This window comes from Trichomycterus rosablanca, chromosome 16, assembly GCF_030014385.1.
Source record: "Trichomycterus rosablanca isolate fTriRos1 chromosome 16, fTriRos1.hap1, whole genome shotgun sequence".
In the NCBI taxonomy this organism is placed as follows: domain Eukaryota; kingdom Metazoa; phylum Chordata; class Actinopteri; order Siluriformes; family Trichomycteridae; genus Trichomycterus; species Trichomycterus rosablanca.
The window spans coordinates 4,056,959-4,117,906 of record NC_086003.1 but is presented as its reverse complement, the minus strand read 5'-3'; the positions used below and the strand labels follow the sequence as shown (position 1 = coordinate 4,117,906).

At 36.4% G+C, this 60,948-nt stretch overlaps 2 protein-coding genes across 2 annotated transcripts; both read left to right on the top strand.

Moving 5' to 3' along the window:
- The first annotated feature begins 681 nt into the window (after positions 1-681).
- On the top strand, positions 682-13,720 carry LOC134330825 (macrophage mannose receptor 1-like). Its single transcript, XM_063012092.1, has 12 exons — positions 682-706; positions 2,577-2,964; positions 4,033-4,379; positions 6,604-6,606; positions 7,332-7,703; positions 7,788-8,162; positions 9,154-9,543; positions 9,635-10,063; positions 11,465-11,836; positions 12,068-12,427; positions 13,401-13,498; positions 13,640-13,720. The coding sequence occupies exons 1-12, from the start codon at positions 682-684 to the stop codon at positions 13,718-13,720; spliced, it is 3,240 nt and encodes a 1,079-aa protein (XP_062868162.1).
- A 5,908-nt stretch (positions 13,721-19,628) lies between these two features.
- Positions 19,629-31,148, top strand: LOC134330824 (macrophage mannose receptor 1-like). The gene is made up of 11 exons (XM_063012091.1): positions 19,629-19,653; positions 21,574-21,961; positions 23,020-23,369; positions 25,108-25,479; positions 25,564-25,938; positions 27,028-27,417; positions 27,509-27,949; positions 28,916-29,284; positions 29,525-29,884; positions 30,829-30,926; positions 31,068-31,148. Exons 1-11 carry the CDS (start codon positions 19,629-19,631, stop codon positions 31,146-31,148), a joined length of 3,249 nt encoding a protein of 1,082 aa, XP_062868161.1.
- The last annotated feature ends 29,800 nt before the right edge of the window (positions 31,149-60,948 follow it).

The following is a 60,948-nucleotide window of genomic DNA, read 5'->3' as shown; positions in this document are numbered from 1 at the left end:
GTACCTTAACCGCTAGGCTACAACTGCCCTTACATTTTATTATTAAATCCTCACAGCCCCAAAGTTTGTGTGATGGGTCTAAAAGAACCGGATAAAAGCTCCAGAACAAAAATAAAGTCAGTGTAAATACAAACAGAAGCCTGTTGCAGCAGGTTCTACTACTAGTTGGTATGTAACCTGGCAGAACCTGAATAAACACAAAACAAACAAAAGGAAGGGAAGCAAAAAAAACCATCTAATTTCCTCATTCCAAGAGTCACAAAGTTTCCTTCAACATGATTTTTTTTTATTTCTATTTTTTAGAATATCACTTCTGATTAACAGAATATTTTAATGACTTATTACATGTTTTTCTTTCATATTAACTTAAATTATTTATTTTTATCTGAGATCCTTATTTTCAGATACTGTAAATAACCAGTTTAACTACATTTTATCAATCACTACCTCATGAATCCCTCCCCCTGTATCATATTTATAAAGACAGCTGTCTGGAGCTCTCAGTATTGGATTGGTACGATTGGTACAGAACATCATACATGAACAGAAATCCACGAGGTAAGTTTAGATTTATGTAACATGGATATGATTTTGTAGCACAATATATAATGTATATATACATGTAATGTATGTTTGTGTTATTAATGAACTTTTGCTTTCTGTCTATATTTTACCAGAACCATGTTTCAGCTTTTGCTGCTCTTAGGTCAGTAAAGGTTTTATTTATTTATTTTTGTAATCACATTTTATTTGTCTGATTTTACAACTTTACTACAGAGCCTCTAAAGTTTTGGATGCATGCCTTAGTAATTATATATAAAATTTGAACAAAACTGATTTAGTATAATGTAAGAAACTACACATGTAGTAGACAACTGCTAGGCTTTATCTGTTTGTCTGTCCAAATTTTATGCAGGTACTTTGGGTGGTTTGGCAATAATTCTTATAACTTGGGCAACAGAAATAATAATAATAACAACAATAATGATAATATTTTAAATAATAATAACTAACTTTGTTTTTATATTAAGTAGATGCCCGTCAGTCGTGTACTGTGATTTAGGTTTCCAAGTCCATTGGAGTTGTTCTAGGCTAGTCACTGCACTACTCGAGCTCCCCTATTAATAATAAATTCATATAGCGCCTTTCCCAAGCTCAATAACTTGTCAGGAACTGTCCGTTTGAATTATATGGCTGGTTATCCTTTTTTGGGACAGATTTTTTTTCATTGTTTAAAACTACCAGATTGTTTGTAATACAAATTTGCAACAAAAAAACATTTACATCATCCAAACTCATTATTACAAACACTAAACTAACAATTAAAGTTACACTGATCAATATTAAGCTGTTCTTACTATACATTTAACTGTAATCAAAGCAACTATACAATCACCATAACAAACAATTCTTGAGAAACAGTCCCAACTGGCTTGTTTACATTCACGCTGTCAGTTCCATCATAGACACTCTGCTTATATTGCTTTTTACTCCAGTCCCATCTTTACTGCTTACAAATAAAAATATAACAGGCTCCCCTGCTGTTTGCCTTTAAAAATACTATGCTTGAGGACAGAACATACCTGTACATGTATAAGTATAGAGTTAGTGATTCTCACCTATAGTCATGGTTATGTGTTGATCCACCTCACACACTGCATGTAAATGTCTGAGGCCAATGTAAATGTTTTTATCACTGCAAACACATGATCACAGTTTAGTCAGAAGAAGATTCTACTATTATTATTCAACTACTAATCAGATAAACATTTATATTTGGCCTATATTCTATGTATAACCCATATTGTAATAACCTAATTTAATGCATATTTTAAAGTCATAATTAGACAATTAATTAGATAAAGTTTTAACAACAACATTAAACAATTTGCATAATTGAATAATTAACATGAAGTTTAAACTATTTGTTTGGTGTAAAATGAAAAAAAAAAATGAAATAACTAAAATGTTGGTGCCAAGGTCGCACACCCTGCCACCTGTATACCTGCATAAGGCTTAGATTTACAGAAACATCATATGGCCAAAAGTATATGGACGCCTCTCCTAATTATAAAGTTCAGAAGCCTTACTGAGTGTACAAATCCAATTATGTCAAATAAATCATATACTTTCAACTATGTGGTAAAAACACTGTACTGGCATGACCTTGCACAAACAAAATTGGTACAAAATTCCCACAGACATGGTACAATGATGATATTTGCTGTGGTAAAGCACATGGAATGGGTATGAGCAGGTATATCATTACAAACCAAATAGTTTAGACAAAGAATACTAACACATGTTACACGTCTTTTGTGCATAAGAAAGCTTTAATATTTTAGTGCAAATACAATTTTACCCTATTTTTTAACAAGGTCCCTGTAGAGGCTCTGTACTTTATTAACCTTACTCACAAAAACAAATCTAATAAACCAATCTCAAGTTGTTTAATGATTACAAATATATTTAAAAAATGTACCACATTAAATTACCTTCACATTTCAGTTCCTTCAGTGATGTTTATGTTGCAGCATTGTTAATTGTATGCTAACCTGACATTGTGTCTTTCCTAGGGTTTTACACCCTGAGCATCAGTTCTATTCATCAGTATCATTTCATTAATGAGAACAAGACCTGGGCTGAGGCACAAAAATACTGCAGAGAAAATTACGCTGACTTAGCCACCGTTCATGATGATAAAGAACAACTGGACCTTACTAACAAGGTATGGGACAGTCAACGGACCTGGATAGGACTCTATGATGATCTGAACAGCTGGAAATGGTCACTGAATGATGATGACTTCTACAAGGAAGGAGAGAAAAGCTTTAATAACTGGTACATAAACAAACCGAGAAACTCAGGTGGAAAAGACTTGTGTGTTTACTATAATGTTAATTATGCATCATGGTGGGAGAGTGACTGCTCATATGGGCGTCCATTCCTTTGTTATGATGGTAAGTACAGCACTTAATATAGTGTATGTTTTCTGCTTACAAATGTTTTTACTGCCGAGGTCACTTTTCAAAACTTATATAGAGCAGAAGAGCTTTAGGTAGATGCATTTAATATTGAATGTAGTTTAAAATCTCAGCTCATGAGTACAAAACTGAACAATAAAGCAAAGTAAAAAATGTACCTGGACCTGTGCAAACTTGAAAACATTCAAACATTCACACATTTTTTATCTATCTAGTGCGTACATTTATAGTTTAAGCTGCACCTATCATACAGGTGAATTTTGTATTGTACTGGTATAACTGTGCAACACTGTTGTTAAGAATTTTAAATACTGCTTAAATTTGTAAGTGCACAGTTAGAGACTAAAGCAGTTTTGTTTTTTTATGCACATATTTCTAACACATAAAAAGAGATTAATGTGCAGTAAGGAAAGTTTTTAGTTGACCTTTGAAGGAGGAGATGGAGGTACAGTCACAAAGCGATTGTGAAAGGGAGTTCTAAAGTTTGGGGACTGAGGAAGTAAAAGACCTAAAGCCAACCAACAAAGGAGAGTGTGAAAATAAGTATAGTTGTATCAACTGTGTCAAAAGCTGTGGTAAGATCTAGAAAAAAGATATTGAGCAGTCCAGGTGTATGTAAAGAACGTACTACCAGATAGGTGTACCTAATAAAGTGCTGGAGTGTATACCATAGCAGTGTATGGATTTAAATTAATGCTGCAAATATTTTTTTCTGTCAGAAATGTAAACACTTCTTCAGTTCCTGACACAATTGTTTTTTTTTTTACTAAATAGGAACAAATTCTAAAATATACTCTTTAATATGTTGTGAAAAAACTTTCCTGAAAAGTGGATGTGTTATAGATCTAGGATTGATGTTTGTTCCACATAAAATGTGGTTGTGCTAGCTTGTTACACTGTTGAAAAGTAAATAAAAAATAAATTAGTAAAATTGTACTAGTTGTTAGCAGTTGTAAAGAAAATAATTAAACATTAAATAGCTAAAAGAAAAATGCATTTTAAATTTCTTTCTGAAATGTTAAATCTCACAATGGTTTGTTTTAGGGAGGGTGAATGCCAGTCAAAAATACAAACTGTTCTATGACTACAAGAACTGGACTGAAGCTCAGAGATACTGCAGAGAGCATCACACAGACCTGGCCAGTATAACGAATGAAACTGAGAACCAGAACATAAGATCAGTATTAGTTTCTTATTACACATATGATGTATGGATCGGCCTGTACAGAACCAGATCTTGGTCCGATAAGAGCAACTCTTCTTTTAGTGACTGGGAACCGGGACAACCAGATAATGCTGGAGACACTGAATACTGTACAGCTGTGGATATTTCTCTTAATGGAACATGGAGAGATGAAAACTGCAATCAAGAAATCTCATTCTTCTGTTACAGTAGTGAGTAGATTTCAGTTTCTGCATAGTAACAATGTATGTTATATATGCTAATGCATGCTAAATGTATGAGTTTACTTAATGTGAAAGCATGGGAAAGAGGATTTTATCCAGGCACTGGACAGTGGCTTGATTCACAACCTGACCCATCACTATTTAGGACAGAGGCCCTTGATGTTGATGCAGGCTGATAAGTGTAGAGTTGCTGCCAATGTAAAGACAAGACTCAGACATCTGGACCAGAGTACTTTGATTCACAGAAACATGAAACTTTCTCTTGATAAACATATACAGTCCCTGACAGAAGTTCTGTCGCTTATCCATGTCGTGGAAACAAAAGCTTATAACCTGACTTTAAATTAATTCATTGGTTTTACAAATGACTCATATGAAAGCTGAAACCCTCCCAAATGAGGTTTAATTTACGAAAATAAATTTGCTTCACTGCAGAAATATTGATCATTTAATGAACACAGAAAGGTCAGATTTTGGTAAGACAAAAGTTTTGTCGCCCACAGAAAGTAATGTGAAAATCAAACAAATAATTTACTTCAAATACAAAGATATGTTTCATAACATTGGTGAATGAAGTTGTGGTGCTATTAGAGCCATATTTAATATTTTGTGTGACTTCCATGAGCTTTAAGGACTGCATCCATGCGGTTCGACAATGATTCATACAATTTATTGATGAAGTCATCAGGAATAGCAAAGAATGCAGTCTTACATAACTCCCAGAGTTCATCAAGATTCTTTGGTTTTGTCTTCCAAGCTTCCTCTTTCATCCTACCCCAAACATGCTCAATGATGTTCATGTCTGGTGACTGGGCTGGCCAGTCCTCGAGCACCTTGATCTTCTTCGCCTTGAGGAACTTTGATGTAGAGATGGATGTATGAGATGGAGCATCATCCTGCTGCAAAATTTGACCCCTTTTCAATCATCAGAATACTTTTATGATTGGGAATGTAAGAGGTAGCTAATACTTCTTGATATTTTAGGCTATTGATATTGCCTTCCACCTTGCAAATGTTTCGCACACCCCCATACTGAATGTAACCCCAGACCATGATCTTTCCACCACCAAACTTAACAGTTTTCTGGGTGAATCTTGGATCCATACGGGCTCCAGTAGGTCTCATGCAGTATTTGCGGCGGCTGTGGTGTAATTCAACTGAAGATTCATCTGAGAAATCCACCTTCTGCCACTTTTCCAGCGTCCATCCGTTTAGCAGGCTGTGGGCCTTGGCAAATGCCACACGGTTTTGTAATTGCCTTTTGTTTAGTGCTGGCTTCTGGGCACTGATTCGACCATGGAGGCCATTTCGAGACAGAATCCTACAAACTGTTCTGGTTGACACAGGGACTTGAGGTGACCAGGCCTGGTGGAGCTCTGCTGCAGTGGAAGAGGGGCTGGCTTTGGATTTTCTAACCAACAAACATTCCTCCTTAGCAGTTGTCTTGCGGGGTCTGCCGGATCTGGGCTTGTCAAAAACATCTCCAGTATCTTCAAATCTTTTTTTAATTCTTTGTACTTGACGCTGAGACACATTAAAGGTGCCAGCCACCTCTGCAGTGGATCTGGTCTTCAGCCTCTTGATAATCAAGGCTTTGGTTGCAGGGTGGATTTTTGGCATGTTGTCAGAGGTGAAGTTGCAGTTCAAGTGAAGGTCTGGGGTGCTGAGGTTCTTTTTATACACACCCACTAATTAACCGATCAATTAGTGAGCACAGGTGAGGCTGTGAATGTCCAACCATCATGTTTGACTTCTCAGTGCTCAAGTACAGGTGGATTATGATTATGCAGTAAAACAGTGATTTAAAGTCCACTTCTGCATGGCTCGAAATAAACAAAAATAAGGTTTTAGTTGGTCGAGGTACTGACTTGGGAATTGAGATGCTGTGCCAAAACCCTAAACATACCGCTCATGCTTAAACCCCCCTAATAAAGCTGAATTCAAACAATTCTGCAAATAAGAATGGGCCAAAGTTCCTTCAAAGTGATGTAAAAGATTCCTCACAAGTTATCACAAACGTTTGAATGCAGTTGTTATTTCTAAGGGTGGCTCATTTTTTCCCTTGCATCTTCTTCCTTTTTCTTTTAATTTTCCTCCCCCCTTTAACACATCCAATTGCCCAACTGCGTCATGCTTCCTTTCCGCCTATGCCGATCTCTGCTCTGACTGAGGAGATCGAAGCTAATCCACGCCCCCTCCGACACGTGGGCAGCAAGTCATATACATCTTATCATTAGATAAGATAAGATAAGATAACACTTTATTGATCCCAAAGGAAATTGCAAATTGCATTCACACATTGACGAGTAATGTGCCACCCAGCGTTGTGTACGGAGAGACACACCCTAAGAGCATTCTTTCGGGGGTTGTAATTGCACCAGTCTGACAGAGAGAGACCCCATCCGGCTTAGTCACGCCCATCGGAACAACAGGCCAATCCTTGTTCATGTGGCCGCTCAGCCTTCAGCCAGCAAGTCAGAGCTGAGATTCGATACGATGTACTCGAGATCTCAGCTCTGGTTGCAGCGTGTGTTTTTACCGCTGCGCCACCTGAGTGGCTATTTTCTTATAATTTAGTGTAACCAATGGAGAGTCACGCTCTGATCTATGTGTTCCCCTACTGCTATTTGTGCCTGCTATGGGGGGCCCAGTCGACCATTAGCAGAGCTGAGATTCAAACTCAGGGTGTTCAAAATCCCAGAGCTGGTGTGCTAACAGAATATCCCACTGCAACATCTGGGCACCGTATTTACTAATTTAAGACTCATTTTACATTAAATTAGTTGAATAACCTGAAGCATTAAATGTTACAAATTGGCAAGAATAGAAGAAATTGGGTGAGGAGCAAAAACATCTACAGCACTGCAAAAACATCTACAGCAAGAGAAATGAAAACATTTGCAATCACCACTTTTAAGACTTTTTTCTTATGATTACCAGCAATCTCATCAACATCGTATCAGTATCACTTTATTAATGAGAACATGACCTGGACGAAAGCACAGCTGTACTGCAGAGAGAATTATACTGACCTGGCTACCATTAATAATGTGGAGGATATGAGCATGCTCATTGATACGGTAAATGGCAGCTACTCTGGTTTAGCCTGGATTGGACTGTATGATGATCTGGAGAGTTGGAGATGGTCTCTGGATGATGCTGCTTTCTATAAGGAAGGAGAGAAGGATTTTAGAGGGTGGGACCATCAACCTGATAACTATGATGGTAATCAGCTGTGTGTGATGATGAGAGATGATGGTACATGGTTTGATGAAGACTGTAACAACAATTCACCGTTTGTTTGCTTTAATGGTGAGAATATTTAATAAATGTACTTTAAAGTAAATTGCAACTTTTTGTGCAGGTTCTGTTAAGCACAGTAATCTTCTATTTCAGGAAAAAATCCCACAAAATATTACATCTGGATTAACCAGTACATGACTTGGACAGAAGCTCAGAATTACTGCAGACAGTACTACACAGACCTGGCCAGTGTAAAAACCCAAGAAGATAATGAACATATCCTTAATCTGATAAGAGGCTATGGTTCTTGGATTGGTCTCTACAGGAAAAGATTGTGGTCTGACCGGGACAATTCCTTGTATGAACACTGGAAACCAGCAACCCCTTCATTCCCTGAACAACCAGACGATGGATTATATTATGCTATAGATAATGGCAATCAACTCTGTACTGCTGTATCTCTGAGGAATTCAGGCCGGTGGAGAGATGAAAACTGCTTAGCTCGGCTCCCTTTTGTCTGCTACAATAGTGAGTTTTTTTTTTTATTTGATACCCATTGCTGTTTTTAATGAATTTTCTCCCCATTTTCCTCCTAATTTAGTCAATTTTTTGTCCTCTGCTGTTGAGTGATACCCGATTGCATCCGAGGAGCGCACGTTGCTGTACATGCCTCTTCCGACGCATGTACAACCCTCCTCTTCTCACCCCATGCATGGTCCTCGCCCACAGATACTCCCACATTTTTTCTTTTGACACAAATTAAGCTTTATTAATTTATCATCTGGGTATTTTACATTTATATGTAACATGTTATGTAATTGATTAGAATGTTGTAGTTGTTATTGGTAAATATATAGTTTAGTACATTGAAACTACATCATGTTTTTTTTTTTTTTTTTTATAAAACAATGAAGATTAAAAGTACAACAGTTCTAGTTTTAGTTTTATTCCATCCTACAACATTTACTGCTGGACTGAAATAGTTTTAGTTCTGTAAATTAGAACATACTAAAAGTGTTTGAAACTTTAACTGTCAGACTTTAAAATTATGTCTGGGAGTTAGATGTGATTTTTGACTGGAGGACCTTCATGTGGTATTATTTTTTCACTAGTAATAACTCTTTTTGTAATTCTTGCTTGATGTAACACTAGCTAATGAGTAGTCTCTGATGTTTCACATTGCACCACACATTTTCAAGGGACAAGGACTTCTTCAAAAAAGACTTGGGTGCCTTTACAGATGTGCAAGCTACTCATGATCCTGGCTGAGTAACCTCAGGAACCTGGCTATCAAACTTTGCAGTATAATAATCAGGGTGGACTCATCTGGCCAGAGAAAACAACATTCATTATTACTTTATTAGAAGAACATACATTATTCACAAAAACAATTAGAAAATGCTCATGATGCTTATTTAAAGATGCTTATTTACACAATTAACATGATCTATACATTTCTACAACTGTATTACTCCATTTAAAATTCTTTTTATGTTTTTATTCTTTTATTACTTTGAAGAACTCAGCACTGGATACTCATGTACCAACCATCAGTATTACTTTGTTAATGAGAACAAGACCTGGAGTGAAGCACAGAAACACTGCAGAGATGTTTATACTGACCTGGCTACCATTAATAACGTGGAAGATATGAAGAGACTCCTTAAGACAGTAAAAGAAAGCTACTATGGTTTAGCCTGGATTGGTCTGTATGATGATTTGAACAGCTGGAAATGGTCTCTGAATGATGGAGTTTTCTATAAAGAAGAAGAGAAAAGCTTTAGAAACTGGTACATAGAGAAACCGAGGAACCAGTATGGAAACAGTTTGTGTGTATATGTTTCAGTCTATGATGGAATATGGCGTGATAATTCTTGCTCTAATAATCTGCAATTTTTTTGTTATGATGGTAAGCACATCAATCATGTGAATAATCTTTTAAAAATAATGTGGTTCACTTTTCTATTTATAATGGTGATTATTTTAATGGTTTCTCACAGGGAAGGAAAATGGCAGTGAAAGCTTTATCCTAGTCAATAAGAACTTGAACTGGACTGAAGCTCAGAGATACTGCAGAGATCATTACACAGACCTGGCCAGTGTGAGAAATGAAAAAGAAAATCAAAAGCTAAGAGCAATGTTATTTCAATCAAAATACAGTGGTCAGATTGATTTTTATAATAATTATTATTATGGCTATATTACTAATTATAATTATTATTATAATAATTATTATTATGGTGGCACATGGATTGGCCTGTATAGAACCTGGTCTTGGTCAGATAAAAGCAACTATTCTTTTAGTAACTGGAAGTCAGGACAACCATATAACGGTGGATCGAGTGACTACTGTACTGCTGTATCATTTAGTGAATCTGGACAATGGAGCTCTGAGTACTGTGGACAAGCGTTACCGTTCCTCTGCTACAGTAGTGAGTAGACTTGTTTATTTTATTTCTTTTTGATTGGTTGACAGGTTGCCAGCCTATGCAGGGCACCAACCATTCATCAGTTCACTCACTAATTTACACATAACAGCAATAAGGACTATCCAATCCACCCTCTGCATGTTTTGTGGAAGTAAGAGAAAACCTGAGTATTTAAAGGAAACTCATACAGACATGGAAAGAAAATGTAATCTTTTTTTTTCACAGACAGTGAGTTAGGCCATGTTGCTCTGTGTCCCTCAAATAATTTTTCATATTATTAGTAGAGGCAGCATGGTGGCTTGGTGGGTAGCACTGTCGCCTCACAGCAAGAAGGTCATGGCAGCATTGGTAACTGTGGTAGGGGTAAAAAGCTTAATGATCTTCTTCTTCTTCTTCTTCTTCTTTCGGCTTTTTCCCTTTTTTTTTTTCAGGGGTCGCCACAGCGAGTCATCCTCATGATCGCTCATTGATTTGGCACAGTTTTTACGCCGGATGCCCTTCCTGACACAACCCTCCCTAATTTATCCGGGCTTGGGACCGGCACTACAATGCACTAGTGCATCCAGCGGCTAGGTATCTATAGGACAATTCAGTGTTTCCAATTAACCTGGTGGCATGTTTTTTGGACTGTGGGTGGAAACCGGAGTACCCGGGGGAAACCCACGCGGACACGGGGAGAACATGCAAACTCCGCACAGAAAGGACCCGGACCGCCCCACCTGGGGATCGAACCCAGGACCTTCGTGTTGTGAGGCGACAGTGCTACCCACTAAGCCACCGTGCCAGGGGTAAAAAGCTTAATGATAAAACCAAGTAAAACCAGAGCAGTAATGGTACATCAGGATCATGTGGCACTTTCCAATGCTCTCTCCTAATATATCAGGGTTCTTCACTAATGAAGGAACCAGGATCTAGAGCAGCATCTTAACAGGAGCAGAACTACATGTGCAGCTTGAGAGAGGGAAAAATTAGTAATAATACAGTAATAAAATAAAAAAATAAATATTGAAATTATTGATTTTGAAGAACACAAAAACTTAAACAGGAGGTAATTGATGATCATAGTCAAGCAGGGGCTCCAACAGCTATAAGAGAAGAACCTCAAACCTTCAATTCAGAAACATTTAAAAAGTAGATAATGTGCCAAAAAAGTGAACATAATGCAAACAAAAATGTCTTTTAATAAAATTAAGAAAACAAACCAAGATTTAATAGGTTTATTTTATGACATTCTGAAACAGTTTTTACATGTTAGGACAGAGACAGTTTAAGATTAACACGGTGTGTTTTTGGTTTAAATTTTGGGTAAATTTCTTTTTTGGTAAATTGCTTATATTAGTTCAGTTTGTGATGACCCTACAAATGGCCACCATTAAATACACTTTTGTTTGGCATTTCTAGCAATTCCATCAACATCCTACCGTGAGTACCACTTTGTTGATGAGAGTAAGAACTGGACTGAAGCACAGAGATACTGCAGAGAGAATTATGATGACCTGGCAATCATTGAAAACATGGAGGAAGTGAACAGGACCTTTAACACAGTAAATGACAGCTACTCTGGTTCAGCCTGGATTGGACTGTATGATGATCTGGAGAGTTGGAGATGGTCTCTGAGTGACGATGCTTTTTACAAAAAAGGAGAGAAAGAATTTAGATGGTGGTACCATCAACCTGATAACTATGGTGGAAAACAGCTGTGTGCTATGGCCCAAAAGACTGGCTGGTTTGATGAGGATTGTAGCACAAACCTACAATTTGTTTGCTATGATGGTAAGATAAATTATCAGCTTACATGATTAAGTAGTTTGAAGATGTGTACTTACAGTTAACAATACATAAAGACTAAACAAACCCTAAAGAATAGTTTTGTAAGTGGAAGTATTTCTGCTCTGCTGCTTCAACTTGCCACATGTGCTTTGAATTTATTTGGTTCTATATGCCTGTACTGACTGTTCACATTTGGTTTGCAGCTGATATTTTAATACATGTTGTTTTTCTCAGCTAAAGACAACAGTTACGTGTGGATTTATACATCAATGACCTGGAAAGACGCTCAGAGTTACTGCAGAACACAGTACACAGACTTGGCCAGTGTGAGAAATGAGACTGAGCTTCAAAAAATACTAGACACCTCAGGAGACAATCCTGTATGGATAGGTCTGTACAGGAACAGATTATGGTCAGATCAGAGCAACTCGACTTTTACATACTGGAGTCCAGAAATTCCATCAGAATCAAGAGAACCTGATAATGGTGCAAACTTAAATGGGCAAATCAGAAACCAACACTGTACAGCTGTGGATGATTCTGGTTGGTGGAGAGATGAAAACTGTTTAGCCACTTTCCCCTTTGTCTGCTACAGTGGTGAGCTAATGGTTTTTATTTTGTTTGTGTGTGTGTGTGTGTGTGTGTGTGTGTGTGTGTGTGTAAGTATAATAAATGTAAAAAAAATTGTTTTCTGCTTCTACAAGTCCAAATCAGAAAAAGTTGGGACATAATGAAAAAAGTCAGTGTTTCTTACATTTACTTTGACTTTAACTACAAGATATTTCACGTTTTTCTTGGTCAGTTTCCTTTCGTTTTGTAATATATATTTATTCCTGCATTCAGGTCTGCAACACATTCCAAAATACAGTTGGGATGGTAAATAATTTACTACTTTGTAATGTTGCCATTCATTGACACACTTAAAAGACGTTTTGGCTCTGAGAATACCAAACAATTAAGTGTTTCATTTTTCCTGCAAACACGTACAGGGTTGTTCTTCACAAATTCTGCACATATTTTGTATTGGAGCAGGTCAGGACTGAAGGCAGACTAGTTTCCATATTGTCCCAACATTTTTGGATTTGGGGTTTCTATTTTCGACTAAATGGCCAAACCTAACAAAGTTGATTATAGCATGTTCACATCTGAATAATTACTGTAAAAGTTTTTTAATGCTTTTTAAAATTTTATCTTTCTTTCTCATGAGCTGAAAGCACTCCAGGTAAGAAAAAAAAATCTTTTTAAAATATTATTTTACTGTTATTTCACACCAACAATACCACAACACCAACATTACCTCTGATCACTTTACTTCCCATACCACTCTGGGTACTTTTACCTTACTTACCTCTGACACCTCCCTAATTTCTCCTACCACACTCATTACCATAACCTCCTTTACCAATCATACCATGCCACCCACCTTATGACCTTTACCACCATTACCATCTTTATCTCTACCTCCTTTTCCACACTTAACCTTATCGCTTTTACCACTTTTACCTTCATGATTGCCACCCTCACCATTCTTACCAACATTATCTCCCTTAACACATGTACATTAAAGTACTTTTTTTCACAGGTCCTTCGACCGGACTGCGAATGAATATCAAAACCAAGAAAAATCTGAAAGATTCTCAAATTGAGGAATTAGTGTCAAGCCAAGTAAGTTTATCTGTCATCAATTATGCTTTAATTAAAATATGTTAATACATTTCTCACAATGTTTTATTGTATGTAAAAGCTTAACATTTTTTATAAAAAATTTTTTAAAACTATTTGTAAAATGTTTGTTTTTCTTTTCAGCTTAAACAAGAATTGATCAGATTGGGAGTTTCAAGTAACTTCACTGTAAGTGTGAGAAACACGTGCAAGGCCGATCCTTAAACTTCAGACTATTGCTGATTTTTAGTTAGTATTTCTTTCTTTTACTTGGTGTTTTAATTACAGTTCTGGGTAAATACATGCACAAATATAAAAGTGCAGCTCTAATTATATAAAATTATTAGCCTCTCTATTAACTCTCATGAAAATGTAATAGTTTTGTTTAATTTTTAATTTTTGTTATGTGATTTGATGTGATTTGTAAAAGACTTTTTGCATTGTGCATGTGATTAGATTTTAATAATATGGAATAATCTGTTTGTAATTACTTGTAGTGTTTGGGTTTATGTTAATGCATCTTGAAGACCAAAATAAATAAATACACTAAATAAATGGTTGTATAATATTATTGTTAATGTAGTTTGTCAGTAGCTTATATAATTTTACTCAGAAGTACACTGACACATGAGACCTCATTTACAATATAGCTTACAATAAATGCCAGTAATAAATCTACACCAACATAATCTAAGACTAAGATGAAAGTTGCCCTATGAAGCATTTTCCTACAATGCAGATTATTTTATTTATATTTACACTCTTAACTTGCCCAAAGAAAGAGAAAGTTCCAGACTAGCTAACATGAAGTACAAATCTCTATCTGTATCCAGATGTGCAAGTCCTATTCCCAAAGTAGTCTGGAAATGAAGACAGGTTATACACAGGACTCAAGGAAACTAAAAAGCTGGTTGACATACAGTTTTAAGATCTTTTACCTTTGGCTCATTGAACTTTGACTCCTGAAAATAAGTGGACAATGGCTGAACTTCCAATATTTCTGTGGATTTAATCTTCTACAAATAATAGTGTTGTGAATTGTAGTGAAGCCATTGTTAGCCTCTATATTCATTAACTAAAATCTCTAGTATACAAGATAATTCAGATCCTTGATTGAGTATTTTGTATGAACCCCTTTGGTAGCAGTTACAGCTGCCAGTCTTCTTGGATGCATCTACAATCTTTGCACACCTAGATTAGAACAGTTTACCAACAGATCATGGCAGATCTTCTCAAGCTCTGTCAGACTAAATGATAAACTATGGTGAACTACCATCCTCTCCATGTGGGTTTATGTTTCTCAAGGATATTCGAACTTCGACTATTTCAACTTCGAATGTCTGCCAATTTTAGAGCTGTTTTGGCTGTATGGTTTGGCCTCTTACTCCAGCCTAAATTTGCATTTGCTCTGGTGGAGGTTCACAGATGTTCTTGTATTTGGCTGCATTTATCTGTCTTTCAGTTCTTTCAGCTCTCCTTGTTTCTGCCACTAAGTACACTGAGTACACGTGTACAATAATGCAACATGTAGGAGAAAAAAAAAACAACCTTACCATCCCACCACTTCACAATGACTGGGCGGCCCATGCGGTTTTGGCAGGACCCCAACTGATTAGGAAAAATCCTAAATCCCAAGCCGACAATTGATTGTTGTTCATGTTTCTCATTATATAACGTTAGTACAGAGCCTCTAAAGCAGGAGTGTTAAACTTTTTTCTCCCAAAGGGACGCATCAATACACTTATGCAATCTGCTGGGGGCCAAGACACGGATACTAGTAAGGAACACTCGTAAATAAGATTTTGTATTTAGAATTTACTTCAATCTTTACTTCAGCATATGTTTATATAAGAGATTCAAAATCAATAAATACAGCTTAGTATTTACAATCATCCATATAGACCCACATTTAATGTTTGCAAATACAAACATTGTTAAAATATATGTATTACAGTTACAGTCGCTTCACAGCAAGAAGGTTCTGGGTTCAATTTCCAGGTGGAGCGGTCTCTGTGGAGTTTGCATGTTCTTCATGTGTCTGTGTGGGTTTCCTCCAGGAACTCCAGTTTCCTCCTACAGTCCAAAGACGTGCAAGTGGGGTGAACTGAAGATACAAAATTGTCCATGGCTGTGTTTGACATGATAGACTTGGACTGATGGGTATTGTGTGACCAGTAATTACCTGTCCTGTCCTTAATGTAACCAAAAGGTTTAAAACTTGATGTCAAAATCCTAATAAATAAATAAATCAAACTAGAACTACATTTATAGAAATGTTGTGATGTACTTAAATGCATCATTTACTTGTGCATATCAAAGAGAAAGGTTATCTTTCCACAACAAATCGTCACTTATCCGTTGTTCTTGAATACCAAACACCATCAATCTTTCATTGCTTTAAGTTATTTTTGTTCATGCCAAGGCTTCATGACAATTGTGTACAGTTTCTCTCACATGTTCCAGGTAGAACTAAATGCCTCGAGCTAAATGAGAGCTGCAACGTTGTAAGTTATCCAAGATTCTGCTATAGAATTTGTTTAGTTCATGTTTGACACCCCTGCAAGTACAAGACTGGTCTCTACACCTGAATGGTGCTTTTATAATAATAATAATAATAATAATAATAATAATAATAATAATAATAATAATACTTTCATTAATCTTCCTTTTAAGCATCACTGTACTTTATGAGGGAGGATCAGGCTGAAAAAAAGGTTAATGAATGAATGAATGTTGTCGTACCAAAAGATGCAACTGGTGTTAATTTTAGGTATGAAACATAAAGACTTTGTTAGTCAGATGCACCTGAAAGAAAACAAAAGTTTAAAAACAAAGAGGTTTTTTATACTGTTGTAACAATGATAAGTAAACAGGAGTTCCCACAATTGCTGCTCACGCTACATTCCTACGTCTTAATCCTGCAGTTTCTTCCTCTCTGTATTACCTTAGTATTAAATGTGCAATTAAAAATAAATACTAATAAAGATTTTCCTACTCATTAGTGTTTCAAAAGTATTTCAACTTCTCCATGTTTACTTAATATATTTACTTATAATTTACTTGTTATTTTAATTCTAATGCTGTATAAATCATCACCACATCAACTCTAATGTATTATTGTGTGGTTAAAAATGCTATAGTTAGTCTTCCTAAATGATTTTTCTTACACAACATAGAACAAAACAGAGCCAGAAATTGACTTTAGAAATGGTCATGCATTAGCAAATAATGAAGATAACATATTCAAATATATAAATAATAAAAATAGATTAATAAAACACAACAGTTCAGCTCTGGTAAAGTTCTTTTCAAGTTTCAGGTATAAGTAAGACTCAATAATTTGATATTAACTGAATACTGGCACAGGTGAAAAGCAAACAATTTTAGAAACACAAATGACTGAATGAATGTAAACGTGCCACAACCAATAAGCTTTACTAGTATTACCTATCATTACAGTGTACCATTAACTCCATTTTCCATACATATAACTCTCTCTATATATAAAGTATGTATACTATATATACTGTGAAGACCCTTTTTATGTTTTGCTACTGCTTACATCATACTCATGCTGGCTGCAGATCAGCACAGTGAATCTTACAGTTATTCTAAACAAATGCAGTTTAGTCTCACATTCACACTTTGATGACATTTTATTGCACAGCAACATTGCAGTATGTAACTTCCAATTCGGCTTTACCTTCCACAGATAAGACCTAGTGTTTCTTAAGTGTCTGACCAGGCTGCTGCTATGTGAACACAGCGCCAAAGAAAACCTTCTGGTAAAATGTATTAAACCACTTTGTCATTATAACAATGGGTCTTCTTTTATAATGCTAGACGAGCTTGGAGAACTTAGGTAAAATACAAAGAGGAAAATAATTCAGTTACATTTTGTTCTGTCAGGGTCACGATGGGTCCAGTTCATCCAGAAACACTGAGCATGAACCGGGAATATCCTTGACAGGGCACCAATCCATTACAGGGTTATGTTGGGTATTGATGCTCATGGATTTTAAAATAAGTGGTAAGGTAAGGTGTCCACATACATTTGGCCATACAGTGTATTTTGGTTTAAGACTGATCCACTTAAACACAAAGACATTTTCACATTTGTTAACATTTTTGCCAAGGGTACCAGTACACAAAAATCAAGGTCCACTGCCCAATAAATTCGTTTCTCAGGTTCATCCAACTTCATCATTTTGGAACTCTGGATGCTCATGTAGGTACATGGTAATAAAGAATGAGCTGTCTGCCACACTAAGCAAAGTTTAGTTTAAATATACATTTAAATATACATATGATGCGAATCATTACCTATTTGAACACAGTTTCCACATTGGTCACTGATAATTCCCAGGTACTAGCTGAGTATCCCTATTATTCATCAGCTAACAACTTGGGATGATGAAATCCGTAGCCATCTGTAGCCACTGCCTTGTGGTGGGGTGCTAACTTTCCTTTGTACACATGGCTAAGATATTGTTGGGGTTCAAACAAAGCATGGTGTGGGTGGTGGATGATTCTCAGCACTGTAGTGACACTGACATGGTGGTGGTGTGTTAGTGTGTGTTGTGCTGGTATGCGTAAATCAGACATAGCAGCGCTGCTGGAGTTTTTAAATACCTCACTGTCACTGCTGGACTGACAATCGTCCACCAACCAAAAATATCCAGCCAACAGCGACCTGTGGGCAGTGTCCTGTGACCACTGATGAACATCTCAAACAGCAGCAATAGATGAGCGATCGTCTCTGACTTTACATCTACAAGGTGGACCAACTAGGTAGTGGACAGTGAGTGGACACAGCATTTAAAAACTCCAGCAACGCTGCTGTGTCTTGATCCACTCATACCAGCACAACACACACTAACACACCACCACCATTACCACCACTGAGTTCATGTCCCTGCTCATATATTTCAACAAACATCAGTTCAGTGTACGCAATCAAACAGACGCATGTCAAAAGCTTCAAGTAAAGATTATATCAAGTAAAGATTATATCAAGTAAAGATTATATCAAGTAAAGATTATATCAAGTAAAGATTATATCAAGTAAAGATTATATCAAACACCAAAATATGGGCCACCTAGACTCAACTTGGGGTCCAAACTGTCCTGAGCTCAGAACAAAGTGTAAGTATAGTCTCATCATGCTCCTGTAAATCAGACTGATCACACACCAGTAAACAATCTGGCATTAAGAAGAGAATTAAAATACTAATTTATAGTGATGGTCTTTGGTTTACTTTGCTACAACTATTATCACTTCTACTATTACTACTATTAATAATAATACTGATAATTACATTTTTGGCCTTTAGTAGACACTTTTATTCAAAGCGACTTGAAGTATACAGTCTGAGCAATTGAGGGTTAAGGGCCTTGCTCAAGGGCCCAGCAGTGGCAACCTGACAGTCGTGGGGTTTTAAACCAGTGACCTTCTGCTTTCTAGTCCATTACCTTAACCGCTAGGCTACAACTGCCCTTACATTTTATTATTAAACCTCACAGCCCCAAAGTTTGTGTGATGGGTCTAAAAGAACCGGATAAAAGCTCCAGAACAAAAATAAAGTCAGTGTAAATGAAAAACAGAAGCCTGTTGCAGCAGGTTCTACTACTAGTTGGTATGTAACCTGGCAGAACCTGAATAAACACAAAACAAACAAAAAGCATCTAATTTCCTCATTCCAAGAGTCACAAAGTTTCCTTCAACATGATTTTTTTTTTTATTTCTATTTTTTAGAATATCACTTCTGATTAACAGAATTTTTTAATGACCTATTAAATGTTTTTCTTTTCATATTAACTTAAATTATTTATTTTTATCTGAGATCCTTATTTTCAGATACTGTAAAAACCAGTTTAACTACATTTTATCAATCACTACCTCATGAGTCCCTCCCCCTGTATCATATTTATAAAGACAGCTGTCTGAAGTTCTCAGTATAGGATTGGTACGATTGGTACAGAACATCATACATGAACAGAAATCCACGAGGTAAGTTTAGATTTATGTAACATGGATATGATTGTGTAGCACAATATATAATGTATATATACATGTAATGTATGTTTGTGTTATTAATTCACTTTTGCTTTCTGTCTCTATTTTACCAGAACCATGTTTCAGCTTTTGCTGCTTTTAGGTCAGTTCAGGTTTGATTTATTTATTTTTGTAATCACATTTTATTTGTCTGATTTTACAACTTTACTACAGAGCCTCTAAAGTTTTGCATGCATGCCTTAGTAATTATATATAAAATTTGAACAAAACTGATTTAGTATAATGTAAGAAACTACACATGTAGTAGACAACTGCTTTATCTGCATGTCTGTCCAAACTGTATGCAGGTACTTTGGGTGGCTTGGCAATAATTCTTATAACATTGGCATCAGAAATAATAATAATAACAACAATAATGATAATATTAATAATAATAACTAACTTTGTTTTTATGTTTACCACTGCTTTATCCTGGTCAGGATCATAGTGGGTCCACATACGGTCTATCATGTCTTTAAGTAGATGCCCGTCAGTTGTGTACTGTGATTTAGGTTTCCAAGTCCATTGGAGTTGTTCTAGGCTAGTCACTGCACTACTCGAGCTCCCCTATTAATAATAAATTCATATAGAGCCTTTCCCAAGCTCCATAACTTGTCAGGAACTGTCCGTTTGAATTATATGGCTGGTTATCCTTTTTTGGGACAGATGTTTTTTCATTGTTTAAAACTACCAGACTGTTTGTAATACAAATTTGAAAAAAAAAAAAAAAAAAACATTTTTATAATCCAAACTCATTATTACAAACACTAAACTAACAATTAAAGTTACACTGATCAATATTAAGTTGTTCTTACTATACATTTAACTGTAATCAAAGCAACTATACAATCACCATAATAAACAATTCTTGAGAAACAGTCCCAGCTGGCTTGTTTACATTCACGCTGTCAGTTCCATCATAGACACTCTGCTTATATTGCTTTTTACTCCAGTCCCATCTTTACTGCTTACAAATAAAAAAATATAACAGGCTCCCCTGCTGTTTGCCTTTAAAAATACTATGCTTGGGGACAGAACCTACCTAAACATGTATAAGTATAGAGTTATTGATTCTCACCTATAGTCATGGTTATGTGTTGATTAACTTCACACACCACATGTAAATGTCTGAGGCCAATGTAAATGTTTTTATTACTGCAAACACATGATCACAGTTTAGTCAGAAGTAAAGATTCTACTATTATTATTCAATTACTAATCAGATAAACATTTACCTTTGGCCTATATTCTATGTATAACCCATATTGTAATAACCTAATTTAATGCATATTTTAAAGTCATAATTAGACAATTAGATAATTAAAAAAATTGTGTTAAAGTTTCAACAACAACAATAAACAATTTGCATAATTAAATAATTAACATGAAGTTTAAACTATTTGTTTAGTATAAAATGAAAAAAAAAAAAGGTCACACACCCTGCCACCTGTATACTTGCATAAGGCTTAGATTTACAGAAACATCATATGGCCAAAAGTATATGGACGCCTCTCCTAATTATAAAGTTCAGAAGCCTTACTGAGTGTACAAATCCAATTATGTCAAATAAATAATATACTTTCAACTATGTGGTAAAAACACTGTACTGGCATGACCTTGCACAAAATAAATTGGTACAAAATTCCCACAGACATGGTACAATGATGATATTTGCTGTGGTAAAGCACATGGAATGGGTATGAGCAGGTATATCATTACAAACCAAATAGTTTAGACAAAGAATACTAACACATGTTACACGTCTTATGTGCATAATAAAGCTTTAATATTTTAGTGCACATACAATTTTACCCTATTTTTTACAAGGTCCCTGTAGAGTCTCTGTACTTTATTAACCTTACTCACAAAAACATCTAATAAAACAATCTCAAGTTGTTTAATGATAACAAATATATTTTAAAAATGTACCACATTAAATTACCTTCACATTTCAGTTCCTTCAGTGATGTTTATGTTGCAGCATTGTTAATTGTATGCTAACCTGACATTGTGTCTTTCCTAGGGTTTTACACCCTGGGCATCAGCTCTATTCATCAGTATCATTTCATTAATGAGAACAAGACCTGGGCCGAGGCACAAAAATACTGCAGAGAAAATTACGCTGACTTAGCCACCGTTCATGACGATAAAGAACAACTGGACCTTACTAACAAGGTATGGGACAGTCAACGGATCTGGATAGGACTCTATGATGATCTGAACAGCTGGAAATGGTCACTGAATGATGATGATCTCTACAAAGAAGGAGAGAAAAGCTTTAATAACTGGTATATAAACAAACCGAGAAACTCAGGTGGAAAAGACTTGTGTGTTTACTATAATGTTAATTATGCATCATGGTGGGAGAGTGACTGCTCTAATATGCGTCATTTCCTTTGTTATGATGGTAAGTACAGCACTTAATATAGTGTAAGTTTTCTGCTTACAAATGTTTTTACTGCCGAGGTCACTTTTCAAAACTTATATAGAGCAGAAGAGCCTTTTGATTTTTAGGTAGATGCATTTAATCTTGAATGTAGTTTAAAAACTCAGCTCATGAGTACAAAACTGAACAATAAAGAAAAGTAAAAATGTACCTGGACCTGTGCAAACTTGAAGTCAAACATTTACACATTTTCTATATATCTAGTGTGTAAATTCATTGTTTATCATACAGGTGAATTTTGTATTGTACTGGTATACCTGCATTAACAGTGCAACACTGTTGTTAAGAATTTTAAATACTGCTTAAATTTGTAAGTGCACAGTTAGAGACTAAAGCAATTTTGTTTTTTATACACATATTTCTAACACATAGAAAGATGAGATTAATGTGCAGTATGGAAAGTTTTTAGTTGACCTTTGAAGGAGGAGATGGAGGTACAGTCACAAAGCGATTGTTCTAGGGAGTTCTAAAGTTTGAGGACTGAGGAAGTAAAAGACCTATAACCAACCAACAAAGGAGAGTTTGAAAATAAGTATAGTTGTATCAACTGTGTCAAAAGCCGTGGTAAGATCTAGAAAAAAAAATATTGAGCAGTCCAGGTGTATGTAAAGAACGTACTACCAGATAGGAGTACCTAATAAAGTGCTGGAGTGTATACCATAGCAGTATATGGATTTAAATTAATGCTGCAAGTATTTTTTTCTGTCATAAATTTAAACACTTCTTCAGTTCCTGACACAATTGGGGTTTTTTTTGACTAAATGGGAACACATTCTAAAATACACTTTTTAATATGTTGTGAAAGAACCTTCCTGAAAAGTGGATGTGTTATAGCTCTAGGTTTGATATTTGTTCCACATAAGATGTGGTTGTGCTAGCTTGTTACACTGTTGAAAAGTAAATAAAAGTTGTTAGTTGTTAGCAGTTGTAAATAAAATAATTAAACATTAAATAGCCAAAAGAAAAATGCATTTAGAATTTCTGTCTAAAATGTTAAATCTCACAATGGTTTGTTTTAGGGAGGGTGAATGTCAGTCAAAAATACGTACAGGTCTATGAGTACAAGAACTGGACTGAAGCTCAGAGATACTGCAGAGAACATCACACAGACATGGCCAGTATAAGGAATGAAACTGAGAACCAGAACATAAGATCAGTATTAGTTTCTTATTACACATATTCTGCTGTATGGATCGGCTTGTACAGAACCAGATCTTGGTCCGATAAGAGCAACTCTTCTTTTAGTAACTGGAAACCGGGACAACCAGATAATGCTGGAGACACTGAATACTGTACAGCTGTGAATATTTCTCTTAATGGAACATGGAGAGATGAAAACTGCAATCAAGAAATCTCATTCTTCTGCTACAGTAGTGAGTAGATTTCAGTTCCTTCATAGTAACAATGTATGTCATGTATGTTTAATGTATGTGTTTACTTAATGTGAAAGCATGGGAAAGAGGATTTTATGGACAGTAAAGAGAAAGGAGAGGAGGGAATCAGGCACTGGACAGTGGCTTTATTCACAACCTGACCCATCACTATTTAGGACAGAGGCCCTTGATGTTGATGCAGGCTGATAAGTGTAGAGTTGCTGCCAATGTAAAGACAAGACTCAGACATCTGAACCAGAGGACTTTGATTCACAGAAACATGAAACTTTCTCTTGTCAAACATATAGATAAACAAATCAGTTACTCTTTTCTGTTTGTTAAGAGAAATCGGCTTACTTGTGCCTTCGGCTTACACACTGCTTCAAGTATATTTTAATAGCTGTATCTTAGTAGATTTTACTTAAACATTGCAGCACTAAAAGCATTAAAACATGGCTTATAAAATGCTATATTATAAAATGAAAAATAATTTTACATTATTCAAGTCAACATCAATGATTACCATATACAAAAACCACTATAACAGACAAACATTTTTTGTCAAACTTTTTTATTTGTTTTGCTCAATTAATGGAAATGCATTTTCACTTATAGTTCAGTGGACAAAATGTCTTTCAAACAGCGTGTTTTCTAAAGTCTCACTTGCTATACAAAAGTAAAAACTGTAAATGGAAAACAAACTATAAAAGTGTCACAGTGTAAGGACAAAATAAATAATATCAATCTTTCAAACATTTTTCTGAAAACTTGCAGTAAAAAATAAAAGGTGTAGTCATCCTCCTGAACTCATCTTTCACCTAAGACAAAGATTTAAAAAATAACATAAGTTTGTAATAATAAAGTTTATGTAGACCTCAGTTACATATTATAATTCTATTTTACTTTCTCAAGGTTTGCTCACAGGTTGCCTAATAATGCATATTTGTACCCGGGACTATACAGCCTCAGACAGATTTATTTTTAAGTAGCAAAATAGGCTTTCATAATCATGAGACTAAAGAACTATTTTAGAACCAAGTTATTACGATTACTATAACTACATAACATTCATTCTGCCATGCTAACGGATGCTATTTTGGAGTCAATAGTGTAGAAAGTTAAACAACTTTTTAAATATTCATAATATTAACTGGCACTGTAATATAATTTCTTAAAAAATTACAACTTACCATAAAACAGTCCCCTTTGGCCAAAGTATGTCCTCAACAACCGAAAAACCTGGTGGTGAGAAGACTTGAGAAGATTCAAAAATCAGCAGCTCATTTTGCATGCGCATGCATGGAACATATAGCAATATTTACTAGAATTTTTTAGTTTTGCTTTGCTTCAATCCAAGAAATAAAAAACATAGTTAATTTTACTTGGTATTTACAATAAAATTTACTAATGTATTTAATAACAAATAATTACAAAGAAACACCAAGTAACACTAAATTATTTGTGAAATTCTTAAGTAGCAAGACTGTACTACAATATTCTTGTATAAAGTACTTTAAAAATCTTCACTCTATTTACTATGTCAAAAAATCTTTTTTTGCAGTGTAATTTTACATTAAATTAGTTGAATAATCTGAAGCATTAAATGTTACAAATTGACAAGAATAGAAGAAATTGGGTGAGGAGCAAAAACATCTACAGCACTGTGAGTTTTTATCATGCAGGAGAATTCAATGTTGAAAACATTTGTAATCACCACTTTTTTTCTTATGATTCCCAGCAATCTCATCAACATCATATCAGTATCACTTTATTAATAAGAACATGACCTGGACAGAAGCACAGCTGTACTGCAGAGAGAATTATACTGACCTGGCTACCATTAATAATGTGGAGGATATGAACATGCTCATTGATACGGTAAATGGCAGCTACTCTGGTTTAGCCTGGATTGGACTGTATGATGATCTGGAGAGTTGGAGATGGTCTCTGGATGATGCTGCTTTCTATAAGGAAGGAGAGAGGGAGTTTAGAGGGTGGGAGCATCAACCTGATAACTATGATGGTAATCAGCTGTGTGTGTTGATGAGAGCTGATGGTACATGGTTTGATGATGACTGTAACAACAATTCACCGTTTGTTTGCTATAATGGTGAGAATATTTAATAAATGTACTTAAAAGTAAATTGCAACTTTTTGTGCAGGTTCTGTTAAGCACAGTTTTCTTCTATTTCAGGGAGAAATCCCACAAAATATTACATCTGGATTAACCAGTACATGACTTGGACAGGAGCTCAGAATTACTGCAGACAGCAACACACAGACCTGGCCAGCATAAAAACCCAAGAAGATAATAAACAAATCCTTAATCTGATAAGAGGCTCTGGTTCTTGGATTGGTCTCTACAGGAAAAGATTGTGGTCCGACCAGGACAATTCCTTGTATGAAAACTGGAAACCATTAACCCCTTCATTCTCTAAACAACCAGACAATGGAATGTATAATGCTATAGATCATGGCAATCAACTCTGTACTGCTGTATCTCTTAGGAATTCAGGCCAGTGGAGAGATGAAAACTGCATAGCTCGGCTCCCTTTTGTCTGCTACAATAGTGAGTTTTTTTTCTATGTACTGTATATTTTCTCTACTACCTAATAATATTGCATTATGTAATAATGTACTGTTTGTTAACAAGGTCGAGTGATGACCTATTAACAAGTCATTATAAACATCAATCTTCCACTTCTTATACCAAATTGACATTAAAGCAGATGCAGTAAATGTAAAGGCAGTTGAAAACACCCCAAAATTGTACAAATTTGTATGTTTAATATGTTTAATATTTAATTTACTCCTGCCTGTCCCATATGAGAAGATGACAGCACAGGGTTTGTTTGGAACTACTGAAGGGTTACATTAACCCAGTGACCGCGTGGCAGCTAGATCAAGGAGTGTTGCAACTCTCTCTCTCTATGGCTAGTCTGGTCCCCACACACAGATACACCCACCTTTTTCCTTTTGACACAAATTAATCTTTATTATTATTGTTGATTAGAATGTTGTAGTTGTTATAACTAAATAAATAGGTGAGACTACATTGAGACTACAGATCATGGTTTTCTTATTGTAAAACAATGAAGATTAAAAGTAAAACAGTGCTATGTTTTATTTTTATTCCATCCTACAACATTTACTGCTGGACTGAAATAGTTTTAGTTCTGTAAATTAAAACATACTAAAAGTGTTTGAAACTAAATGGTGTTTAACTGTCAGATTTTAAAATTATTTCTGGGAGTTAGATGTGATTTTTGACTAGAGGACCTTCATGTGGTATTATTTTTCCACTAGTAAAGACTCTTTTTGTAATTTTTGCTTGATGTAACATGAGGAGTCTCTGTTGTTTCACAATGCACTACACATTTTCAAGGGACAAGGACTTCCTCAAAAAAGACTTAGGTGCCTTTACAGATGTGCAAGCTACTCATGACTCAGAACCTGCTTTAACACTTTGCAGTACTAATATTCAGGGTTGACTTTTTGGCCAGAGAAGACAACATACATTATTCACAAAAACAATTATAAAATGTTTATGATGTTTAATTAAAGATGCTTATTTACACATTTAACATGATCTATACTTTTCTACAACTGTATTACTCCGTTTAAAATCGTTTTATGTTTTCATGCTTTCATTACTTAGAACTCAGCACTGGATACTCATGTACCAACCATCAGTATTACTTTGTTAATGAGAACAAGACCTGGAGTGAAGCACAGAAACACTGCAGAGATGTTTATACTGACCTGGCTACCATTAATAACATAGAAGATACGAAGAGACTCCTTAAGGCAGTAAAAGAAAGTTACTATGGTTTAGCCTGGATTGGTCTGTATGATGATTTGAACAGCTGGAAATGGTCTCTGAATGATGGAGTTTTCTATAAAGAAGAAGAGAAAAGCTTTAGTAACTGGTACATAGAGAAACCAAAGAACCAGTATGGAAACAGTTTGTGTGTTTATGTTTCAGTCTATGATGGAATATGGCGTGACAATTATTGTTCTAATAATATGCAGTTTTTTTGTTATGATGGTAAGCACATCAATCTTGTGAATAATCTTTTAAAAATAATGTGGTTCACTTTTCTATTTATAATGGTGATTATTTCAATGGTTTCTCACAGGGAAGGAAAACAGCAGTGAAAGCTTTATCCTAGTCAATAAGTACTTGAACTGGACTGAAGCTCAGAGATACTGCAGAGATCATTACACAGACCTGGCCAGTGTGAGAAATGAAAAAGAGAACCAAAAGCTAAGAGCAATATTATATCAATCACAATACAGTGGTCATATTGATTTTTATAATTATTTTTATTATGGCTATATTAATAATAATTATAATTATAATTATAATTATTATAGCTATTATTATGGTGGCAAATGGATTGGCCTGTATAGAACCTGGTCTTGGTCAGATAAAAGCAACTATTCTTTTAGTAACTGGAAGTCAGGAGAACCATATAACGGTGGATCGAGTGACTACTGTACTGCTGTATCATTTACTAAATCTGGACAATGGAGCTCTGAGTACTGTGGACAAGCGTTACCGTTCCTCTGCTACAGTAGTGAGTAGACTTGTTTATTATTTTTTTTTTTTGATTGGTTGACAGGTTGCCTGCCTTTGCAGAGCACCAACCATTCATCAGTTCACTCACTAATTTACACATAACAGCAATAAGGACTATCCAATCCACCCTCTGCATGTTTTGTGGAAGTAAGAGAAAACCTGAGTATTTAAAGGAAACTCATACAGACATACAGACATGGATAGAAAATGTAATCTTTTTTTTTTTTGTGAGTCAGGCCATGTTGCCCTGTGTCCCTCAATTAATTTTTCATATTATTAGTAGAGGCAGCATGGTGGCTTGGTGGGTAGCACTGTCGCCTCACAGCAAGAAGGCCATGGCAGCATTGGTAATTGTGGTAGGGGTAAAAAGCTTAATGATAAAACCAAGTAAAACCAGAGCAGTAATGGTGCATCAGGATCATGTGCCACTTTCCAATGCTCTCTCCTAATATATCAGGGTTCTTTATTAACAAAGGAACCAGGATCTAGAGCAGCATCTTAACAGGAGCAGAACTACATAAGCAGCTTAAGAGAGAGAAAAATTAATAATAATACAGTAATAAAATAAAAAATAAATATTAAAATTATTGAAGAACACAAACACTTAAACAGGAGGTAATTGATGACCATAGTCAAGCAGGGGCTCCAACAGCTATAAGAGAAGAACTTCAAACCTTAAATTCAGAAACATTTAAAAAGTATATAATGTGTCAAAAAAGTGAACATAATGCAAACAAAAATGTATTTAAATAAGAAAATAAACCAAGATTTAATAGGTTTATTTATGACATTCTGAAACTGTTTTTACATGTTAGGACAGGGACCGTTTAAGATTAACATGGTGTGTTTTTGGTTTGAATTTTGGGTACATTTCTTTTTTGGTATATTGCTTATATTAGTTCAGTTTTTGATGAACATACAAATGGCCACCATTAAATACACTTTTGTTTGGCTTTTCTAGCAGATCCATCAACATCCTACCGTGAGTACCACTTTGTTAATGAGAGTAAGAACTGGACTGAAGCACAGAGATACTGCAGAGAGAATTATACTGACCTGGCAACCATTGAAAACATGGAGGAAATGAACAGGACCTTTAACACAGTAAATGGCAGCTACTCTGATTTAGCCTGGATTGGACTGTATGATGATCTGGAGAGTTGGAGATGGTCTCTGGATGACGATGGTTTTTACAAAAAAGGAGAGAAAGATTTTAGAGGGTGGAACCATCAACCTGATAACTATGGTGGAAAACAGATGTGTGTTAAGGCCCAAAAGAATGGCTGGTTTGATGAGGATTGTAGCACAAACCTACAATTTGTTTGCTATGATGGTAAGATAAAAAAATTCTCAGCTTACATGATTAAGTAGTTTGAAGATGTGTACTTACAGTTACTAATAAATAAAGACTAAATAAACCCTAAAGAATAGTTTTGTAGGTGGAAGTATTTCTGCTCTGCTGATTCAACTTGCCACATGTGATTTGAACTTATAGGTTCTATATGACTGTACTGACTGTATACATTTGGTTGGCAGCTGATATTTTAATCATGGTACATGTTGTTTTTCTCAGCTAAAGACAACAGTTACGTGTGGATTTATACATCAATGACCTGGAAAGAAGCTCAGAGTTACTGCAGAACACAGTACACAGACTTGGCCAGTGTGAGAAATGAGACTGAGCTTCAAAAAATACTAGACACCTCAGGTGACAATCCTATATGGATAGGTCTGTACAGGAACAGATTATGGTCAGATCAGAGCAACTCGACTTTTACATACTGGAGTCCAGAAATTCCATCAGAATCAAGAGAACCTGATAATGGTAGAAATGTAGCTTGGCAATATGGAAATCAACACTGTACAGCTGTGGATGATTCTGGTTGGTGGAGAGATGAAAACTGTTTAGCCACTTTCCCCTTTGTCTGCTACAGTGGTGAGCTAATGATTTTTTGTTTGTTTGTGTGTGTGTGTGTAAGTGTAATAAATGTAAAAAAATGTTTTCTGCTTTTACAAGCCCAAATTAGAAAAAGTTGGGCAGAATGAAAAAAGTCAGTGTTTCTTACATTTACTTTGACTTTAACTACAAGATATATCATGTTTTTTCTGGTCAGTTTCCTTTCATTTTGTAATATATATTTATTCCTGCATTCAGGCCTGCAACACATTCCAAAATACAGTTGGGATGGTAAATAATTTACTACTTTGTAATGTTGCCATTCATTGACACACTTAAAAGACGTTTTGGCTCTGAGAATACCAAACAATTAAGTGTTTCATTTTTCCTGCAAACACGTACAGGGTTGTTCTTCACAAATTCTGCACATATTTTGTATTGGAGCAGGTCAGGACTGAAGGCAAACTAATTTCCATACTGTCCCAACATTTTTGGATTTGGGGTTTCTATTTTCGACTAAATGGCCAAACCTAACAAAGTTGATTATAGCATGTTTACATCTAAATAATTACTGTAAAAGTTTGTAATGCTTTTTAAAATTCTTTCTTTCTTTCACATGAGCAGAAAGCACTCCAGGTAAGAAAAAAAATCTTTTTAAAATATTATTTTACTGTTATTTCACACCAACAATACCACCACACCAACATTACCTCTGATCACTTTACTTCCCATACCACTCTGGGTACTTTTAACTTTCTTACCTCTCACACCTCCCTAATTTCTCCCACTACACTCATTACCATAACCTCCTTTACCAATCATACCATGCCACCCACCTTATGACCTTTACCACCATTACCATCTTTATCTCTACCTCCTTTTCCACACTTAAACTTATCGCTTTTACCACTTTTACCTTCATGATTGCCACCCTCACCATTCTTACCAACATTATCTCCCTTAACACATGTAAATTAAAGTACTTTTTTTCACAGGTCCTTCGTCCGGACTGCGAATGAATATCAAAACTGGGAAAAATCTGAAAGATTCTCAAATTCAGGAATTAGTGTCAAACCAGGTAAGTTTATCTGTCTTCATTCATGCTTTTATTAAAATATGGTAATACATTTCTCACAATGTTTTATTGTATGTAAAAGCTTAACATTTTTTATTAAAAAAAAATTTAAAAACTTTGTAAAATGTTTGTTTTTCTTCTCAGCTTAAACAAGAATTGATCAGATTGGGAGTTTCAAGTAACTTCACTATAAGTGTGAGAAACACGTGCAAGGCCGATCCTTAAACTTCAGACTATTGCTGATTTTTAGTTAGTATTTCTTTCTTTTACTTGGTGTTTTAATTATAGTTCTGGGTAAATACATGCACAAATATACAAGTGCAGCTCTAATTATATAAAATTATTAGCCTCTCTATTAACTCTCATGAAAATGTAATAGGTTTGTTTAATTTTTAATTCTTGTTATGTGATTTGATGTGATTTGTAAAAGACTTTTTGCATTGTGCATGTGATTAGATTTTAATAATATGGAATAATCTGTTTGTAATAACTTTTGGTGTTTGGGTTTATGTTAATGTCTCTTGAAGACCTAAATGAATAAATGCTCTAAATGAATGTTTGTGTGAATATTATTTAACGTAGTTTGTAAGTAGCTTATATATTTCAACCTTTATTTAAACTCAGAAATTCACTGACACAGAGACCTCATTTACAATATAGTTTTCAATAAATGCCAGTAATAAATTTACATCAACATAATCTAAGACTAAGACAAAAGTTGCCTCAAGAAGCATTTTTCTACAATGCAAATAGTTTAATTTATATTTACACTCTTAACTTGTTCAATAGTAATGATGAGATCTTCAGTATTTTGACTTTGGTAAAGAACAAGACTTTAGTGTACTCTGCATTGAGAACTAACATACTGTTATTAAGTGCAACTTGTAACTTATCAAATCATTGCTGAAGGGATTTAACATTAAGAATGTTCAATATTCGCAGTACAGTACAAGATAGTATCAGCAGCATATACTGCAGATAAACTTTACACCCAGTTACAGAACAGACAATACCATCTATATAAAGTGTAAATGTAACAGGTCACAACAACAAGCCTTGTGGGATACCTTTTGCAGTTTGCACACATTCAGATTTACCATTCCCAATATCCACACACACTATCTGTCCTTTATGAAAATCTGAATTCAGGTACTGTATATGTGATTTCTTAAAATCTAATATTATTCAGTTTTTTTAAAAGAAGTGAATGATCAACTTTATTATAAAATTTTATATAAAATTTAGTAAAAATTATGGATGTTTTTTAGGCAAAGTATGACAGACCAGGCTAAGGCAGTTCTAGGCAGAAGTTCCAGGTTACTGGGGTGAATTCCAACATGCCGAAAGAAAGATAGAGTTCCAAACTAGCTAACATAAAGAAGAAATCACCTGTATCTAGATGTGCAAGCTCAAAGTGAAGTTACAACAATAAAGTTCTTTAAAACTAAAAAGCTTGTTAAATTACTGTTTTAACTTTGACCTCTGGTCCTGAATTCCATTACATGAAATGTATGTGAATAATCATATTCTGCACAGATGTGGTTTTGCTTACTAGACTGGGAAGCTGTTGAAGAATGTTTGAAACTTTGGCTTCTGAAGATGAGTGGACAACAGCTGAGCTTCTAAAATTACATTTAAATGTTCTTCATATAATATTGCTAATGGAAGAAGCCATTGTTAGCCTCTATGTACGTTCTTTCCAGAAGAAGAATGCAGAGATAAAGCCACTGGTGACAAAAGAATTCAGGTCCTTGATTGAGTATTTTGTATGAACCCCTTTGGTAGCTGTTATAGCTGCCAGTCTTCTTGGATGCATCTACAATCTTTGCACTCCTAGATCAGGACAGTTTACCAACAGATCATGGCAGATCTTCTCAAGCTCTGTCAGACTAGATGATAAATGTCTGTGAACTACCATACTCTTTACAAATTCTTGATGTGGGTTTAAGTCTCTCAAGGATATTCAAATATCTGCCCATTTTAGAGCTGTTTTGGCTGTATAGTTTGGCCTCTTACGTCAGCCTAAATTTGCGTTTGCTCTGGTGGAGGTTCACAGAAGGTCCTATATTTGGCTGCATTTAGTTCTTTCATCTCTCCTTGTTTCTGCCGCTGAGTACACTGAGTACAAGTACAATAATGCAGCATGTAGAAGAAAAAAAAGAACAACCTCACCAATCAGCTTTTTAAATCATTATTTCACCACTTCACAATGAATGGGAGAGCCATGCGGTCTTGGCAAGAGCTGATTAGGTAATTCCTGGGCAGTGCGTCCACTCCACAGACGAGCCTCTACCAAGTCGACAGGGACCTCTAACTTTCATACCAAACCTGGGTGTGTGTGTATACATAAGTAGAACAGTCACGCTGGCCAGGTGCCCAGAGTGTACTAGACCGCACAAATATGCAAAAACAAGTTATACAAGTAATATCTGCGTCAATCAGGATGAGGTGGGTGAAGTGGGTCAGGACGAGGTGACTGACAATACAGTCAGGAACAGGTTACATTTCCAAATACAGTCAAGAGGAACCGGTTTCATTTACAGTACAACCCTTATCATGAGGCTTTCACTGGCCTCATTTTTCACCAGTCTTCACTTTGTGTTCCAGATTTTCAGATTTTCACACAAGTTTATCTAAAAGTAGATAAAGAGAACCCAGTTAAACAAATGAGACAAAAATATTATATTTGGCTATTTATTTATTGAGGAAACTGATCCAATATTACATATTTGTGAGTGGCAAAAGTATGTGAACCTTTGCTTTCAGTATCTCGTGTGACCCCCCCCCCCCCCCCCCCTTTGCAGCAATAACTGCAACTAAACGTTTCCGGTAACTGTTGCTCAGTCCTGCACACTGGCTTGGAGGAATTTTAGCCCATTCCTCCGTACAGAACAGCTTCAAATCTGGGATGTTGGTGGGTTTCCTCAAATTAACTGCTCGCTTCAGGTCCTTCCACAACATTTCGATTGGATTAAGGTCAGGACTTTGACTTGGCCATTCCAAAACATTAACTTTATTCTTCTTTAACCACTCTTTGTAGAACGACTTGTGTGCTTAGGGTCGTTGTCTTGCTGCATGACCCACCAGCTCTTGAGATTCAGTTCATGGACAGATGTCCTGACATTTTCCTTTAGAATTCTCTGATATAATTCAGAATTCATTGTTCCATCAATGATGGCAAGCCGTCCTGGCCCAGATGCAGCAAAACAGGCCCAAACCATGACACTACCACCACCATGTTTCACAGATGGGATAAGGTGCTTATGCTGGAATGCAGTGTTTTCCTTTCTCCAAACATAACGCTTCAAAACATCCGTCCTCAAAAAATTCTTCCAATAGCATTCTGGCTCGTCCTTGTGATCTGTAGCAAACTGCAGATGAGCAGCAATGTTCTTTTTGGAGAGCAGTGGCTTTCTCCTTGCAACCCTGCCATGCACACCATTGTTGTTCAGTGTTCTCCTGATGGTGGACTCATGAACATTAACATTAGCCAATGTGAGAGAGGCCTTCAGTTGCTTAGAAGTTACCCTGGGGTCCTTTGTGACCTCGCCGACTATTACAAGCCTTGCTCTTGGAGTGATCTTTGATGGTCGACCACTCCTGGGGAGGGTAACAATGGTCTTGAATTTTCTCCATTTGTACACAATCGGTCTGACTGTAGACTGGTGGAGTCCAAACTCTTTAGACATGGTTTTGTAACCTTTTCCAGCCTGATGAGCATCAACAACTCTTTTTCTGAGGTCCTCAGCAATCTCCTTTGTTCATGCCATGATACACTACTACAAACATGTGTTGTGAAGAGCAGACTTTGCTAGATCCCTGTTCTTTAAATAAAACATGGTGCCCACTAACACCTGATTGTCATCCCACTGATTGAAAACACCTGACTCTAATTTCACCTTCAAATTAACTGCGAATCCTAGAGGTTCACATACTTTTGCCACTCACAAATATGTAATATTGGATCATTTTCCTCAATAAATAAATGACCAAGTATAATATTTTTGTCTCATTTGTTTAACTGGGTTCTCTTTATCTACTTTTAGGACTGATGATGTTTTAGGTCATATTTATGCAGAAATATAGAAAATTCTAAAGGGTTCACAAACTTTCAAGCACCACTGTAGACCCACATTTAATGTTTGCAAATACAAACATTAATACATTATATGTACTACAGTCACCAAGAAGGTCCTGGGTTCGATCACAAGGTGTCTGGGTCCTTTCTGTGTGTAGTTTGCATGTTCTACCCATGTCTGTGTTGGTTTCCTCCAGGAACTCCGGTTTCCTCCCACAGTCCATACATGCATTGTCCATGACTATGTTTGCCATGTAAGACTTGGACTGATGGGTCTTGTGTGACCAGTAATTACCTGTCTCACCAAGCTGTCCTCTCGCCGTCCGCCAGGGGGTCGTCGTTTCCATCAAAGAATGTTGCTTTCTTCCGCCATTGCCCCGAACTCGGAGCAACACGATCCCACTTCTGACACCAAATGCGGAGTCTGGCGAAGACGGCATCTGCCATGCGTGTTGTCAGGAAACAGCTCTTTTATTGAACATGGACAGACACTCACTCACTCATACACATGTACATCCATACAACATACACACATAAAACACAAACACACATCCCTATCCAGTCCTCAGCACAACCGCACCATTCCCAATACTGCGCTACACGGTTACGGTAAGTTTGGATACCACGGCCGCAAGTCCTTCTGGGTAAAGCCCGTTCCGCGCCCCCAAGTCCAGAGTGGCGGACACCACAATATTAATGATCAGCTATAATTTGTTTTAACCCTTTGTATGAGCTTTCTGCTATGTGCATATTAAAGACTATCTTTCCAAAACAAATTGTCAATCATCCACTGTTCTTCAATACCAAGCACTATCAACCTTTAATTGCTTTAAATAAAGATATCTAAGTTATTTGTGTTCATGCCAAAGCTTTATAAGAATTGTGTACAGTTTCTCTCACAAGTTCCAGGTAGAACTAAATGCCTTGAGGTAAATGAAAGCTTCAATATTCTACGTTATCCAAGATTCTGCTACAGAATTTGTCTAGTTCATGTTTGACACCCCTGCAAGTAAAAAACTGGTTTCTAAACCTGAATGGTGTTTTTATAATAATAATAATAATAATAATAATAATAATAATAATAATAATAATAATAATAATACAACTTTTATTAATCTTCCTTTTAAGCATCACTGTACTTTATGAGGGAGGATCAGGCTGAAAAACAGGTTAATGAATGAATGAATGTTGGCGTGACTAAAGATGCAACTGGTGTCTTTATCTTAGGTATCAAACATAAAGACTTTTTCAGTCAGATGCACCTGAAAGAAAACGAAAGCTTAAAAACAAAGAGGTTTTTTATACTGTTGTAACAATGATAGGTAAACAGGAGTTCTCACAAATGCTGCTCACGCTACATTCCTACGTCTTAATCCTACAGTTTCTTCTTCTCTGTATTACCTTAGTATTAAAGGTGCAATTAAAAATAAATACAAATAAAGATTTTCCAGAGTTTAACTACTGATTATTGGTTCAAAAGTATTTCAACTTCTCCATGTTTACTTAATATATTTACTTATAATTTACTTATTTTAATTCTAATGCTGTATAAATCATCACCACATCAACTCTAATGTAATATTATTGTGTGGTTAAAAATGCTATAGTTAGTCTTCCTAAATGATTTTTCTTACAGAACAGAGAACAAAACAGAGCCAGAAATTGACTTTAGAAATGGTCATGCATTAGCAAAATATGAAGATAACATATTCAAATATATAAGTCATAAAAATAGATAAATAAAATATGACAACAGTTCAGTTCTGGTAAAGTTCTTTCAAGTTTCAGGTATAAGTAAGATTTAATAATTATTTGCATTTGATATGAACAGCATACTGGAACAGATGGAAAGGTGGAAATTTTAGAAACACAAATGACTGGATAAATGTAAACGTGCCACAACCAATAAGCTTTACTAGTATTACCTATTATTAAAATGTACCATTAACTCCATTTTCCATAGATGTAACTCCATAACTCCATAGACACTGTGAGGACCCTAAAACTTTGTTTTGCTACTGCATACACCACACACCACGCAGATCAACACACACCCCTCCGGCATGTGGGAAGCTACTGATTCCATTTTTTTAATCCATTTGGTGGATCGTTACTCAGAGCCCTTTGACAAATATAGTCTTACCTTGAAACTCAACGCCAATTGGTTCTGGGAGTGGCGTTGAGTTTAAAAGGTGTTGAGTTTAAGGATGTTTGGGAAACCTGTTGATGTGTTCCATGGTCCTGTAGAACTGCATATATTTTTGGCTTATGTAAAATAATGAGGTTGTTTTTGACATGTATACACTGAAAATAACACAAATATAATAGAAAAAGCTGATTCTTACAATTTCTCAGAACCTCGAGCTGTAACACAAGTTCAAAAGTGAAACAGGAGAAAAATCCAGATAAACACAGATACATGTGGAGCTTACACAGTGAATCTGATTATTACTCCACACAAATGCAGATTTTGAACTGAACACGTTGAGTTTAAGGTTACACATTTCTCGACAAAGAGGGTTGAGTTTCAAAGATTTTGAGTTTAGGTGACGTTGAGTTACGAGGTATTACTGTAATTTGTTCTCAGTATTTTTTTTTTTTACTATTTGTGCCACCTCTTCAATCAGAGAGTGGGAGTCGCTATCGCTGCAACATTTCAGTATGTTACTTCCAATTTGGTCTTTCACAGATAAGGCCTACTGTGACTTGAGTGCCTGACCAGACTGCTGCTATGTGACCACAGCGCCAAAAAAAAACCTTAAGTATGAAACATACCTTTATGAAACTTTTTCAGTCAGATGCACCTGAAAGAAAATGAAAGCTTAAAAACAAAGAGGTTTTTTATGCTGTTGTAACAATGATAAGAAAACAGGAGTTCCCACAATTGCTGCTCACGTTCCCACAATGCTACATTCCTACGTCTTAATGCTACAGTTTCATCTTCTCTGTATTACCTTAGTATTAAAGGTGCAATTAAAAATAAATACAAATAAAGGTTTTCCAGAGTTCAACTACTGATTATTGGTTCAAAAGTATTTCAACTTCTCCATGTTTACTTAATATACTTACTTACTGTAATTTTATATATTACATATATATTTTATCATTTTAATGCTAATGCTGTATAAATCATCACCACATCAACTCAAATGTATCGTGTTGTTAAAAATGCTATAGTTAGTCTTCCTAAATGATTTCCTTTTCAGAACAGAGAACAAAACAGAGCATGACAGTGACTTTAGAAATGATCATACATTAAAATAAGAAGATGAATAAAGTGACTAATAAAGTGACTGTTCACTGTTAATTTGAAATTACATTTAAAAAACTGATCCTATTGAGTTTAAGGGAAACGTTGGGTTTAAGGTTACAAATTTTGTGACGAAGAGGGTTGAGTTTTAAAGATTTTAAGTTTAGGTGATGTTGAGTTACAAGGTACTACTGTACTTTGCTCTCAGTATTTTATTTTTTACAATTTGTGCCATTTCTCCAACCAGACAGTGGGAGTCACTATAGCAGCAACATTACAGTATGTTACTTCCGATTCGTCCTTACCTTCCACAGATAAGACAACCACTTTGCCATCATAATAATGGGTGTTCTCCTATAATGCTTGATGAGCTTAGAGGGATTGAAAATATGAAAAGAAAACTAATTCAGTTACATTTTGTTCTGTCAGGGTCACGGTGGGTCCGGTTCATTCAAAAACACTGAGCATAAGCCTGAAATATCCTTGACAGGTCACCAATCCATTACAGGGTTATGTTGGGTATTGATGCCCATGGTTTTTAAATACGTTTAGCCATACTGTGTATTTTGGATTAAGACTGATCCACTTAAACAGGAAGACTTTTTCACATTTGTTAACTTTTCCTTCCATATTTGCCAAGGGTACCAGTACACAAAAATCAAGATCCACTGCCCAATAAGCTAGTTTCTCAGGTTCATCAAACATCATTTGGAATTCATGCTTATCCTCATGTAGGTATGTGGTTAAGCTGGTGCCCTCGACTCTGTCCTCTAGGTTTCCTCTTTGTCAGCCATAAGTCAGTGTAATAAAGAATGACCTGTCTGCCACACTAACCAAAGTCCCAGTTGCAAATTGGAACATAAATCATTCATTTAGAACACAATCTCAGTCCTAGCTCTGAGATGAAACCTCTTATTTTGTTAGGAAATTACCTGTGGGTTTTAAAACAAGGGTCGCCTCTGTTTTTATATTTAAATATGCATATGATGCTAATCATTACCCATGTTGGTCACTGATAATTCATAAGCACCAGCTGAGTATCTCTATTATTCAACAGCTAACAACTTGGGATGATGAAATCCGTAGTGCCTGCCTTGGAGTGGGGAACTAACTTACCTTTGTATGGTAATGTTGGGGTTCCAATTTTCAACCCATGGATGTTAGGGTGGACACTAACAAATTCTCTTAGTCGATTGATCTAAAAACTTGCCGTTCCCACTGGTCAGCTGGGCGCCATCTAGTGAGCATAATTGGCACTTCAGCAGACACTAATTGGCTACCGTGTCTGCTAGGGCGGGATGACCGGACTATGTGCATGGGTGAAAAAGGGTTCCGCTAAGAACTGCGCAAGGGTCAGAGGATGCGTAAACAGGAAATAAACCTTCCTCAAATACAATCAAGCATCCCCAGCAGCAGAAGACAAACTGACTACGCTAAATCAGGAGAAAAATGGGAGAAAAAGCATAAATAAAATAGGAAATAAATAAATGGAAAAGCTGAAAATATAAAATAAACTGAATTCTTTTCATTTGCATTCAACTCATTTAAATGCAGTTTATACACAGTTCCCTTCTTAATATATACTGAATCATTAAATGTGATTGCACATATCTAAAGATCAGAAATGTAATAAATGACACAATAAATGACTCTACTGAGAAACTGACTAAATAATTGATGACTACATTACTATGAGACTTTCAACCATGCTTTCACTCTGCTTCATATTTTTATATTTGATCAGTGCACATATTGCTTGTTTTATTGTGGAATTTAGTTTGTCTGGCCAAAAGTAGATCTACGAGCTGCAACCAACTGTTATGCAGTTTTGTTCAAAACACAGTTGTTGTTTTTTTTGTAATATTAGACAGACTTGGTGTAAAATGTTGTTTTGCAGCTCTTAGCTGATTGGCAGGATTTATAATGACTCTATATTCAGTACACTGAAACATGAAGCACTTCCTGAGAATCACGTTTACGGTTTTATTTTACCTGAAGTGGAAAAGTAATTTCCTCTTTCTGATTACACAGACAGACTTTAGATCAATAAAGAAAACATTCAAGCAGAACTAACTTGAAAAAACATAATTTATTATTTATATTAATATTAACACACTTGCTCGTTGGATGCCCAAGTCAATTAATAAAAATATGGAAAATAATCAACCTTTTTAATTCATCCCAAAGGTGTTAAAAGGGTGGAAGTCATGGCTCAGTGCATTATATGTTAAATATGACCTATACACCGATCTGGCATAACATTTGACCACCTTCATAACTGACTGATCTGTGGAAGCCCCATACACATCAAACTGCAATACACTGTGTATTCTTACACCAAGAACCAGCATTAACTTCTCCCCAAGTGCATCAATGACTTGGCTGCCCATGACCCTGTTGCCAGTTTACCACTGTTCCTTCCTTGGACCACTTTTGATAGATACCAGACCACTATGTCAGTGTCACTGCAGTCACTGCAGTGCTGAGAATGATCCACCACCTAAATAATATCTGCTCTGTGGTGGTCCTGACCATTGAAGAACAGGATGAAAGCAGGTTAAAAAGGTATGTAGAGAAACAGATGGACTACAGTCAGTAATTGTAGAACTACAAAGTGCTTCTATATGGTAAATGGAGCTGATAAAATGGACAGGGAGTGTAGAAACAAGGAGATGGTTTTAATGTTATGGTTGATCAGTGTATGTTCTTGCATTACGCCAAATATTTCCACTGTAAACCAAAACAGGATGAGTAGGTGAGTGAAAATAGATCATTTTTATACTCATCTCAGAATGGCATGGTTGGGAACAATATTTTTTTGTTCATTTGGCCACAAAAGGAACTGCTAAGGCGAGGCACTGATGTTGGAAGAGAGAAACAGACTCCCAGCCGAATTTCTAAGCCTCCCCAGAGTGCTTAATGGACTTGAGGTCAGGGATCTGTACAGGCCACTCAAGTTCCTCCACACCAAACTTGTCAAACCTTGTCTCTACGGACATCGTTCAGTGCACAGGGGCGCGGTCATGCTAGATCAGAACACAGCCTTCTTCAAACTACTGCTACACAGTCGGAGGCATATTGTTTATTTTATAAAAAACTATCAGAAATGAACATGATATATAAAAATAATGTGCTTTCATTTTCACTTTCAAGCCTAATTGCAGGATTTAAACCTTCAAGGTGTTTTACAACCCCAAATACTTTTCTGCATTAATGCTGCCATCACAGAGGTGTAAATGACCTTTGCCAAGGGCACTGACACACCCCATACCATGACAGACCCTGGCTTTTGGACTTGTTCCTGATAACAGTCTGGATTTCCTTTTCGTCCTTGGTCCGGAGAACACGGCGTCCTGGAATGCTGATTCATCTGACTCATCTCACAATACACGTTTCCACTGTGTGATGGTCCATCCTAGAAGCCTCCGAGCCCAGAGAAGTTGACTCCGCTTCCGGACATGGTTAACATAAGGCTTCTTTTTTGTACAGTAAAGTTTTAAGTGGCATTTGTGCTTGTAACTTTGTATTGCAGTGCTTGACAAAGGTTTACCAGAGTAATCCCTCACCATGTGGTTATATCAGCTATTGTTGAGTGGCGGTTCTTGATGCAGCGCCGTCTGAGGGATTCCTTGAATGGTTTAATGATATTATGCACTGTAGAGGGAGAAATATGCAAATCCCTTCCAATCTTTCTTTGAGGTTCATTGTTTTTAAACATTTTCTCACAGAGGATCTTCAGTTTGTCCACAAAAGACTCAGCCTTTCCTGGATGCTGCTTTTGTACCAAACCATGATTACAATCACCTGTTCACATCACCTGTTTGGAATCACATTATTATTTAGTTGTTTCACATCATTACTAGCCCTAAATTGCCCCCTATCCCATCCTTTTTTGGACTGTGTTGCAGGCCTGAAATGCAGGAATGGATGTTTATTAACAAATAAAGTTGAGCAGAAAAAACATGAAACATCTTGGGTTCAAAGCAAGCAAATTCCAACAGTCATGATGTAAAGTCAGGAGAAATCTTGCCTGGATGTGGTGTTTACCAAGCAAATATAAATGTAAAGTTTAGGTGTCCACATACTTTTGCTGTGTAGTATTTCTCATTCTTATTCTAATAGTCATGTTCTGTGCTTTTCTGAGGTTTGTTTTATGTGACTTCAGAGCTTCTTTGCTGTTTGAAAGCTGCGTAATCTGTAAATTTTCCATGATGCTGAACTCATATTTATGGACGTCATTCCTCTCGTCTGTCTGCCTTTGACAGGCTGATGAATTGTAATGGTTTCGGAGACGTTTACAATACTGCTGTTTAATCCATCTGGAAGCTGCCAGTCTGTGCTCTGCCATGTCGGAAAGATTTTAGACATGGAGCAGCTGGAGTGCAAACACAGCAGGACATGCTTTGAATCTGGCATTTCATTTTCATGAGGTTTGGCATAAATTTGGTCTTTTTGAAAAATAGGAGAAAATCTACTGTTAAAAGAGGATGTGGCCAACAGAGTGGACACAGAACTGAAAGCTGGTTGGACATTTGATTGCAAAGCCATGTAGTGTTGCATGGCAGCCTCTACCTAATCAAAATTAAATCAAAGTTTATTTGTCACATACCCAGTCATACACAGTACAACTGGTAGTGAAATGCTTTTGTGACTGCTCGGCCACAGTAGTAATTACAAAATGGATAAATTATATATTTATACTAAAAATAGAAATATTTTAAAATGTATAAAGGTGTAGAAAAATTAGAAAATTTAAAATTGAAATAAAATCATAGAAGCAATTTAAAGTGAACCAAGTGTGCAAAAGTGACAAGAACTGAACATATATTATGCAACCTAATGGTACGAGAGTTGTGATTATTCTATACAAATACAAATCTATATACATTGTTAGAAATTCAGCATACAGGAGTCAGGAGACCGGGTCTTCAGGGTAGAGTAGTTTATTAACACATACAGACGTATTGGCGCAGCTTGAAAGACCAACAGAATCTAACTAGATATATTTTGGGAAGACTTTATCTACACAAGAAATGAGGGGAGGAGATTAAGGGGAAAATGAAATGAGGAATGGAGGGGGGGACTACGAAGGTCTGGTGAAGAAAGATTGGGGAAGTGTGATAAAAACGGCTAATACAGGAGACAAGATGAAAGGGTCAAACAGGAAGGTTCATTTTATTATCCAAAAAGGTGTGAGGAGACAGGATATGGAGGGGGTATGTAGGAGACAGGGTGAAGGCAGCAGGTGAGAAGGGAACAATTTCTGTCAACATATATACACACACACACACACACACACACACACACACACACACACACACATATATATATATATATATATAAGCTTGAGATTCAGGTATTCAGGTATTCAGGTCAGGCCACTGAACTTCCTTTACATCAAACCTGTCTAAGCATGTCATAAACAAGGCACTTATCTCATAATTACAATGTACCTGGTTTGAACCCCACTGCTGTCATTTTGCCGGTGTTGGGCCTTTGAGTGAGGCTCGTATTACCTTACATGGTCACAATTGTAAACCAGTTTGGATAAATGTGAATGTTCCACTAGATCTTTTTTTTTTTTAATGTTAACTCATGGCTACATTCACTATGGTTACAAGATAGATAGTGACTCTCACTGTGGTTCAGTGGAAACCTATGGTACATTAATTACAATTTATGACACATTTAATCAACTTCCTCAACACAGCTTTTGCAGAATTAAATCATGACATAGTGTTCCTATTTATACTTTATGGTGAATGCTTGACTTCAGTAATAAGGTTACGTAAAATCAAGCCTGTCTGGGTTGATTAACTCAACTATGACTTTTTTTTATAAGGGATGTGTTTTTTGTGTAATATTAATTTTGAATTATCTGAAATCATTCATGGTCACAAAATCATTCATATTAAAAATAAAATGTTTTTTTCAATTAGATTTATTTAGTGTGTAATATAATGAGGAGCTTTTTAGTTTATTACTTGATATTTATTACATACAGCTCTGCTTTAATTTAGCATCAGGAGATAATCTTTCTGTATTTAAATAAATTACGAACTATAAACATTACTTACTTACTCCACTGAAATGCCACTCTGTCCAGTTAATTACTCATTTAATTGTAAATGTACATTCAGTTTTAATATTTTAATAATTATTTCATACGTGAAATGCCAGCTGTATTGTCGCTCGCACTATTTTAAAAGCTAATATTAAAATTTACTCTCGGGTTGAGGAGTAAACAACCACATTAATTAACGAGCCGATGCAATCATAAATCATTTAGCCTTGGCATTTTAATCTCACAGTTATCATGCTGGCATCTGGACAAACAGAAGCTCGGCTCGCTCAAACTTTCGCATAATATCCGTGGCAGTATTGAAAAGGAAACCATAATGACACAACGACACAAGACTGTGCAAGCAAAACAAATCAGGACTGCCTGAGAAATAGCGAGATTTAACTGAAGCTAATTTCAATGCTTTTGTTTTAAACGGGACGACTGAGAGAACAATTTACATGACGAACTGAATATGAGTCTCTCTTGCTAAGCATTTGTTTTATTCACTTCAGTTTGGTTTGATTTATTGTCAGAATTTATGCCTGCCTTTCTGTCACAGTAAATCATAAACCAAATCATAACAGCCACCATCTTAAACGATGCTGGTTTAGACAAAGCAAAAACAAAAGCTAATACACATAAATACAGGAAACTTAATGATGGTTTTACAATACAGTGGTACCTTGAAACTCAACGTCAATTGGTACTGGCAGTAGCGTTGAGTCTAAAAGGTGTTGAGTTTTAAGGTATTTATTCCCATAAAGATATTTTAGGCTAATGTAAAATAATGGGGATGTTTTTGACACTTATACACTGAAAATAACACAAATATAATATAAAACAGTGAAATAAAAAGCTGATTCTTGCAATTTCTCAGCACCCCGAGCTGTAACACAAGTTTAAATGTGAAACAGTGAGGAAAATCCAGATAAAAACAAATGCAGATTCGTCTTATGTGCACACTTTGCTGACGTATTACCGCCCCGCTCAAACTGAGCACTGAACAAAGCGACTGTTCATTATTCATTTAATAAATATATATATTAAAAAAAAACTGAACACGTTGAATTTAAGGGAAACGTTGAATTTAAGGGAACAAATTTCTTGATGAAGGGTGTCGAGTTACAACGATTTTGAGTTTAGGGGATGTTGAGTTACCGCTGTATATGACACCCATTCTAATTATTAAGTGTTTTTTTAAAAAACTAAAGAAAAAGGGAAAACATTATCTAAAATAATTCAATTTATTGTCTCTTATGGCAGCATTTACCAACAATGCATTTTTTCTTTACTGAACTCTAGTAGACATCTACTAGTTCTTTAGAGACATTTGCATTTGGAGGGCAGGGGTAGTTCAGTGGTTAATGTAAAAACCTCCCAAGTTCTGCCAGGTTAGTTTTACTGTGGTGCCATACATCAATTTTGAAGGCTTGCAACACATTCCAAAAAAGTTGGGCTGGGGGCAATTTAGGGCTAAAACACTAAATAATGATATGATTCCAAACAGTCTCTGATGAGCAAAGATGATCAGAGGATCTCCAGTGTGTCAACAAATTCATGAGAAAATTATTACAGAAGCATGGCTGTGGAAGAAGAGGGTGCGGGTACTGGACTGGCCTGCCTGCAGTCCTGACCTGTCCCCAGTAGAGAATGTGTGGAGAATTTTGAAACAAAAATGCCACAACGACGACCCCATACTGTTGCACATTCTAAGACGCGCAGAAAGAATGGGACAAAATAAAAGCTGAAACACTAAACCACTTGGTATCCACTTTGTATGCCAAAACATTACAAAGTGGTAAATGCTTTACTGTCCCAACTTTGTTTGGAATGTGTTGCAGGCTTAAAATGCAGGAATGAATGTTTATTAATAAATGAAATGAAGTTGAGCAGATAAAACATGAAATAACTTTGGTTCATCCTGTCTGACATCAGATAAAAGTCAAAGTAAATGTAAGAAACTTTACAAGTAAGAACAACATTTGCTAACATGAGCGTGCACATAAGATTTTACACTATAGAGACAAATCTATATATCTGACCATAAGCTTGTGGAACATCCCATACTAAACTATGCACTTTAATATAAAGTTATCCAGCTTTTATTATCCTGTAAAGTGTTTTTACAAAATTTTTGATTGTGTCTTTTGTGTCTGTTCATTCAGTTTTCTGCGCATTCCTCGTGTAAGGCACTGATGTTGGGGTGCGGATAAGGTCAGGGCTCTGCGCAGGACCCTAAAGCTCCTCCATACTAAACTGTCAAACCAGGTTGTTATGGACGCTGGAGCAGAACAGAGTCTTTCTCAAACCTACTATTATGTGATTGATTGTATACACCTTTAGCAGTGGGTCTGATTGAACCTGTATTCAATAATTTAAGTATAAAGAAAGGTTGTCGACATACTTTTGGCCATATTGTGGATTTGTTTTGTAAGCTTATGTCAACAGCTTCTGAGAAGTTTGCATCCTATTCAAACTCAAGCGTCTTTAATTGCAGTTCTAATGAACCACACTTCTCGATAAATGCAAACAATGATGCAAGTGGTGAGAAAAACTCGAAATGAAAACTTTAAAGCTTAATTAGTTCTCTTTCACGTCTAATACCCCAGCTGATAGTGTGTCGTTGATTGAGATGAAGCACACATAACAGATCTATTCTGTATTCCTGTTCCTGATAAAAGCCTGTTTCCTTTTTTCTTCATTCTAATGAGAGATCCTCTCCTGGGTCCTTCTGTTTCAGATTACACACAAATTGAGAAAATGGTTTACTTCAGACGTAAATAAAATAACTAGATTAAAGAGAGGCCAAATATTTTGGGATTTCTGCCATTATTTCTTATGCTGTTACCATTAAATAATTCTCTAAAGGCATATTTAAATTTACAACAGGTAATTCCATCCACACAATATGATTGGTCAAAAATGTTCAGCTTTATAATCAATGCTGCATAATAAATGCTTTTTTCACCATACCTGACTCCCTCAGCTGACCTCTGGCTGCTTAATAACATTAATAGTCCTATTAGCTTCGTCAAACAGTATAACTATAAATAATAGATGGACTGGATAGTAACATTTACCTGTAATTAAGCATGAACTAATTATTAGGTTCTAAAAAAAATAATATATCATTAGTAGGATAAAATCTGGACCCTTTATTGACCTAAATCTGACATTTAAGCAACGGGGCATGGAGAAACATCTGGAAGTTTTTGTTTTTTTTAGATGGTAGGATTCAAACGACACCACAACACATAAGAAGCTGTGGGAAAACTGTTCAGTAATACTGTCCACAGTTAAGCAAGCTTTATATCACCATTGGTTTAGTAATTGTTCTGAATTTAGCCCCTTAAACCTCAGCTGAAGTTTGTTGTTGATCACATGGACAAGTTTTTACAGACCAGAATTAAAAATTGCAACCAAGCAGATTAAGTTGATGGGCGTGAAGATTTGAGCGAGTTTGACAAGAGCCAAATTGTGATAGCTAGATGACTGTGTCAGAGCATCTCCAAAACTGCAGCTCTTGTGCTTATTTGTGTGTCTACCCTGTGATGGACTGGTGACATGTTTACGATGTTTCCCGCCTGTTTCCCAATGAATTTGGCACACCGCCACCCTGACCAGGTATGAATGCTGAACGAATATTTAATCATAAGCTTTGCTAATATTTGGGGAAGCCTTGATAGACTTGTTAATGTAATAACAGACTTATCAAAGGATTGAAATGTTTTTTGCGCACTTGGTTATTACAACAATGCTAAATCTCGATGGAAATTAATTGCAAGGTAGATTTTGACCTTTATAACAAGGCAATATTTTGTTTTTCTGCTCGTAGCAGCAATTATGCACACCAGCGTTTGCAATTTCAATAAATCCAATTTAACTGTGACCTTTCATCAGGCAAATGTACAAATTTACTGAAAAGGTGCTTTATTTCAGTAAAATAGAGGTTGAAAAGTCTTGGTTAACTTGTGCTAGTTTATGAAAGTGTAGTAAAATATTATAAACAATACATAATAAATGTCTGTACTATCTTAGGCATTCAGTACAGGTAATGTACTGAGTCCAACAATGTAAGACAAAGCAAGCTGGGTAGTAAAACATGGTATTCTGTATCCGTAAAGGCTTCTGTCTCATGACAGATGGGTATTAGGTTCAGTGTTTCAGGGCACAGGAGTGAGTAAGAACCATAGTGAGGAATTTATTTTCTTCTTCTTTACAGAATGTTAATAGAGGTTAAGGGGAAGTGAGAAGACTGCATTCGACCATGGTGTGGCTCAGAAGTAATCCAGCCAAAGAGAAAGCCATTAAAAGCCTTACTGCACCTCTGAGTTTAGTCTATATGTTTTATCTTCTTGTGATATTACAGCTGATAGAGGTTTACACACACTTGTACTGAACATGTACAGTATATAGCTGAGAATTAATTACCAAGATGTTCAATAAGGTTGAGTTCAGAGGTTTCTTCCACCAAACTTGTCACACCATGTGCTTATAGACCTGGCTTTGGGTACAAGGGCACGGTCATGCTGAAACTGGGGGAGACGTATCATTTGTTTTATCTTATTGGATTTACAGCGGTGCCTGACCACTCGTAAGCCCTTTAGAGTTTTTTATATTTCAGCAAAAATAGCAAAAGGATTTTCACAAGAACTCAAACAAATGGTCATTTATTTATAAAGGAAAATTATACAACATTACAAATCTCTTAATTGCCAAAGCATGTAAACCTCAGGGGTTACGCTAGTCTACCTGATAATATAAGTCATATTAATGCAGATATACAGAAAACTCTAAAGGGTTCACAAACTTTCAATCACTGTTGAATCCTCATGCTAGTAATAAGTGTGGCTGAAACACCTGCGATTACTATTTAGGATGGGTATCCACATACTGGGGGAGGTCACTGTGGCTTGGTGGGTAGAACTGTCACCTCACAGCAAGAAGGTCCTGGGTTAGACTCCCAAACAGAACAGTTTGCATGTTCTCCACATGTCTGTATAGGTTTCCTCCTACAGTCAGGTTAAATGGAGAAACAAAAATTGCCCTAGATGTAAATGTGTGTGTGTGTGTGTGTGTGTGTGTTTGCCTTGTGATGTACTGGTGACTCATCCAGGATGTTTTCTGCCTTTCATGTGGTGAATTGTACCCACCATGACCCTGAATAGGACAAAAGCAATGGTAAAACAGACAATGAATGAATGGGTGTTGAGGGGTGTTCCGGATCTGCAGTGGTCAGTATCTACCAAAAGGAACAGTAAACCAGCGACAGGATCATGGGCGGCCAAGGCTCACTGATGCACGTGGGGAGCGAAGGCTGGCCCGTGTGGTCCGATCCAACAGACGAGCTCCTGTAGCTCAAACTGCTGAAGAAGTTAATGCTGGTTCTGATAGAAAGGTGTCAGAATACACAGTGCATTGCAGTTTGTTGTGTATGGGGCAGCAAAAGGGGGACCAACACAATATTAAGAAGGTCATAATGATATGCCTGATCGGTGTATATTGTTGTAGCGTTGGCGTTCTATTATTCGAATATGTGACACATAAAGCACACTGTTCCAGTATTAATGTAAATATGCACTGTGCTTTAAGTGCTGTGCATTAGGACTGCAAAGGAAAATTATCTATGACTCTAGTAGTAGAGGTTAGAAATAATTACATCCTGGTGTTGAATGAGAACACGGTGCCCTTGTGTCATTTCTAAAAAGCCATTTTCTCTTCAAAACATCACCCCACATTATGATGTAAGATGATGACTTTTTTTTATTATTATTATTTATTTAACTGGTAGTTCTCGGTGCAGATCCACTGTTACAGCACAAGTAGTCAGTTTTCTTTATTTGTTTTCTCCACGACCGTTTGAAAACCGAGAGCGGAGGTTTAGCGGATTCGTGGTAAATGGACTCACTCAGTCAGCATCTGTCACAGTTTGAGAGTTGCTTCTGCTTTAATTGCTTCCCGGGCACATTTGTATGGAAAATTATGCAAAGCAGCTCAGAGAGTTTAATGGAAGTTGCACTGAGGAAATCCTGTGGGAATTTGTTCCAAGTCTTTACATAGAAATACATAACTGATGCTTGATTGTTTTCCTGTGGTTAAATGTGAGTAATAAAGTTCATGGTTTGAAAAACATTAGCGTGGCTATAAATACAGTGATCAGGCATAACATTATGACTACCTTCCTAATCCTAATCCATCTTTTGCTCACATGTGATGCACTATGTATTCTGACACCTTTCTATCAGAACCAGCATGAACTTCTTCAGCGGTTTGAGCTACAGTAGCTCGTCTGTTGGATCGGACCACACGGGCCAGCCTTCACTCCCCACGTGCATCAATGAGCCTTGGCCGCCCATGACCCTGTCGCCGGTTTACCACTGTTCCTTTCTTTGGACCACTTTTGATAGATACTGACCACTGCAGACCGGGAACACCCAACAAGAGCTGCAGTTTTGGAGATGCTCTGACCCAGTCGTCTAGCCATCACAATTTGGCCCTTGTCAAACTCGCTTAAATCCTTACGCTCGCCCATTTTTCCTGCTTCTAACATCAACTTTGAGGATAAAATGTTCACTTGTTGCGTAATATATCCCCCCCACTGCATCTGCATCTGGTAGAGTGAGTGCCGCACAGCTGCATGGATCCTGAGGACTTTGGTTTGGTCCTGTCTGATTGCTGTCAGTAAATGGTTACCTCTATTCCAATAGTATTCCAATTTCCTCCTACCCCTTTAAAAAATGCAAACATGACTGGCTGCTTTAAATTGCCCATGTGTGAGTGGGCAAATATGCAATGCCATGAAATAGACTGGCACTCTGTCTAGATAGCATGCATTATCATATATCTACCACAATCCTCAGGATAATAAAGTCATACCTAGGAACAGTGGAGTTCGAATCCCAGCTCTGCCATGCAGCCACTGCTGGGCACTTAACCCTCTCTGCTCCAGGGGCGCCGTACAGTGGCTGACCCTGCGCTCTGACCCCAGCTCCCAAAACAAGCTGGGATATGTGAAGAATTTCATTGTACTGTACACATATATGTGACAAATAAAGGCTTTCTATTCTATTCTAGATCTTTACAGACTAGGCTAGTTCTTCAACACCATACTCAACAAACCCTATTTGAAGACCAGACAGGCCAATCCTGTTGGGCTTTTCTTCCCCTCCAGCTAAGACTTGAAATTGTGCATGTTGATCTTAGGCTTGTGTGCATCTGCTGACCTGTAAATTCAGTAAGCTCAAACTTGGTACTTGATATTGACTTCCCACGAAGGAAATTAAATTTCTTGATTCTGCTTTGTGAGCTTGGGGAACTGACTTCTTTCCTGCTGAGCTGTCCTTGCTCCTAGCCAGAGAAGTTTGAGCTGATTTGTTGGAACGGTGGCTTTTAATGACAGTGTCACATTTATGATCACAGAGATCTTTCGTCTGACCCATTCTTCAACCAGAGTTTTAGAAGAAATCTCAACAATATTGGCAAACATATAAAGATTTATGTGTGATTTGGTGTTTAATGAACACATTAAAATCCCAAACGTTTATTTTTGCATATAAATAATAGATCAGATTGATTACACACCTTAACAAAATGCTTCTTTCTAAACTTCTTACATTATTTATTAGAATTAGTTTGAAGCATTTGTATGTAAACAGCAGTTAATTAAAAGGAGAAAATTGATGTTTAGGTCGGTATAGGTCTCTCGTGCTGCTAAATAATTCAGGATTCAATAAAGACTTTTAATAGGGATTAATGATCACAGTGGGGGAGCGGACATGAACCTGCAGTGCGGTAAGTGAACAGGGCAACGATGGAAGTCTTAATTACAAACAACAGTGTTCAAACAAGGTACAAAATCAGCAGGTTTGAGGTTTTAAAATTCATATTCAGCTTGACCTTTTTAAACCGATACAAAACAATACGTTTGTCAGGATGAAAGATGCAACTATTACGTTTCTGCCAGTGCATTAGTGGCATGGTGGTGCTATAGGTGCCATACCAATGCAGGGTCCTGGGTGAGCTATAACTGGGTTTAACTGTAGGTTTTACAATGATAAAACAGGTTTTAAATAACTGGTTGCCTGTTATTTTTTACTTCTTTAGATACATGAGCGCTTCTGCACAACAGTAACTAATTCACTGTATTTTTCTATACACGATATTTGCCAAGGTGGATTAAAGGGAAAGTGGCAGAGTGGGTGCCACACTAATATACACTGATCAGCCATAACATTAAAACCACCTCCTTGTTTCTACACTACTGTACAACTGACATGGTGGTGGTGTGTTAGTGTATGTTGTGCTGGTATGAGTGGATCAGACACAGCAGTGCTGCTGGAGTTTTTAAATACCGTGTCACTCACTGTCCACTCTATTAGACACTCCTACCTAGTTTGTCCACCTTGTAGATGTAAAGTCAGAGACGATCGCTCATCTATTGCTGCTGTTTGAGTTGGTCATCTTCTAGACCTTCATCAGTGGTCACAGGACGTTGCCCATGGGACGCTGTTGGCTGGATGTTTTTGGTTGGTGGACTATTCTCAGTCCAGCAGGGACAGTGGGGTGTTTAAAAACTCCAGCAGCACTGCTGTGTCTGATCCACTCATACCAGCACAACACACACTAACATACCACCACCATGTCAGTGTCACTGCAGTGCTGAGAATGATCCACCACCCAAATAATACCTGCTCTGAAGAACTGAAGAACAGCATGAAAGGGGGCTAACAAAGCATGCAGAGAAACAGATGGAATACAGTCAGTAATTGTAGAACTACAAAGTGGTCAGTGTATACACATGGACACAGAGTTTGCAGTTTATAATTAGGGAGTTTAGCTGCAATGTTTGTAAGGTTTGGTGTGGTGAAACTCCAGTGACTTGCAAAGAGCTCTGAACTCAACCCCATTGAACATAATGCTCTTTTGACAGACATCATCCAAAATCTTGCAGGTCTTCTCAGAAGACTAGATTGGAAGATGTCATAGCTGCAAAAAAAGGAGAAAGGATCCATAATAATGTTCATGGTTTTGGAACTGGGTATTCAACAACCCCAAGATCAGGTGTCCACATTTTTATAAAAGTTTTACTCGGCTGACATAGTGTTTTATTACTTCGTACTATTTTCTCAGTGCAAACTTCTAATGGGCTGAATTCCCCCACCCTCGAGTACCCCTTCTGCACTGACCCTTCTGCAGCTTTAATGAACAAGCCATACAAGCTGGTGAAATGTGTGAGAGTCAGACAGGATCAGTTATACTGAAACTCTGACACACTCCGAGACAAGGACTGACCCGGACCGACCCGGACCTGACTGAAAAATAAAGTATGTGTCCAAAAAGTTTGGAGAAACTTGGCACTTTTCTCATCCAGTACGGTCCATCAAGACAGAGTCTGAGTAGTGAGTGCTTGTGAAGACTTTTAAAACCATGACAGCAAACACAGTCAATATGACATATGGAAATCATTTACGTATCGTCATTAGGAAACAATCGGTACAGATGGTAGAGCGCAAATTTGAGATAAAACTAAACTATTTTTAATCATTTTAAGTTACGTGAAGAAGCAATGAGTAGCACCGCATAAGGAAAATGGGAATTCAGGTCATCAATCTTGCTGCCATGCCGGCAGGATCAAAAATCTCTCCAGTGAATGGACTAACATTAATCTTTCAGATTCATCAAGAGTCGACAGACGGCAATAAATCGTTCACAGAATTTAAAAATATGGAGATTTTACTAAACTTTTCCTTTCTGTATAACACAGAGCAAACTTGTGCCTGTTTAATAGAAGCTTATTTATTTGGACAAATGTAACTGTTATGACTGAATATAACTGTTAGGACCAGAGTATTTCAAACTTTAAGCGTCTAGACGCTCAGGTGGCGCGGCGGTAAAACAAGCTAGCACACCAGAGCTGGGGTCTCGAAGTCTTCGGTTCGAATATATCAGCTCTGCCATCCGGCTGGGCTGGGTGGCTGTTGTTCATCCAGGGAGGGAAATGATTGGGACCTCATAACTGATGCAATTACGACCTCTGCTGGCTGATTGATGGCGTCTGCACAGAGCAGAGAAATAATGTGAGCAGGGTGTGGCTCTTTGTGCACAAAGCTGATCCGCATATGAACTCACCTTGCGCAGATGCAGTCGAGTCGGAGTGGTCAGTATCTATCAAAAGTGGTCCAAGGAAGGAACAGTGGTAAACCGGCGACAGGTTCATGGGCGTTAATGCTGGTTCTGATAGAAAGGTGTCAGAATACACAGTGCATCACAGTTTGTTGCATATGGGGCTGCATAGGCGCAGACCAGTCAGTAAGGAAGGTGGTCATAATGTTATGCCTCATCGGCATATTTGCATTTCATCTAAATATGAATCGTGTGTCTGTAAAGACGTCCGGTCGGCTGATCACAAAACTGAGATCCGAGCTGTGCCATGAGAACTGAGGAACCTCCACAAGAAGAAAGCATAATAACAGGAACTGAGCAGAAAATGACGTGAGACAGAGATGAAACGCGGTGATAAACGCAGGCGTCCACTCTGTCTTCCCACCTTTTCTTTCTCACCAGCCCCCCCACAGACTTAAATGTCAGCACGCAAGAAAGTGGAAAATTACAGACAGTTCATCCAGGTTCCCTGGGCAGAAAATAAAGACCCCCGCACTTGTAGTCAGGGCAGCGGCGCATTGTCCTATCTACAGACGTCTCATTAAAGCAATTTCAAGTTCTTAAAACAGAACCGATTAATGAGTCTGGCTGATTTAGATCGAACGTAATGATGGTCTGGAACAATCTCAAAGTTTAAACCATCTGAGAAACTTTGAATGAGGCTTTGAACTTCTCTAACACTACAAATGAATCACACAATCATTCAGCAGCGTGATCCATGATATTTACCTAGTTACACACTGATCAGCCATAACATTAAAACCACCTCACTGTCCATTTTATCAGCTCCACTTACCATATGGAAGCACTTTGTAGTTCTACAATTACTGACTGTAGTCCATCTGTTTCTCTGCATGCTTTTTTAGCCCGCTTTCACCCTGTTCTTGAATGGTCAGGACCCCCACAGGACCACCACAGAGCAGGTATTATTTGGGTGGTGGATGATTCTCAGCACTGCAGTGACACTGACATGGTGGTGGTGTGTTAGTGTGTGTTGTGCTGGTATGAGTGGATCAGACACAGCAGCACTGATGGAGTTTTTAAACACCTCACTGTCACTGCTGGACTGAGAATAGTCCACCAACCAAAAACATCCAGCCAACAGCGCCCCGTGGGCAGCGAAGGTCTAAAAGATGACCGACTCCAAAAGCAGCAATAGATGAGCGATTGTCTCTGACTTTACATCTACAAGGTGGACCAACTAGGTAGGAGTGTCTAATAGAGTGGACAGTGAGTGGACGCTGCTGTTTCTGATCCATTCATACCAGCACAACACACACTAACACACCACCACCATGTCAGTGTCACTGCAGTGTTGAGAATGATCCACCACTTAAATAATACCTGCTCTGTAGTGGTCCTGTAGTGGTCCTGACCATTGAAGAACAGGGTGAATGAAAGCAGGCTAAAAAGCATGCAGAGAAACAGATGGACTACAGCCAGTAATTGTAGAACTACAAAGTGTTTCTATACGGTAAGTGGAGCTGATAATATGGACAATGTGTGTAGAAACAAGGAAGTGGTTTTAATGTTATGACTGATCAGTGTATACTGTCACAGTAATGTAAGTCACTTTGGATGAAGGTGTCTGCTAAATGCTGGAAATGTAAATTTAATGTAAATGTAAACGAGTTCAGACCTCCTAATACCATCACACCACTGTATTGTAATAAGCATGTCATTATTTTCCATTTTTATACCTAAAATCATTTTAAATATGGACTATTCACACCTTAACATTTCTATCCTACTTTTAAGAATGCTGTAGCCTCGCAGACCTCCTACAGGATAACAAACTACTTTTGGCGTCCGAGTCTTTGAATGACCTTTTGTGGTAAAATACAGCATTACATTAAAATACAGTCACATTACAGACTGAATTTGTCCACATGCAATCGTTCAGCCTGGATTCATTGAAAAGCAAACTGTGTACGACCTCCAACCTCACTTCAGAACGAAGAAAAACAAAAGTGCCTTAATGTTCTTCTCCTTTACAGCGCAGGCTCACAAATCATGGACGCGTTAGCAGCAACAGTCCATTTGGGAACTGCTCAATCAAGGCAAAAACACCCAAGTGGTTGTAATTTGACGTGCACAGGAACAGATCTGTTCATACCGCAGGAGGTAGAAGGACAGAACAATTGAATTAGCATCTAACACTCGAGTGATTATGTATGACAAAGTGAGAGAGGCAAGCTGTTGTTCCGATCTGGTCCCACACTCCTGAATGGTAATGAGTGTAAATCTAGTGGAGCATTCTTCAGAGCTTCACCTTTTATCTGCTTATACAGGTGTGATAGAAAAAACAACATGCCATCCATTATGGTACACCAGAGGATTTCACTATTTCATAGTCTGTCCCTCGACAGTGTTTGGAATTCACACAAGTAAGCGGGTACAGCGACAGGGAACAAATATTTAACCTCTTTGGCTTTAGTAAGTGAGAACACAGTATATGGGTAAAAGCACTGGGACATCTGATTATGATCTTGTTGAAGATTTCATTTAAAAACCATATGCATCAATATAAAGTGTGTCCCCCTCTGAGGCTCTAACATTTTTTATTTATTTATTTACTTATTATCATTTTAAAAACATATTCATAAATATAAAGTTTGTCCCCCTCTGAGGTTCTAAAACTTTTATTTTTTATTTTTTATTTTTTTATTTTTATTTTATTTATTTATTTATTTATTTATTTATTTATTTATTTATTTATTTATTTATTTATTTATTATCATTTAAAAACCATATGCATTAAAATAAAGTGTGTCCCCCTATGAGGCTCTATCAGTTTTATTTTTCTAGAAAACTTTCCATATTATCATTTTTATTTTATTGTTTATGAATTTATTTATTTGTTTATTTATTTATTTAAAAACCATGTGCATTAATATAAAGTTTGTCCCCCTATAAGACTCTAACAGTTTTATTTTTTCTAAGAAAGTTTTCTATATTATATTTTTATTTTATTGTTTATTTATTTATTGATACATTAATTTATTTCTTTATTTATTACTTTATTTAATTATTTATTTATTTATAAAGTTTGCCCCACTATGTGGCTCTAACACTCTTATTTTTTTTCTGGAAAACTTTCTACATTATTATTTTTACATTATTGTTTATTTATTTGTGGATAAATGTGTTTATTTATTTATTTATTTATTTATTTATTATCATTTAAAAAAACATATGCATCAATATAATGTGTATCCCCCTCTGAGGCTCTAACACTTTTCTTTTTTCAGGGAAACTTTCCATATTATTATTTTTATTTTATTGTTTATTTATTATGGATACATTAATGTATTACTTTATTTATTAATTTATTTATTTATTATCATTTAAAAACCATATGCATCAAAACAAAGTTAATATAAAGTTAAGCAATCAATCAACTGGACATATCACTTCCTTTTCAGGGTACAAATATATAGATTTATTAATGCAGGCCTGGATGGATAGATCTGTCACATGCGGATGTTTATCTGTCAACAGGGACTGACATTGAGAGTGCAGAACAGGTTGAAGGACTAGAATAACCTGTACTGCAGGAAATCCTAATCCTTTTATTCATTATTATTATTATTATTTATATTTGCTTTATACTGGACAGGGTTTTGATTCATCACTGATCTATTCTGGAAAGACTAGCAAAATATAGAAATACATTCTGGACATTTATTTACATATAGGCTGAATTTATAGCAGCCAACCCACCTATTGACGTGTTTAGGAATGATAAGTAAATGACATTTATTTGGGTTACTGGAACTGCCTGACACAAACACTACTACACCAACTAACAAATATAGTATCAGTGTCATAGCAGGTAGTATAAGTGGCCCTGGTGACCTGGGTTCTAACCTCACTTGCAATCCGTCTGTGAGGTTAATATGTCTTCTCCATTGGTCGGGTTCCGTTCACTTTCCAAAATCATGCCTCTTGAGAAGCCTCTCTAAATTGTCTGTAGGCGTGAGCGAGTAAGTGAGTGAGTCGAGTGAGTCAGTGATTCAGTGAAAGTGTATGTGATTCATTCACCCAAGGTTACTGTCTGTATGGGCTAATATATATTTTTACATGAGCAATCTCTTTCCCTGTACAGGTATTTTAGTCTTTTACCTTCTAAATATACCAGTAGGTGGACTGAGTACATGGAGTAAATGTGAATGAGTGGGTGAGCAATATTTGAAGCGTTGTAAATGTATGCATATGTGAATATACTGAGCAACAGAGTGAATATGAATGTTAGTGAAGGTTAATGTGTAATAGCCAGCAATAAATTGGTAGTACCACCCTGCACCCAGTGTTTAGGCAGATTCTGGGCCCACGCTGACCCTAATCAGATTTAAATGGTAAATATACTGTATATAAATATTCAAATAAGAAATGCACAGCAGGAAGCAATATGAAGCTCTCAAATATTATTCCAGGATGAAATTACTGCTATTATAAATAACTTCTTCATGATTGACCAATTATTCCAAATGGAAATATACTATTAATTATGCAGGGGTGAAAGTTATTAGAGGGGTGGGTATTAATATGTATTAGCAATCTGGATTGATCATAATTGCTGCCATTAAGAAAAAAGTGCCATATTATCCTGAGGGAATCAGGGACAAATGGAAACGGGGACGAGTGCCCCCACACCCAAGTGCTTCTCTTTATCCAGCAGACACAACAAAATACAACAGTATATTTATGAACACACACACACACACACACACACACACACACACACACACACACACACACACACACACACACACACACACACACACACATACATTTTGCATATTCAGATTAGTTAATTACTCCCTCACATCAACGCAATTACGTCCACACAGGAGATCGGAGCTCTGTTCCCTGCCTTATTATACAATCCGTATAATCAGCTCAATCATGGGTGCAAGTACAGTCTTATATATATATATATATATATATATATATATATATATATATATATATATATATATATATATATATATATATATATATATATATATATATATATATATATATATATATATATATATATATATATATATATATATATATATATATATAAGAAAATATATATATTGTACATATATATAGTCTTATATATATATATATATAAGATAATACTTATGAAGGTTTGTATGTTTTATACTGATGCTTAATTAGGTCCCGTGAAGAGGCGTGTACAGTGATGTGCTCGCCTTGGATGCAATCTGGCATCTCTCAGCAGCGGAAGACAAAATTGAGTATGCTAAATCAGGTGGAAAATGGGGAAAAAAAGAATAAAAAAAAACAAATCTCTCAAATATTTGTAACCTGTTAAGACTTTAACATTCCCCAAAGCCATGAATGCATAGGGACACGTTATACATACAGATATGGTATATAGTCAGTTATTTGTGCTTTTATGAGTAAGAGAGTAGAAAAGGTAAATATTACTGGTATACTCACAACAGAAAGTTTAGTATAGAGAAATAGACCTAGATTTTGTGTCCAAAAACAAGCATATTTGATTAAATTATATCCAAAACATCTACAGTACATAAACCAAATGAAATGTGTATTCTTGTAGCACTCTTAGGCTTGACTTTAGCAGGTTCATGTCTCCTTATTTACTTTTCATAGCATCCTGCAGAAGTCGTGGAAATACTGTTTCATAAGCCAGGTATCATACTGCATCATAAGACATGCAACACAAATAAAGATTTGCAGATAATTACAGGGATGTACAGTATGGGACCAAAAGGAAGGACACCTGAATGACACGCTCTGTGGTGTGTAATCTTTGCAAGATGATTACTCCTAAACAGAGCAGCAACAGTTCTTAAACTGAGCAAGGAATTACACATATACACAAGGTAATAATTACATAACAAGGAACAGGTGATCATCATGAACATGACGGCAAATCGAAGGGCAGGGGCGGAGACATGAGGGCGTGGAGCGTAAACAAAACTATTAAGTCCACGTGCTCCAGGAATCAGGTGAATCTGGCATCGGGACAGGTTCACATACTTTATATAAGATTTCATCTCATCTCAAACCTTATACAGAATATTTATAATCTGACCAGTTTACATACTTTTTCTCATCATGCAATAGACTGTAAAGGATTAATCAATGTTTTAATTAATACAGATCTATAATTCTTATTATGAATGATATCTGACCACATTTTATAAGTAATTAATCCAGAGCTTTAGGAAATCTAAAAGGTTTTCAAACTCTTTTGGTAACTATGTATAATAACTGCATCATTATAACTTTGTATTCATCATATGCAGAAGTTTCCAAACCAATTTTAATCACTATGCTAATTAAGTCCTTGTGTATTGTATTATGCAGAGTATATGGCACCACGCCACCCTATAATCAACAGTCACGTGACTTAATTAGAAACCCTTTAGTGAAATTATTCTCATATCTTAAGTTCATTTGGAGTCATTATCCTGCCCTGGGGAGATAA

Bases quoted from the DNA above. Each gene is read 5' to 3' on its own strand.
- LOC134330824 (XM_063012091.1), top strand. From the start codon at position 19,629: ATGTTTCAGCTTTTGCTGCTTTTAG. The intron at 19,654-21,573 runs GTCAGTTCAGGT...TGTCTTTCCTAG, and splicing joins TCAGCTTTTGCTGCTTTTAG to GGTTTTACACCCTGGGCATC. The intron at 27,950-28,915 runs GTGAGTAGACTT...CTTTTCTAGCAG, and splicing joins ACCGTTCCTCTGCTACAGTA to ATCCATCAACATCCTACCGT.
- LOC134330825 (XM_063012092.1), top strand. From the start codon at position 682: ATGTTTCAGCTTTTGCTGCTCTTAG. The intron at 707-2,576 runs GTCAGTAAAGGT...TGTCTTTCCTAG, and splicing joins TCAGCTTTTGCTGCTCTTAG to GGTTTTACACCCTGAGCATC. The intron at 10,064-11,464 runs GTAGTGAGTAGA...TGGCATTTCTAG, and splicing joins GTTACCGTTCCTCTGCTACA to CAATTCCATCAACATCCTAC.